The sequence below is a fragment of the Anomaloglossus baeobatrachus genome, chromosome 2 (genome assembly GCF_048569485.1).
Source record: "Anomaloglossus baeobatrachus isolate aAnoBae1 chromosome 2, aAnoBae1.hap1, whole genome shotgun sequence".
Taxonomy (NCBI): Eukaryota; Metazoa; Chordata; class Amphibia; order Anura; family Aromobatidae; genus Anomaloglossus; species Anomaloglossus baeobatrachus.
Window position 1 is genome coordinate 549947238 of NC_134354.1, and position 72089 is coordinate 550019326.

At 45.6% G+C, this 72089-nt stretch overlaps 2 protein-coding genes across 6 annotated transcripts; one reads left to right on the forward strand and one right to left on the reverse strand.

Annotated features, from left to right (window-relative positions):
- Nucleotides 1–11057: 11057 nt before the first annotated feature.
- On the reverse strand, nucleotides 11058–30752 carry ABHD13 (abhydrolase domain containing 13). 3 transcript variants are annotated; one of them, XM_075334341.1, is made up of 3 exons: nucleotides 30665–30752; nucleotides 25938–26069; nucleotides 11058–14191 (listed from the first exon to the last, which is right to left on the reverse strand). In XM_075334341.1, exon 3 carries the CDS (start codon nucleotides 14166–14168, stop codon nucleotides 13158–13160), a length of 1011 nt encoding a protein of 336 aa, XP_075190456.1. In that variant the 5' UTR covers nucleotides 14169–14191; nucleotides 25938–26069; nucleotides 30665–30752; the 3' UTR covers nucleotides 11058–13157. The 3 variants fall into 3 exon arrangements, with proteins under 3 accessions (XP_075190456.1, XP_075190457.1, XP_075190458.1); XM_075334342.1 differs by having other exon boundaries at nucleotides 30669–30733; XM_075334343.1 differs by lacking the exon at nucleotides 30665–30752 and adding an exon at nucleotides 30483–30552.
- Nucleotides 30753–31054: 302 nt separating this feature from the next.
- On the forward strand, nucleotides 31055–45676 carry LIG4 (DNA ligase 4). Of its 3 annotated transcripts, XM_075334344.1 has the most exons (3): nucleotides 31055–31117; nucleotides 32863–32956; nucleotides 42277–45676. In XM_075334344.1, exons 2-3 carry the CDS (start codon nucleotides 32954–32956, stop codon nucleotides 45007–45009), a joined length of 2736 nt encoding a protein of 911 aa, XP_075190459.1. In that variant the 5' UTR covers nucleotides 31055–31117; nucleotides 32863–32953; the 3' UTR covers nucleotides 45010–45676. The 3 variants fall into 3 exon arrangements, with proteins under 3 accessions (XP_075190459.1, XP_075190461.1, XP_075190460.1); XM_075334346.1 differs by lacking the exon at nucleotides 32863–32956 and having other exon boundaries at nucleotides 31070–31117; XM_075334345.1 differs by lacking the exons at nucleotides 31055–31117; nucleotides 32863–32956 and adding an exon at nucleotides 32980–33118.
- The last annotated feature ends 26413 nt before the right edge of the window (nucleotides 45677–72089 follow it).

A 72089-nucleotide genomic window follows, 5' to 3' on the forward strand; every position in this document is an offset into this window, starting at 1 on the left:
AGTGTGTGTGCAGTGACAACCAGGTCATTGGAAACCGAAAGCGCACTGAACCCTGATCATGGGAACAAGCAGCTGCGGTCACCTGCGTAGAAGACTCGCAGACCCGCAGGTCAGGACCTGCTGTGTCCAGGACGCAGTGAGTCCTGATCGTGAGCATATACCTCTTTAGCAAGCGTCTCCCCATTACCATTATTTAGTCAAACCACCTATACACCTTTTTTATTTTTGCATTTATGTATATAAAAAATTACTTGTGATTTGCATTGCTTTCATTGGCCCTTAGCAGACTTAATTACTCTTTTATACATTCCAGTAAGCTCTTTATAGTTTTTAAATACTAGAGCTGACCTCTTAGATTTAGATATTCTAAATGCCTTTGTTTGCCTTCCTAACAGTAGCAATAAGCCACGTGGGGGTGTCATTATTGTAATTGTACTTGTTATGTACAGTTATATATTTTGCCCTCTGATCAATATAGACTAAGTATTGCAATGTATCTTTTGTATCACTTTCTCTAGCTCACAGGAGCTGCTCCCAGTCAATGGATTGAAGTGCAGCCTTTAACCTAAGAAAATTGGCCTTTTTTAAAAAAAAATACTTTATTTCCTCTCTGCTGGAGTATGTTTTTTTGCATTGCAAGCAAAATGAAATAATTGTGGTCACTGAGACCAAGATTTTCTCAAATAGCGACACTTCCTGCATGCTGTGCATTGTTAGAACAAGTTTATATTTTATATATACTGTAACGATTTTCTGGAAAAGGACACTTATTTCCCCTTGAACAAAGAAAAGTACTGTAACGCCGAACAGCAGCAAAAAAGAGAATTTTGTTTACTTACCGTAAATTCTTTTTCTTATAGTTCCGACATGGGAGACCCAAACCATGGGTGTATAGCTACTGCCTCCGGAGGACACACAAAGTACTACACTAAAAGTGTAGCTCCTCCCTCCGAGCATATACACTCCCCGGATGACAAATCCAACCAGTTTAGTGCCAAAGCTGAAGGAGGACATCCACCCATAAGTAGAGATAGAGTAAAACCCGTAACAACCGGAACTTCTGTCTACAACAACAGCCGGTGAAAACACACGGAACAAGAAAGCTGCCAACAGGCAACAGGGAGGGTGCTGGGTCTCCCATGTCGGAACTATAAGAAAAAGAATTTACGGTAAGTAAACAAAATTCTCTTTTTCTTTATCGTTCCTTATGGGAGACCCAAACCATGGGACGTCTCAAAGCAGTCCATGGGTGGGAAATAAACAGAAACTGAGAAGTAGGCGAAACCTAACTTCACAAATGGGCGACAGCCGTCCGAAGGATGCGTCTGCCCAAGCTCGCATCTGCCGAAGCATGAGCATGCACTTGGTAGTGCTTCGAAAGAGTGTGCAGACTAGACCAAGTGGCAGCCTGACAAACCTGCTGAGCCGTAGCCCAAGAGGCACCGACGGCTCTGGTCGAGTGCGCCTTAATCCCCGGCGGGGGAGGCATCTGAGAACATTGGTAGGCATCGGATATGGCCGACCTATTCAATGAGCTAGGGTCGGTTTAGAAGCCGAGAGACCCTTGCGCTGACGTGTGGTCAGCACACAAAGAGAGGTGCACCGCCTAAGAAACAGCGGTGCGTGACACATAGATCCGGAGCGTCCGCACCAAATCTAAAGCATGCAATGCTTTCTCAAAGCGATGCACAGGGGCCGAACAAAGGGAAGACAATGAAATGTCCTGGTTAAGGTGGAAAGGAGACACCACCTTAGGGAGAAGGCCCGGAGTTGTACGGAGAACCACCTTGTCTTGGTGAAAAAAACCAAAAAGGGTGACTCCGAAGAGAGCACAGTCAAATAAGAGACTCTCCTGAGAGAAATTATGGCCACCAGAAAGACCACTTTCTGTGAAAGACTAAACAACGAAACCTCCCTAAGAGGCTCAAAGGGGGGTTTCTGTAAGGCCATGAGGACCAGAGTAAGGTCTCAGGGATCCAGAGACCGCCGGTAAGGCGGAATGATGTGAGATGCGCCCTGCATGAAGGTGCGCACCTGGGCCAGTCGGGCGATATGCCGCTGGAACAATGCTGACAGAGCAGAGACCTGTCCCTTCAGGAAATGAGGGACAGACCTAGCTGCAGGCCGGACTGTAGAAAGGACAGGATGGTCGGCAAGGAAAAAACGGCCAAGGCGCATGGCCGGAAGAACGACACCAGGACAGGAAAATTCTCCAAGTCCTGAGGTAAATCCTGGCCGAGGAAGACTTCCGAGCCTGAGTCATAGTGAAGATGACCTCGGAAGGAATGCCTGAAGCCGTAAGGATTCAGGGCTCAAGAGCCACGCCGTCAATCTGAGAGCCGCAGAATTGTTGTGGAAAACGGACCCTCTGAGAGAACGTCTGGCCGGTCCGGGAGATGCCACAGCACCTCTACGAACAGACGGAGCAGGTCTGGGGACCAAGCTCGCCTGGGCCTGGGGCGATGAGTACGACCCGACGGCCCTCCCTTTTGATCTTGTGCAGGACTCTGGGCAAGAGAGCTAGAGGGGGAAACACGTAGGCCAGACGGAACTGGGACCAATCTGGAACCAGCGCGTCCGCTGACAACCGGGACCTTGTTGTTGTGCCGGGATGCCATTAGATCCACTTCCGGAGTGCCCCGCCTGCTAAATTGACCGGAACACTGTCGGATGCAGGGCTCACCCGCCGCTGTCCACGGTTTGACGGCTGAGATAATCTGCCTCCCAGTTTTCTGCGCCTGGGATGTGGACTGCGGATATGGTGGACTCGGAGTCCTCCGTCCACTGAAGGATATGTTGAACTTCCAACATTGCTAGGCGGCTGCGAGTCCAAGGACTACAGCCCTGATTTCTAGCACATTGATCGAGAGGGCTGATTCGGACGGAGTCCAAGTGCCCTGTGCTCGGTGGTGGAGAAACTGCTCCCCAGCCGGATAGACTGGCATCCGTGGTGAGAATCACCCAGGACGGGGCCAGAAAAGAGTGTCCCTGGTACAGAGAGAGGGGCCGAAGCCACCACTTAAAGAGAGCTCCTGGTCTGTGGCGACAGAGCCACCAGCCTGTGCAAGGAAGAAGTCCCTTGTCCCAACAGCGGAAAATGTCCAGCTGCAGGGGACGCAGATGGAACTGGCAAGGGGAACCGCTTCTATTGACGCCACCATCTGACCCAGCACCTGCATGAGGTGCCTGATGGAATGACGGCGAAGCCTCAGCAGAGAGCGAACCGCCAGATGAAGAGACTGCTGTTTGACTAAGGGCAGCTTCACAAGTGCCAGCAGAGTCTCGAATTGCATCCCTAGGTACGTAAGTTCCTGGGTCGGGGTCAGAGTGGACTTGCAAGCGTGGCGAGAGTGAGCGAGACACTCCGCTGACAGTCTGCACTGGATGAAGCCCTGACTAGAAGGGCGTCCAGGAAAGGAATCACTACCAACCCCTGGAGGAGCAGCACCGCAACTGGTGAATACACGAGGGGCCGTGGCTAACCCAAGGGGAGAGCCACGATTGGAAATGTTCCTCTCTGATTACAAAACGTAGCCAACGCTGGTGGGAAACTGCGAATGGCACATGCAGAGAGACATCTCTGATGTCGATGGATGCTAAGAAATCTCCTTGGGTCATTGACTGATCGCAGAGATTTCTGCAAAATTGCCGCACCTGAACATGCTTGTTGAGAAGCTTGAGATCCAGGTCGGAAAGCACCGTCCTTTTCGGGGACTAGGAAGAGATTTGAGTAGAAATCTCAGAACCGTTCCCAGTCGGGAACTGGTACAATTACTCCATTGGCCTGCAAGAATGCCACGGCCTGTGAGAAGGCGGCGGCCTTGGAGCAGGGGGGAGTTGTCAGAAAAAAATCTGTTTTGTAGCCGTGGGAGAGGGTAACCCACACCCACTGATCGAAGACGTGTTGCAACCACACGTCGCCCAAGAGGGAGAACCTGCCACCGACCAAGGACGTTACTGGCGCGGCCAGATAATCAAGAGGAGGCTGCCCTGGTGGCAGCAGCTCCTGCCGACTTAGGACACGGCTTCATGCGCCAGTTGGTTTACGGACCTTGGCTGAGTTAGTGGACGAGGCCGAGGGCTTAGAGGACGACCAGTTAGAGGAAACGAAAGGAACGAAACCTCGACTGGTTCCTGCCCTGGAAGGTTTCCTGGGTTGTGGCATGGAAGTACTCTTCCTGCCAAAAACTTCCTTAATAATTTCATCCAGTTGTTCACCGAATAGACTGGTCCCAGCAAAAGGGAGTCCAGCAAGGAACTTTTTAAGAAGCATCTGCCTTCCACTCTCGAAGCCACAGGAACCTGCGGATAGCGAGGGAAGTAGCCGAGGCCACAGCAGTGCGGTGACAGTCTCCAGCTATAGGATGAAAAGACTGAAGCCTGGAAGTTAAGGCAACCAATTCGGGCATAAAGGCCCTGGTGAGGGAATGCATCTCCTCCCGAGAAGCAGAGATGGCTTTGAGAGCCCGCACTGCTGCAAAGATGAGGAGAACGAGGCCCCTGCCGCCTCATATATAGATTTGGCCAGAAGGACAACCTGGCGGACAGTGGGATCCTCAGAGAGGAGCCGTCAGCCACTGATACAACTGTCCGGGCTGAAAGTCTAGACCCCGGAGGGTCCACCCTTGGTGAATGAGCCCACTCCTTGACCACCATTGGTGGAAGGGGGAAACAGTCATCAGAACCCCGCTCTGGGAAGCGTCTGTCAGGACAAGCTCTGGGCTTGGTCACAGTGACCTGAATGCTGGAGTGGATAAGGAACACACTCCTTGTTCTCTTAGGCAAGGTATACTGATGCTTTTCTGCCAAAGAGGGGTGCTCCCCTGATACAGGCGGATTGAGGTCCAGTACAAATATAATGGACGCAATCAAATCATTAGCATCTGCGTCACTTTCGGACAGATCAATAGGGTACATGGAGAGCGTCCGAGCCCCCAGTAAGTCAGAAGTACGCTTAAGAAAGCGTTTGTCAGGACAGGCCCTGGGAATAGTCACAGTGGCCTGCTCTCTTAGGTGAGATAAACTGGTGTTTTTCTACCCAAGAGGCCTGTTCTTCTGACACTGGAGGGTTAAGGTCCAGAACGGAGTTAATGGACGCTATCAAATTGCTAACATCTGCATCACCATCGGTATCAATGGGGTACATAGACGAAGCGTCTGAGCCCACAGTAAGGGCATCCTCCTCGCCTTGTGACTCGGCCCGTGAGGCAAAGCCGTGGGACGAGGAAGGAGAGGAGTCCCTGCGTCTCCGTTTAGGAGGACGGGGTCTGGGATTAGGTGAAACAGACTCTGTTAGCTCTGCAGAGCGAGCTGGAGCAGCAGAGGCACCCTGAGAAGGGGGCTGATGCATGCTTAGCAGCGTCCGAGACAACTGTCCAATGGAGTCTGCAAAGGACTGGGAAATAGCATTGGAAAAAGATGCTACCCAAGCCGGGGGTTCAGCCTGGGGAGACTCCAGGCTGAGGCACCACCACATTAAAACAGGCATTACAGTGTGGGTCTGTGCCCGGTTCAGGCAATACGAGCTTGCATGCAGAGCATGTAGTGTACAGCCTTGGAGCCTTGCTCCTAGTGTGAGACATGCTGCTGAGGAGGAGGTTCTATAATAAAGAATTAACTCCTTCAGAATGCCCTGAGAGTGTATAAAAGTGCACAACCAGAGGTTGTGACTTATCAGACCGCTATTATGTGTGCCCTCCGGATTCCAAGCCTGGAGCCCCAGCCAGATATTCACTCCTTCTGCAGAGCAGCCAGCGCCGACCAGTGTACTAAGAACGCTGAGAAAATGGCGCCAGAGTGAGGGGGGGAGGCGGGGGTTAACCCAGGAGCGGGAATCGGAGGGCTAAGGAGATGTACAGGGGAGGGAATCATCTCCTCAGAGAGGAGAGTCCTCCCCTGTGCAGAGCGGCCGGCGGGCGGCGCTGCAGTGTCCCCCTGCATGACTGACATGCAGGGGAACGAAACGAAACTAGGCCGCGGCTGAAGCCGGGGCCTAGAGTTAAGCATGCGGCCGACAATCAGGCATCATCGGCGCGGTTCTCAGTAAAAACCGTGGAACCGGCCGGAAACACAGTAAAAAGCAGCATTATTAAAGTAAATCACTGTCCCCCCCAATAAAAGTGCCCCACATTGCAGAAGGACCCTCTGAATAACGTCTCTATACTTAGCTTTGAGACGCAGGGCCCAGTCCCTGGGTGGGGTGGGGGTTCAGTGCTCCGTCCAGCAGGGTCCTGCAAAAGGGCTGCGGATGGAGGCCGGTCTCCTGCAAGGCAGTGAGAACCGTGTTGGCTCTAACTTCAAGCCAGAGCCCCTAAGGGATGGTGAAGGAGCGCGGCATGAAGGGCTCCTGCCCTGAAGTCAACCTTAACAGCACCGCCGCCAGGGGGGTGAGAAGGGACATGCCGGGAGTCCAGTGGACCCGCTTTTCTTCCAAATCTTTAGAAAAAATGAAAAATCAAAAGAGGATGCATGTGTGTGTGACCTCCTGAACACAAAGCATGAAACTGGTTGGATTTGTCATCCGGGGAGTGTATATGCTCGGAGGGAGGAGCTACACTTTTAGTGTAGTACTTTGTGTGTCCTCCGGAGGCAGTAGCTATACACCCATGGTTTGGGTCTCCCATAAGGAACGATAAAGAAAATTATTTTTTTCACTGACCTGCCTATATGAGGCCTTATAATATGTGGGGCAAAAAAAACAAAAAAGACTCAGTGGACCCCATGCACACACGCACAGGTAGGAACACACAGGCATACGTACATATACATTTTTGAAGATGAATCCATAAAAATACATAGAAACAAACAAAAATATATGCAGTCATATACACAGACATACATGGATATACACATCACACATGCACACAACACAGACACATTACAGATATTAATATGGGGAAGCTGGCAGCAGACTCACTCACCTCCCCTGCTTGTCTCCATCCAGCTCCTCCCAAGCATGTGGCTGTGCAGGGCACGCTGCAGGATGGCTGTCACTTTAAACAGACATGGTCACACACAGTGCACACTGAGACTGTTGTACAGTTAGGTCCAGAAATATTTGGACAGTGACACAAGTTTTGTTATTTTAGCTGTTTACAAAAACATGTTCAGAAATACAATTATATATATATAATATGGGCTGAAAGTGCACACTCCCAGCTGCAATATGAGAGTTTTCACATCCAAATCGGAGAAAGGGTTTAGGAATCATAGCTCTGTAATGCATAGCCTCCACTTTTTCAAGGGACCAAAAGTAATTGGACAAGGGACTCTAAGGGCTGCAATTAACTCTGAAGGCGTCTCCCTCGTTAACCTGTAATCAATGAGGTAGTTAAAAGGTCTGGGGTTAATTACAGGTGTGTGGTTTTGCATTTGGAAGCTGTTGCTGTGACCAGACAACATGCGGTCTAAGGAACTCTCAATTGAGGTGAAGAAGAACATCCTGAGGCTGAAAAAAAAGAAAAAATCCATCAGAGAGATAGCAGACATGCTTGGAGTAGCAAAATCAACAGTCGGGTACATTGAGAAAAAAGGAATTGACTGGTGAACTTGGGAACTCAAAAAGGCCTGGGCGGCCACGGATGACAACAGTGGTGGATGATCGCCGCATACTTTCTTTGGTGAAGAAGAACCCGTTCACAACATCAACTGAAGTCCAGAACACTCTCAGTGAAGTAGGTGTATCTGTCTCTAAGTCAACAGTAAAGAGAAGACTCCATGAAAGTAAATACAAAGGGTTCACATCTAGATGCAAACCATTCATCAATTCCAAAAATAGACAGGCCAGAGAGTTAAATTTGTTGAAAAACACCTCATGAAGCCAGCTCACTTCTGGAAAAGTATTCTATGGACAGATGAGACAAAGATCAACCTGTACCAGAATGATGGGAAGAAAAAAGTTTGGAGAAGAAAGGGAACGGCACATGATCCAAGGCACACCACATCCTCTGTAAAACATGGTGGAGGCAACGTGATGGCATGGGCATGCATGGCTTTCAATGGCACTGGGTCACTTGTGTTTATTGATGACATAACAGCAGGCAAGAGTAGCCGGATGAATTCTGAAGTGTACCGGGATATACTTTCAGCCCAGATTCAGCCAAATGCCGCAAAGTTGATCGGACGGCGCTTCATAGTACAGATGGACAATGACCCCAAGCATACAGCCAAAGCTACCCAGGAGTTCATGAGTGCAAAAAAGTGGAACATTCTGCAATGGCCAAGTCAATCACCAGATCATAACCCAATTGAGCATGCATTTCACTTGCTCAAATCCAGACTTAAGACGGAAAGACCCACAAACAAGCAAGACCTGAAGGCTGCGGCTGTAAAGGCCTGGCAAAGCATTAAGAAGGAGGAAACCCAGCGTTTGGTGATGTCCATGGGTTCCAGACTTAAGGCAGTGATTGCCTCCAAAGGATTTGCAACAAAATATTGAAAATAAAAATATTTTGTTTGGGTTTGGTTTATTTGTCCAATTACTTTTGACCTCCTAAAATGTGGAGTGTTTGTAAAGAAATGTGTACAATTCCTACAATTTCTATCAGATATTTTTGTTCAAACCTTCAAATTAAACATTACAATCTGCACTTGAATTCTGTTGTAGAGGTTTCATTTCAAATCCAATGTGGTGGCATGCAGAGCCCAACTCGCGAAAATTGTGTCACTGTCCAAATATTTCTGGACCTAACTGTATGTACATCATAGGAGGGGTTGTGGCTACATTATATAAATCACAGGAGAGGCTGGGGGCTAAATTATATACATCACAGGGCAGGCTGGGGGCTACAGTATATAGATCACAGGGGAGGCAGGGGGCATAGACATTACTTGGGGGCATACATTTACACATATTACTGGGACGATATAAACATTACTGGGGGAGGCATGCACATTACTGGGGAACATAAAGCTCTAGGGGTAGCATACAGCTCTGGGCGGGGGTGTGAGGGGGGACACATACAGCTCTGGGCTTTTGTGAGGCATCCGTGCACCATGTCGAGCGGTAGCTCCGCCCACAGATAAACGTCTATACACGTGCATTGAAGCAGTGAACACTGGGTGCAGGTGCCGGGTTTAAAGGGCTGGCAGCCAGGAAAGTGCAGCACCCTAATTGAAAACTGCGGTCTCTGAACTCAGGCAAGGGACCGCAGAACTGATCACCACCCCTGACGACAGCAAGCGGGTCCCCCGGCTGTCCAGGGCCCCAGCACTAGCCCGAGTGCTGATGCCAGCCCTGCCCTAGAATGTTAAATTTCAGCATAGCAATCAGTAGGCCTCCTAGGAAATAACCACAGAATATACACTAACAAAAAGTTAGGGATATTTGGCTTTCAGGGAAAATTTATGTAAAAAGTTCATGCTACATTATTTTATCATGAAAGTAGGGCATTTAAATAAAAGCATGCAATGGTGATTTCCTCATCTCAAAAAATGTATTGAAGCAAAAGTTAACAGTGGTGGGTATACCCCCAAAAAATGTCAAGGTCTCAATAACTTATGTAGCCTTGAACATCAATTACAGCATGACAACAAAGTCTTATGCTGCTTACAACTCGAGTTACTGTCTGCTGAGGAATGACATCCCACTCATCTTGAGGGGCAGCCCTTGAGGTTCTGGGGTACAGAGCTACGATCATCTACACCATGGGTCCCCAACTCCAGTCCTCGAGGGCCGCCAACAGTGCATGTTTTCAGGATTTCCTTAGTATTGCACAGGTGATAATTTAATCACCTGCACAGTTGATGATTCCAACACCCATGCAATGCTAAGGCAATCCTGAAAACATGCACTGTTGGCGGCCCTCGAGGACTGGAGTTGGGGAACCCTGATCTACACGGTCACTCAGCTGATCCCATAGATTTTCTATGGGATTCAGGACTGGCGAAAGTGCAGGCCATTCCTTTTGAGGTACCTCAGTCTCCAGCAGCCATTCAAGAATGATGCAACCTTGGTGAGCTGGAGCATTGTCATCCCTGATTAATTTAGGCAGGTGTTTTTCATGCAGAGGCACAATGTCTGGATTAATGTGATTATTCAAGAAGTAGGGGCTTGTCGCAGTATCAAAGTGTAGGGCAGTTCGGTATTGATTAGTCACACCTGCCCACACTGTAACACCACCAAAGGTTCATCTAGTGACAACATTGGCTGATGCATAGCACCCTGCTTAATGTCTCTATCATCATTGGTGGCCATTATTTCTGCTCAGCATGAATAGACTTTCATCAGTGAACAGGACTGTGGCCCACTGCTCCCTCGTCCAGCAAGATGACGCCTGTACCTAGTGGTATGGTCAGGTACTCTTGCAGGTCCTCTAGCACGCAGATGTAAACAGTTTTGAATGGTCTGATGGGACACTTGCATGCCTCTCACCTCTCTTAAATGTGCCTGAAGTTGTGTGGATTTCATCATCTAGCTCCGAAGGGCATTGTTCACAATGAAGCGATCATCAGTGTAGGATGTGGCCAAAGGACATCCATTTCTGTCTGGAACTCTTCCAGTCTCTCTGCATCTCTGTTGCAACCTGCTAACACTCTTAAGCTCAGTTGCCACTTCCATCTGAACATCCTGCTTGAAGCCTCGCAATGGCAAGGTGCTATTTATCAGTTGTTAGGTGTCCTCTTGGTTTTATGATGTCAAAATTTGAACAGCATAAGAAGAATTGTATGAATATCAATTGTAATTGAAACCCAAAATGTAATGGGTGATTTATGGATCAAACGCCTGTTGTGAATTTTGCCATTAAGCTCCTTATAGGTGAGAACAGCGAGATGGGCAAAAAGTACTTAAAAGTTGAACATGTGCATTCAAGAGTTTAGAGAAGGTCACCAAGTTCACCTAAAAAGGTTAGAGTGCATTTTAGGATCATCCTGAAATTTCACCCAAAAGCCAAATATCCCAAACTTACAGTCTTCATGAGTTTCCTTTTGGTTACCTCATCTGTAATAGAAGCCATAGCGGCTCAAGGTATGAGCAAGGTTTATAAATCCCAATCTAGACAAAGCATCACAAAGAACTCATCTGTCAAGCATGTTGAAAACATGAATAATTTATTCTAAGTATGTACATCTTGACATGAGTAAAATTGGTGTTTAAATAGCTTTCGTACAAAGTGAACATTTTTACACTGAGATAGAAGCCCTTGCAAGTTGATTGTGAGCATAAAATCACTTCAGCTCTGATCTGATATGGATAGCGCGCTAAGGACTCATTGCAACGTTGTTTGATTTCATGGTTACTGCTATCAGCACTAGAAACGTTTCTCATTGGGTTTTCAGTGCAGATCCAATGTATGTATTACTGGCTGGGATACTGCAATGGAAGGCAACTAGAGTTCATTTACTACTGAGTATGAAAAACCTTACTCAAATTATTCAGAAAATATACCGATGTACATTACCAAACCCAACCCATAATTAGAAGTAACTATTGCTTATGCTTCATTATTTGACCATTTATTGCAATGGATGGAACAAAAAAATGCATGTTGTGAAATAACTGAGGCATAAAAACTGGTCTCAAACGAGAAGTTATACCTTAATGAAGGACATGGAGGTTAGGCCTGCCCTAAGTAAACACTTTCCATACACAGATGGGCCTTGCCAAGGTAAAAGATAGAAACAGGAAAATAATACAAGCATGCATAATAACATTACTGCTGAATGAATTGCACACAATATTGGAAACCAATCTCTGGTCATCACAGTACAGTAAAGAACACGTAATGGGTTGTGACATTTATCCAAAAAGAAAAGTATGTGTTTATGTACAGTACGTTAGATGGCCTAACCCATACTGCATACACCTATGTAGATCTAGTTTAACCGGGGTAGTAGTCTCTCGAAAGGGTTGTATTGCCCATCCCATTGTCTAGCATGTAGTGTAGCTTCATCTTACCAATGACCTTTATTAAAAGTGTGGTTCACCCATATTTTTTATTTTCTAGATTGATATATTGAGAAACAATGTTTCTCTCAAATACCTTATGTTGGCAATAGTGCCTGTGAGAGGCGCTATTGCGGCGCGCTGTTCCCCGCTCAGTCACCCCCGGGTTCCGTGACCTCGGGGATCCGGTGACATCACGTCAAGTTCCGGACACGTCACGTCCCTGCTGCCAGCTGCAGTCTTCCTGACTCACTGAGCTGTGGGCGGTGTTTCACTGCTTGTCACAGCTCAGCGTGTCTCCTGCTTGCAGTGCTCCGCTGTGAGGGAGGAGGGAGCTGATGGGCTGTGACGAGCGGTGAAACACCGCCCAAAGGCCATCACTCACGGACACTGCGGCGTCAGAAACTTGGCGTGATGTGACCGGATCCCCGAGGTCACGGAGGCCGGGGGTCACGGACCGCAATAGCGCCTCTCACAGGCACTATTACCAACATAAGGTATTTGAGACAAACATTGTTTCTCAATAAAATATCGATCTAGAAAATAAAAAATATGGGTGAACCACCCCTTTAAATTTCTAGGAATAGAAGATATAGTTGTTTTATAAGCAGCAACTTCCCTCTTCTCAGTGGGTGGTGTCTGGAATTGCAGCGGAGCTCTATTCACTGTAATGAGAAAGAGCCATACCAGACATGGACCATAGATAACAATACTGCTGCTAGAAAAAGACCCTAATCCTGATTATCCCTTTTGGCCTCATTCAGACATAGGTGTATCGCAGTCTAGGTACGGCCTGTGATGCACGGACTGGTGGAAAGTCTCTTGACATTCTCATATATACCTACAAGGCTGTTGATCACAGATCGGGAGATCTGCGGTGAGTCCCGTACACTGACAGCGTTGAACCACAGCATTTGTCCTTTGAGTCTTACATTGGAACCAGTGGACATGAACTGGGCTTTACAACGTGAATGTAAAACATAATAAAGACGATTGTGTCATTCCCCATAAAGCCGAAGCTACCATATAAAACCAGCGCAGCAGTCAATTCAAAGTGAAGGATATGTTAAAACAGTGCATGCACTGAACTCTATAGAGAAATGTGGTTTATCAGAAATTCATAGAAAAAAAAAGCTGAGGTATCAGCTACATTATGGATGCAGTCTCCAAGTTTTACCTTCTGGTGTTCGGAAAACAAACAGTACAAATGACATTCTTTTCATCAAGTCTCACAAACCTAAAATACAACAGTGCAAAGGGAAGAAGTTGGCATTCATATTATCGTCACATTTGATGTTTTTGCATTTTCTTCTGGACAGTGATTACTGGTCAGTTCTTTTATGAATTGTTCAAGTGCAGCAAAGTAACCTTGGCACTGCCAGGTGTCATTGTGTGTCCCATCTGGGAAGATGGCTAGTCTTTTAGTCCGGGACGGTGAGAGTTCATACAGCTGTTTCATCATAAACGGAGGAATTAACTGGTCAGATAACCCAGAAATGAATAAGGAAGGCATTCGGCACTGAGAAATTTTTCTGTAGGACAAAAACTTATTTTTGTAGCACCATAAAGGAAGATACCTCATAGGAAGAAAGGAGAATAGGGTGCTGGCCATGTGAGGAATGCTAAGAAAAGTATTTTCTAATACTAGCGCTGATATTCTGTGTGCATTTTCAGATGCTAAATGAATGGCCACGCCACCTCCTAAAGAGCGGCCAAAGAGAATGATTTTTGTCTTATCGATGTCAGGTCTGGTCATGATGTAATCAAGCACGGCTTCAGAGTCTAAATACAGGCCTTCTTCACTGGGCTCGCCTTCACTTTTACCATAACCTCTATAATCAACCAGCAGCAAGTTCACTTTTAGGTTGACCAGCATCAACAATGCATTGGGTAGCCTATGGCCAATGTTTCCCGCATTACCGTGAAAATAAATAATGGTTGGAGAAAAGTTCGAGTTATCACCTGTATATCTCAAGAGGATGAGGTTGAGATGTACACCATCCTTCGTTTTAACAAATATGTTTTCGTGTGGTATTCCAGTAGGCATTGGGACATAAAGTCGTGATGAAGAAGGCTGGTCAGGAAAATAAAGCAGGACGTCCTGGAATTTAAATAGTATTCCAGCTATGGAGACAAATATTAGAAGCAGCAGAATAATACCACCATACATATTAAACGTTAATATTAACGGGAGAAGACATATCCGACATAGTCCCCATGACCACGATCCTAAAGTTAGTAACCACCGCTCGGCACAAGCCCAAAACTTCAGGTGTTTTTCCATTCTTGATCTTTCCTGTTTGTGCCCTAGAACAAACACAGATTGAACAGATTCAAAACAATGGCATAGATACGCATACGTCATACAAGTAGCCATAGTGATGAAGAACAGTACATTGTGTAACTGTAACCTGTTTGGATATAATTATTATCATGGTGTACAGAAATGGGGAAGTTATTACCGCTATGAGGATATATTGCATGATTGTTTTTGGGGTCTTTTATTTACAGTGTTCACTATATGGTAAAACTAACGTGTCAGTACAATGCCTCAGGTCGGTACAAGTTTGAAGATACCAAACACGTATACTTTTACTTTTATATAAGGAGTTTGTCCAAAAAAAATTGCTCTTTTGAAGCCATTTTCTGACACTTGTATTGTTCTCATTTTTCAGGATCTGGGGCTTGGTGACTGCTTATTTTGTGCATCTTGAGCTGGCGTTTTTAATTATACCATTTTTGTGCGGATGCTACGTTTTGATCGCATGTTATTGCATTTTAATAACATTTTGCGGTGACCAAAAAACGTAATTTTGCAGTTTGGAATTTTATTTTTCTCGCCACACCATGTACCGATTAGGTAAACTGATTTTATATTGTGATCGGGTATTTCTGAAAACAGCGATACCAGATGTGTATATTTTTTGTGGCCACAAAAAAATAAGCTGATGTCACATTGTCTTCACAAAGATGGCGCTGGAGAGAAGCGCTACGTGCAAGTGCTAACTCCGATACCATATTAGGCTGCTTTCACACCTCCGGTTTCTGCAATGCGGCACAATCCGGCACTTTGCAGGAAAATCGCAACCGTTTTTTTTTGCTGCCGGTTGCGTTTTTTCTGCATAGACTTTAATTAGTGCTGCATTGTGCCACAAGGCCTTGCGTTCCATCCGTTTTTTGCCGCATGTGGCAGATTTAGCCGATGCGGTAGCCGGATGGAAAGTTGCCTGGCACGTTTTTTCGTGTGGCAAAAAAAAACGCATTGCGCCGCATTCGGCTGATGCGGCGCATTTTTCAATGCATGCCTATGGCGGCCGGATGCGGCAATAACCGCATTCGGCCGCCGCATGCGTTTTTTGCCACTGCGCATGCTCAGTAGCATGCCGCAAGCGGCAAAAACCGGACGGGCCGCATGGGAAAAACTTATGCAAAGGATGCGGTGTTTTCACCGCATCTGTTGCATAGCTTGCACAGCCGGATTGAGCCGCAGAGCTCAAGCCGGATGTGTGAAAGCAGCCTTAGTGGAGGGATTTAGTAAATCTGTGATATACTGTAATTAGCATAAATAACAGGCATTGGGGAGGAAGGACAGACAGGGGCAGGAATAACTAGCAAAACCCGACCCATCTATTAGATATTCTGTTGCACCTATCATCAATTAACAGTGCATTTCACAAACTTTACTAGATTATATTTCAGAAAGTACCGTATTTTTCGTTTTATAAGACGCACCAGATTATAAGATGCACCCCAAATTTAGAGCTAAAAAAAAGAAAAACAATAAAACAAAAAAACAAAGAAAATTAAAAATCTGGGGTCAGTTTTATAGTCCAGTGGTGTCTTTCCAGAGGGAGGCAGCAGCGGTGGTGGAGCAGGGGGTCACAAGAGGCAGCGGCAGTGGTGGAGCAGATCAATGCTGCGAGCAGTGCAGAGGGGAGACCCAGATGCTCACTGCGGAGCTGTGCTGGGGTGGCTGGCGCTCGTGTGCTGGTGCTCGATGCGGGCACTAGCCATTCTGAAGATGTCGGCGGTGCGGGCTTTAAAGAAATGTCGGCCAGAGTCGGCAGATTAGAGCTTGAGCTGAGAGCTCCATCAGCGCACGCACCGACCCTGGGAGCCATTATTTGAAGAACTTACTACTTACATCTTGAGCACCAGCACACAGCAGAACCGTCGGCCGCGCAGAGGCTCATCGGGCGGCCGCACAGCATTGTCCTGCTTCCATTGATCAATCTCCATCACCCCCCCTCCCCGGTAAGCTACATTCGGATTTTAAGACACACCCCTCATTTTCCTCCCAAATTTTTGGAAGGAAAAGTGGGTCTTATAATCCGAAAAATACCGTGTACATCCGAACTCACAACTAAAGGTATGTATAGAATCAGCATGATGGTGCCAGTATAGCACTGTCTTTAGTTTCTATATGAAAATCCTGGTGGTTGGTCCTCTTTAACCTCTTCACTACTGGGCAAGTTTCCATTTTTGATTTTTGCTCCCCTTCTTCCAAGAGTCGTAACTTATTTTGCTGTCAATCTTGCTATATGAGGGCTTACTTTGAGGGACGAGTTGTACTTTTAAATGAAACCATGAGTTTTACAGTATAGTGTACAGGAAAATGGTAAAAATAAATTCTAAGTGTAGAAACATTGCAAAACAAAAAAAAGTGTGATTGCACGATTGTTTTTCGGGTATTTGATTCACTGTGTTCACTATATGGTAAAGCTGATGTGTGGGTGTGATGCCTCAGGTTGGTATGAGTTCGTAGAATCCAAACATGTATAGATTTACTTTTATCTAAGGAGTTAGAAAAAAAATTTATGTAGTTTGTCCAAAAAAGTGGCACACTTTTTGCGCCATTTTCCACGTCCCGTGGCGCTCTCATTTTTCGGGATCTTGGGCTCAGTGATGGCTTCTTTTTTGCATCCCGAGCTGACATTTTTAATGGTGCCGGTTTTGAGCAGATGCTAAATTTTGATCGCTTGTTATTGCATTTTGCGCAAAATTTGCAACGACCAAAAAAAAAAAAAAACCCGTAATTTAGGCATGTGGAATTCTTTTGCTGCTACATCGTTTACCAATCAGGTTAATTGATTTTATATTTTGATAGATCGGGCATTTCTGAATGCAGCGATTCAAATATGTGTATATTTATTTTCTTTGCTTAATTTTCAATGGGGCGAATGAGGGCGATTTGAACTTTTTAATTTTTTTAAACTTTTCCACAAGCTCTTCAGGGGTTAATGAACTCACATATACATATCTAGAAACACTCTTGATATAACTTAATAAATTCATAATTATTGTGAACTCATAGATATACACTGTACTATGAATTGCCCTACCTGGGTCTATACTTAGGAGCTGGCTATATTAAAAGGCGTTCTTTGTTACCATAGCACAGGGTTTTGATTTGCGTTCTACTGTGGAACGCTTTGTCCTGCAGCTTCTGAGGGAATAAATGTAGCCGACCCGAAGTTGCACATTTTATGACCTTGCTGTGCACTCCACCCTGGAACGCATGTTAAAACAGCGGCACTTGTTCTGTATTGATCAACTAACCGGGTGCTGGCACCTGTAAGCTATCTGAGGAGGAGGCAGCCTCCGTTACCATAATGTAGTGGCTTGCGTTCTATAGTAGAACGCTACTCCTCCGAGTTGACACATCTGGCTGGAAGTTACATACTAAAAGGACCTGCACTATGTGTTCCACTGTAGAACGCATTTTATTATAACAATGGAGCATCGTCCTTTGAAATAAAGAGAATTTTGTTTACTTACCGTAAATTCTTTTTCTTATAGTTCCGTCATGGGAGACCCAGACCATGGGTGTATGCTACTGCCCCCGGAGGACACACAAAGTTACTACACTCAAAAACGTGTAGCTCCTCCCTCCTAGCATATACACCCCCTGCCAGCCAGATCTAGCCAGTTTGGTGCAAAAGCTGAAGGAGGACATCCACCCACAAGAAGAGACAGAGTAAAAACCGGAATAACCGGAACCTCTGTCCACAACAATAACAGCCGGTGAAGACACCGGAACAAGAAACCTGCCAACAGGCAATAGGGAGGGTGCTGGGTCTCCCATGACGGAACTATAAGAAAAAGAATTTACGGTAAGTAAACAAAATTCTCTTTTTCTTTATCGTTCCTATGGGAGACCCAGACCATGGGACGTTCCAAAGCAGTCCATGGGTGGGAATAAACAGACAACTGAAAAGCAGGCAAAACCTAACTTCACAAATGGGCGACAGACGCCTGAAAAATGCGTCTGCCTAAGCCCGCGTCTGCCAAAGCATAAGCATGCCTTGGATAGAGCTTCGAAAAAAGTATGCAGACTAATTCGAGCTGCAGTCTGACAGACCTACTGAGCCGTAGCCTGGAGCCTGAAAGCCCAAAAGGCACCGACAGGTCTGATCAAAATGTGCTCTGATCCCCGGCGGGGAAGGCACTTGAGTACACTTGTTGGGCCTCGGAAATGGCCGACCTAAGCCAACGACCCAGGGTCGGCTTAGATGCCGAGAGACCGCTACGCTGACTAGCGGTCAGCACCAGAGAGAGGTGCACTGCCTAATAACGGCGGTGGAAGACACATAGATCCGGAGCGCCCGCACCAGATCCAGGATATGCAACGCTTTCTCAAACGATGAACAGGAGCCGGACAAAGGGAAGGCAGGAAAATTGCCCCGGATAAGGTGGAAGCAGTAACCACCTCAGGGAAAAAAGTCCGGAGTCGGACGGAGACCACCTTGTCTTGATGTAAAAGGCCAAGAAGGGGGAGACTCCGAGGAAGTGCCCAGAACTCTCTGGCGGGAAATTATAGCCACTAGAAAGAGTATTTTCTGTGAAAGACACAACAAAGAAACCTCCCGAAGATGGCGCAAAGGGGGGTTTCCGGGAACCGGGAGGACCGGATTAAGGTCCGAGGTCTCCATAGGCCGCCGGAAGGCGGAATGATGTGAGATGCGCCCTTAAAGGAGCGCACCGGAGCCAGCCGGACGATTCGCCGCTGGCACATATTGACAGAGCCGAGAGCTGTCCCTTAAAGAGGGATAGTCCTAGCTGTGGACCGGACTGTGGAAGGGACAGGAGGGTCGGCAAAGCCAAAAAAAGGTCAAAGGACACTTTGGAGCTCGAGCCATAGTGGAGATGACTTCAGGAAGGATATCAGAAGTCGCTAAGATCCAGGACTCAAGAGCTACGCCGTCATTCTGAGAAAAAACGGACCTCTTGAGAAAAGGTCTGAACGGTCCGGAAGATGCGAAGGCAACCCAACGGACAGAAGGAGCAGGTCAGCGTACGAAGCCTGCTTGGGTCAGTCTGGAGAATGATCCGACGGCCCCCTTTACCGATCTTGCGCAGGACTCTGGACAAGAGGCAGAGGGTGAAATTCGTAAAGAGACAAAACTGGGATCAAACAGGAACCAGTGTGTCTACCGCAAAACCTGAGGATTGTGGACCACGGAAGGACAGCTGAAATAGCCTGCCTCGTAGTCTTCATATCTAGGATGTGGACCGCGGATACGGTGGACTGGGAGTCCCTTGTCCGCTGAAGGATGTCGAGCCGCCATGATTGCCAGGCGGCTGAGAGTCCCGCCTTGGAAGCTGGTGTAGGAAAACGCTGTCACGTTGTCCGACTGGACTCGAATGTGCCTAGCCGACCACAGATGGTGAAGGCTTAGAGGGCAAGAAATACAGCCCTGATTTCCAGCACATTGATCCAGAGGGCTGATTCGGACAGAGTCCAGGCGCCCTGCGCTCCACGGTGGAGATATACTGTTCCCAAGGCGGATAGGCTAGCATCCTGGTGAGGATCACCCGGAACGGGCCAGAAAAGGAGCGCCCCTGAGACAGAGTGGCCGAAGCCACCACTGAAAAGAGCCCCTGGTCAGTGGCGAAGCCACCACCCCGTGGGAGGAGTGAGTTCGCTTGTACAGCGGAAAACATCCAGTCTCAGAGGACGCAGGAAAAGCTGGGCAAGGAACCGCTTCCATTGACGCCCTGAGAACCTCTGGTTCGAGGTCAGAGTGGACTTGGACAGAAAGACAAGCCACCCGATAGGTCAAAGTGGCGAGAGTGAACGAAGCACTCTGCTAAGTCAGCACTGGATGAAAACCCAACAAGAAGGCCGTCCAGGGCCAAAGATCGCTGCCAAACCCTAGGAGGGCAGGACCTTGATCACAGCTGCCCCAATGAGGATACTCGAGGGGCCTTGGCTAACTCCAAGGGAAGAGCCACGAATTGAACCACTCCGATTGTCAAAACGCAGTCAACGCTGGTGTGAAACTGCGATTGACTCCTGCCGATAGGCATCTCTGATGCCGATGGTTGCTAGGGAATCTCCTTGGGGCCTTGATTGATCCGGTGAAAAAAAAAAAAAAAAAAAAAAAAAAAAAAAAAACACACGGAACAAAACCAAGACTCATGTGAAAACGCCACACCTGGCTATGCTTGAAAAGCTAAAGATCCAGGTCGGAAGGCACCGCCCTCTTCGGGGACTAGGAATAGATTTAAGCAAAAATCTCAGAACCGTTCCCAGACGGGAACCGGTACAATTACTCCATTGGCCTGCCAGGAATGCCACGGCCTATGAGAAGGCGGCGGCCTTGGAGCAGGGAGGAGATGACAGAGAAAAACAGTTTGGCGGGTGGACAGAAGTCCATCCTGTAGCCAGGGGAGATAAAGTCTCGCCCCGACTGAACGGAGACGTGTTAGAACCCTACGTCGCCAGTGGAGAGAGCCTGCCACCGACCAAAGGAGGTTGTTGGCGTGGCTAAATAGCTCGGAGGAAGCTGACTCAGTGACAGCATGTCCTGCGGCCTTCTGAAGACGCAGTTTTGAGCTATTTGGTTCTATGGACCTAGACTGAGCTAGAGGACGATCAGATGGAGGAACGGAAACACCGAAACCTCAACTGATTCCTGTCCTGGACAGGTTCCCTGGTTTAGGTTTGTGGCAAGGAAGAACACTTCCCGCCAAGAGCTTCCTTAATTTCACTCAGTTGGTTCCGAGGAAACTGGTCCCACCAAGTGGGAGGCCAGCAGGGAACCTCCATAGAAGCATCTGCCTTCCAAATCCGAAGCCACAGGAGCCTGCGGATAGCGAGGAAGGTAGCCTAGATCACCGCCGTGCGGCGTCCGGCATGGCAGACCTGGTATAGGATGAAAGAACTGAAGTCTGTAAGTTCAGGCAACTGTTTTGGCATAGAGTCCCTGTGAGAGGATGCATCTCCTCCAGAGAAGCAGAGAAGGTACAAAAAAACCGCACTGCTGTAAGCTGAGGGGAACAAAGCTCCTGCCGTCCCCATACCGACTTGGCCCAAAGGACAACCGGGCGGACCGCAGAACCGTAAGTGAGGAGCCACCAGGCACTGACATAACGGCTCGGGCTGAGCCACCTGAGGTGAATGAGCCCACTACTTGACCACCGTTGGTGGACAGGGGAAATCCAGTCCTCAAAATCACGCTTCATGGGAAGCGATCAGAGCGGACCCTGGGCTGGTCACAGGGGCCTGAAAACTGGAGAGGTTAAGGAACACACGTTGTGTTCACCTAGATAAGGTAACACCGGCGGATTGAGGTCCAGTACAAAATTAATGTACCGTAGGATCCATATAGAGGTGCCGTCCGCCACTGATACAACTATCCGGGCTGAAAGTCTAGACAACGGAGTGGCTACCCTTGGCGGATGAGTACACTCCTTGACCACCTCAGATGGGAGGGGGAGACAGGCAGCAGAACTCCGCTGTGGGGTCTGCAGGATAGGCTGTGGGCTTGGACGCAGCGGCCTGAAAACTGGAGTGGTGAAAGAACACACTCCTGGTTATGTTAAAGGCATACTGATGCATTTCTGCCAGCGGGGAACACTTCCCTGATCAGGCGGATGGAGGTCCAGTACAAGAATAATGGACGTAATCCAATCATTCGCATCTGCGTCATCTACGGACGGATCGTCTGAGCCCGTGGTAGAGACATCCTCCTCGTCCAGCGAGGCAGCTCGTAATCGGAGCTGCGGGACTGGGAGGACAGGGGACCCTGAAGGAGAGTCCCTTGTGAGCTTTGCTGAGCGAAGCAGAAAACGCCTTGAGAAGGGGGCTGCATGCTCAGCAGATGCCGGGACAGCCGACCCCTGGAATAGGATTCCTACGGGGGTCAGCCACCGAACCGGGAGCAGCTGGAGGGACCATTAATGAGTTCCCATGGTTATGACCTCGGTATAGCCGTACGAGACTACCTGCAGTGGATAATAAAAAACAGCCTGCAGTCTCGTGCAGAGGTGGGGGCTCTGTCTAGAATGGCTAGAATACCCAAGACAGAGGTTCAGCCTGGGGAGAATCCCGGCTGAGGCATCTTGCCACTATCCACCACATAAGAACCGTTACAGTGTGTCGGTTCAGGCATATGAGGTTACATGCAGAGAATGCATGTGTGTGTGTGATTCCTCCGACACAAAGCAAAAAACTGGCTAGATCTGGCTGGCAGGGGGTGTATATGCTAGGAGGGAGGAGCTACACGTTTTTGAGTGTAGTAACTTTGTGTGTCCTCCGGGGGCAGTAGCATACACCCATGGTCTGGGTCTCCCATAGGAACGATAAAGAAAACACAAAATAATCATAAGAGACTGCGCGGCATACATGGGACCATTTTACTGATGCAGGTATAGTCAATGCTAGGGAATGTGCACACCGTATATACATGGAAGTTAAATCCAAAGGCAGGCTATTTAAAGGGGCTGTGTCATTAGCCTCGGTTCCTCTGACATCTGCTACTGCACTGTTTGATTACCCACGCTGTAGGACTTAACGCTTTACCCAACATATCGTAAAGGCCACTTTACACGCTACGATATCGTGACCGATATCGCTAGCGTGGGTACCCGCCCCCATCGGTTGTGCGACATGGTCAAACCGCTGCCCGTAGCGCACAACATCACGCGGACCCGTCACACTACTTACCTGCCCTGCAACGTCGCTGTGACCGGCGAACCGCCTCCTTTCTAAGGGGGCGGTTCGTTCAGCGTCACAGCAGCGTCACTGAACCACCGCCCAATAGAAGCGGAGGGGCGGAGATGAGCGGGAAGAACATCCCGCCCACCTGCTTCCTTCCGCATTGCGGGCGGGATGCAGGTAAGGAGAGGTTCCTCGTTCCTGCGGTCCCCTGAGGAAGTCATCACGAAATACGTATTGGGACTGCTCCCCATGTGAGTCTGCATGTGAGTGTTACAATTGGTGGATTCCCCGCCGGGTTATGTGCTTGGGTTATGTGCCTATGGTTCCCTACTAAGCAATATTTTGTCTTTACCATGAAATTGTAAAACGGCACTTACACTGGCCCTGCTGGGAGTATACCTTTGTGTTTACCTTATTAGATCCATGCAGCTCTACATGGGGATTTCTTTCTCGCTCTCATGTGTCATTTAACCTCTTTACTCGCTATAATGTTTTATATCCCATGTAATATTTATATGCCTGACCCAATCAATTAAAGTTTTTTATGTGCAAAGTGCCTTGGTGTTGGTGGTTCCTGGGCCATGGGATATGATGTAATATGAGGCAAATCCAAAGACTTCTTTTTTCTTGTTGTTTTATTATGCTTCTGAAGTTGTTGCCTCTTACTTTATCTAAGTCTGCTGTGACTGTCTTGGTCGTTGTTAATTATAAGTCACTGAACCACCGCCCAATAGAAGCGGAGGGGCGGAGATGAGCGGGAAGAACATCCAGCCCACCTGCTTCCTTCCGCATTGCTGGCGGGATGCAGGTAAGGAGAGGTTCCTCGTTCCTGCGGTGTCACACGGAGCGATGTGTGCTGCCGCAGGAACGAGGAACTACATAGCTACTGTAGAAGCAACGATATTCGAGAATGGACCCCATGTCACCGATGAACGATTTTGCACGTTTTTGCGATGATGCAAAATCGCTCATAGGTGTCACACGCAACGGCATCGCAAAAGCGACCGGATGTGCGTCACAAATTCCGTGACCCCATCGAGATTGCTTCAACGATGTCGCAGCGTGTAAAGCGGCCTTTAGAAGCAGGACCCTGAGGGTGGGAAGCACAAGGTGGGTTACTTGAATGTGTAAAATTTGATATAATCTGTGTATATTACCTTTATAACTATATGGGACTGTATCTGATAACTTTCTTTTTATATACTAGCACTGTGCATCAGTTCTTTCATCAATCTTATCAGCCTAGTCACAAACCCAATGGGAGAAACGAGTTGAGGCAGAATTTTTAATAAGTCAACAGTCTAAAATATGTGATTCTACCTCCCGATGAGTGCCCTACCACTTATAATTATACTGTCAGTTATAATATGTCCGCAGGGCTGTACTAGGGCTTTTTAGGGCCAGCCTCTGTGGAGCGGGGGCACCACAAAAACTTAATGGTGATTTTACCTCTGCTGTCAGGTAGGGCACAGATTTACAGGTATCTAAATAGGGAGAAATAGTCTGTATCAGTATACTGTTGGAATTATTAATCAGTCTATAGTATCTGACTTTATCTCCCTAAAAACTGGAGTGCCCAGTGTCAGGCAACAGCCACCAAAGCAAATAGGGTGATGGGATGCATTAGAAGAGGTCTGGGGGCACGAGATGAAAACATCATTCTCCCTCTGTACAAATCACTCGTCAGACCACACTTGGAGTATTGTGTGCAATTTTGGGCACCGGTGCTCAAGAAAGACATTACTGAACTTGAAAGAGTTCAGAGGCGGGCTACTAAAATAATAAATGGAGTGGGTGCATTACAATACACAGAAAGGTTATCAAAAATTAGGTCTATTTACTCTAGAAAAGAGAACACTTAGGGGAGACCTAATAAATATGTACAAATATATCAGAGGGCCATATAGAGATCTCTCCCATGATCTGTTTGTACCAAGGACTATGACAGGAACAAGGGGGCATTCTCTTCGATTGGAGGAAAGAAAATTCCTACATCAGCATAGAAGAGGGTTCTTCACGGTAAGAGCAGTGAGGCTCTGGAACTCTCTTCCTAGGGAAGTGGTGATGGCCAACTCACTGAATGAATTTAAGAGAGGAATGGATGCTTTTCTTGATAGCAAAAGTATAGAAGGTTATAAATAGCATAATCTTACAGGTAGATAGAAGAGCGACCTAGATTATTAGTGGAATGGGTGGGCTGCAATACCAAGACAGGTTATTAAACTTGGGGTTATTTAGTTTGGAAAAACGAAGGCTTAGGGGGGATCTAATCACAATGTATAAACATATGAGGGGACAGTACAGAGACCTTTCCAAAGATCTTTTTACACCTTGGCCTGCGACTGGAACACGGGGGCATCCGCTACGTCTTGAGGAAAGAAGGTTTAATCATAATCACAGACGAGGATTCTTTACTGTACAAGCAGTGAGACTATGGAACTCTCTGCCGCATGATGTTGTAATGAGTGATTCACTACTAACATTTAAGCAGAGCCTGGATGCCTTTCTTGAAAAATATAATATTACCAGTTATGTATATTAGATTTTATGACAGGGTGTTGATCCAGGGAACTAGTCTGATTGCCGTATGTGGTGTCAGGAAGGAATTTTTTTCCCCATTGGAGCTTATTTGACACATTGGGGTTTTTTTGCCTTCCTCTGGATCAACATGTTAGGCGACGGGTTGAACTAGATGGACTTAGAGTCTCCCTTCAACCTTAAAAACTATGAATCTATGAAAAGTACCGCACCTTATGTATATACATATTTATGATAATTGGATTATTAGTGTAGTCATATAGCTGTCCACAGAGAATATTGAGGGCCATTTAAGGCAAGCCATGGTGGAGCAGGGGCAGAAAAACCCCCAAAGGTGAAAACCCTTCGCTTTCAGGCAGGGTACTGATATACCGATGTGTTAATAGGGAGAGAGGGCCTATACATATATATTGAGTTAATACTGATGAGCTATTAGATTGGCATGGGACTGATTTACAAAAACCCCCATGGTCAACTGATTGAAGAGACTGTGGCGCATCAGAAGTCGCAAAGTTCTGTACATTGTTTTGTCTCCCTCTCAAAAATAGAGGAACCTCGGAATGGGCTTACCTGATGTGTAAGAGTCACTATGGAAGAAAAGGCAGGACAAGAAGCCAGTCACACGACTCTTTAGGTGCCAGAGCTAGCAGTAGTGCTGTATGTTTCAGATGCGGCATCCACAGGAACACAGATTATTGGAACCTGTTTCAGTAACAGAAATGACAGGGTTTTACTCCTAACACCAGCATCACCAATTTCTACATTTAGCAGTCAGTCCCGGAGTATAGGAGACCCAGCCGCTTTACTGTAATTCCCCAACCCCAGGAGCAGATCAGGATTCTCTGGGACTGTATTGAGCAGAGATAGCCCTCAATATTAAGTTTTAGAAAATCTTTTAAATGCTAGTTTATTTTAACTGTAAAGAACCTAAAAGCTGAATGAAGAATTTAATCAATACCACAGTTTAGACGAAAATATCAGAAGCAAGCAAGTCAATTCTCAGGGCCCACAGCTACTGGATGGGAGTCGTGCAAACTACCTCCTACATGCCGGAATACCCAACGGCTCTTCTAATTTGCAAAGCGACGTCAGTTGTGAAAATCAATTTTCTCATCTCTATTAGATATGCAAGCTTCCAAATACCCTGTCTAACTGTAACAACTGAAAGAATAGAGGCTATGATTAGAAAATGTGCCTTAATGCTTGTCTACTTCTAAAACAACAAGGACAAATCGTTCTCACCCTCCGCCGCCTCTCCACCGCTGGCCGCATCAGTTTGCTAGTGCAGCGGTGACATCACGACAAAAAGTGCAGCCAATCACTGAGCTCAGGGGCTCAAGCCATGTACCTCATGTGCATGGGCAGCTTTAGAAGCCAAGGGAACATGTGATACAGTTTGCCATGAGTATTGTTATACAAACTAAATATGACCGATTCAATTCTTTTGTAACTAAGGGCCAAGCCTGTGTGACTAAAGGCCCCCTTACACACTGCAACATCGCTAGCGATATCGCTGAAACGTCACCAGTTTTGTGACGTAATAGCGACCTCCCTAAAGTCTCTAAACAGTCGCTGGTGAGCTGTAAACAGGCAGATCTGGCCAACGACGCAGCAGCGATACGAACCTGCAGAACGACCTGGCTGGTTGTTGGAGACGTGTCACATAGCAGCTATTTGACGACTCACACCTATGTTAGGGGCGTGGTGTTTGGCGCTGAAGCCACCTAGGTGTCCTTTTTACACGCCCCCCTCAGCTCTGATTGGTGATCACTAGTGCATTCTTATTGGCGACCCCGATCTTGGAAAGATTGGCAAAAGTCGCACTTGTATATCCTTTGTCAGCGGATCTTTGTAGAGTTCTCCGTGCGGCGACTCCACCCTGGTTTATCTATACAGCATCAATACAGCTTCTATACAATACAATACGCCCAATCAGAACGCAACAGCGACCACCAATCGGAGGTAAGGGGGCGGGAAAGGGACCACTATAGCACGCGTACGGGCTGGGTTCTAAGTCGCTAACGATGTCGTAACGGTGTCAAACACACCAATGCATGCTGCGTAGCGGGAAACAAAGGACCAAAAAATGTTCCTGAACGACTTGTAGCGATCAGTGACCTCACAGCGCAGGCCAGGTCGCTGATGCGTGTCACACACTGCAATGTCGCTGGGGAGGTCGCTATTACGTCACAAAACCGGTGACGTTACACCGATATCGCTAGCGATGTTGCAGTGTGTAAAGGGGCCTTAAAGCTTAGAGTGAGCATTTCAAGACATCTGATGTTGCCTATCACCACTGTCCTGCAAGCTGGACGTAAGGGATAACAATACAGTGAGATTGTTAATCATATTGTGTACTCATCTTCATGGAGAGGCGTTCCAACTATCTACACTGGTGCATCTCCTAATGCAGGCCACAGAATATCCCTGGTATGTAAAGGACTTGTTCCGGATAAAATCTGGCATGCATAAAATAGGTAGCCTTTGTTTTCATTAGGCCTAGTTCACATTTATGCTGTACTCTACACTGAGCACTTGGGTTGAGGTTTCTGTCTAAATCCTGAAAGCACAAGAATCAGAGAAAAACTCTGAAGGAACCATTCACTATGAGACAGTAACTTTCAACTCCATTCTGGTGGTGGCCATCTCTTTTAGGTGGTGACAATCGAGTGGTAGATTATACTTTTGTGTATACAGAAGACCTAAAATATTCCCAGTGCAAAACTACAATGGCCAACCCATTGATACGTTATACACTAATTATTCCAGACATTCACATGATTATACAGGAACACTACAGGCACAAATGTATCACACTAAAGTATATATGTCAAACTCTGGCCCGCAGACTGATTTTATTTGCCTGGGGCCCGCTATTCTGGACGGAGGGCTGCCTGGGGCCCGCTATTCTGGACGGAGGGCTGCCTGGGGCCCGCTATTCTGGACGGAGGGCTGCCTGGGGCCCGCTATTCTGGACGGAGGGCTGCCTGGGGCCCGCTATTCTGGACGGAGGGCTGCCTGGGGCCCGCTATTCTGGACGGAGGGCTGCCTGGGGCCCGCTATTCTGGACGGAGGGCTGCCTGGGGCCCGCTATTCTGGACGGAGGGCTGCCTGGGGTCTGAGACTAAGTTGGCCCACGACTTTGTCCAAGTTTTTAAAGGGAACCGGTCACCAGTTTTTCGGCCTATAAGCTGCGGCTACCACCAGTAGGCTCTTATATACAGCATTCTAACATGCTGTATATAAGAGCCCAGGCCACTGGGTAAAATGTAAAAAAAAGACCTTAATAATACTTAACTAACAGTCGCTGCGGTGGATTTGAGTCAGATGGGTGTCTCCGTTGTCCGGTGCCAGAGCCTCCTCTTTCGTCCATCTTCGTCCTCCTTCTGAAGCCTGTGCGCATGACGCATCCTACGTCATACACACTCGCCGGTCCCGCGCAGGCGCACTACAATACTTTGATCTGCCCTGTGCAGGAACTCAATGCCAGCGAGTGTGGATGACGTGGGATGCGCCATGCACCCCAGCTACAGATGAAGGACGACAAAGATTGCCGAAAGAGGCGGCGCCAGCACCGGACAATGGAGACACCCATCTGACTCAAATGCACCGCAGCACGACCGTTAGGTAAATATTATAAACTGTTTTTTACATTGTACACAGCGGCCATGGCTCTTATATACAGCATGTTAGCATGCTGTATATAAGAGCTTACTGGTGGTGGCCACAGCTTTTAGGCTGAAAAATTGGTGACAGGTTCACCTTAACTTTGAAAAAACAACCTCTACTCAAAATAATATGTATTGCAAAGTGTACACAGTACTAGTGTAGGACTGCCCCAAAGAGATTTGCCGTGACGTGGCAGGGTAGCTCAAAAAATTGCAGTTTTTGCTAAAAACCTCATTTTTCAATAGTACAGCTTGGAATGTTTGTACTGTGCACACTTTGCAATACATATTATTTTGAGTAGAGGTTGTTTTTCATTGTTATATAGGTTTTTGGTTGGTCCCTTTAACTTTCACTCTGTGTATTTGAGTTCGACATCCCTGCACTAGGGTGATGGGCCTATGACCCCAGAATGCTATTACAAGGCAGTTATACTTGTTGCCAGCAAAAATATAAATTAGTAAACAAGTCAAGCGTCTAGGTCGGATTATCACAGATATTCATGAACCCTATAACGTGTAATGGGGCGTAATTTGCCCTGTTCATGGACATTAGTGGTTACATGGGAACAGTTTTATTACGGCGTAGAGGGAAAATATTTCTCAAAAATGACTATGTACAAGGAGGCATCCAGCCACTATTTACTGCATGATATTAAGTGTAGCCTATAGTGTATGATTTAAAGCAGCTCCAGGGCAAAAAAACAGGGCGCCCTCAGCAGCCCCCACCGGACGGTGCGTGCGCCCTCAGCAGCCCCCACCGGACGGTGCGTGCGCCCTCAGCAGCCCCCACCGGACGGTGCGTGCGCCCTCAGCAGCCCCCACCGGACGGTGCGTGCGCCCTCAGCAGCCCCCACCGGACGGTGCGTGCGCCCTCAGCAGCCCCCACCGGACGGTGCGTGCGCCCTCAGCAGCCCCCACCGGACGGTGCGTGCGCCCTCAGCAGCCCCCACCGGACGGTGCGTGCGCCCTCAGCAGCCCCCACCGGACGGTGCGTGCGCCCTCAGCAGCCCCCACCGGACGGTGCGTGCGCCCTCAGCAGCCCCCACCGGACGGAGCGTGCGCCCTCAGCAGCCCCCACCGGACGGAGCGTGCGCCCTCAGCAGCCCCCACCGGACGGAGCGTGCGCCCTCAGCAGCCCCCACCGGACGGAGCGTGCGCCCTCAGCAGCCCCCACCGGACGGAGCGTGCGCCCTCAGCAGCCCCCACCGGACGGAGCGTGCGCCCTCAGCAGCCCCCACCGGACGGAGCGTGCGCCCTCAGCAGCCCCCACCGGACGGAGCGTGCGCCCTCAGCAGCCCCCACCGGACGGAGCGTGCGCCCTCAGCAGCCCCCACCGGACGGAGCGTGCGCCCTCAGCAGCCCCCACCGGACGGAGCGTGCGCCCTCAGCAGCCCCCACCGGACGGAGCATGTGCACTGCTGCCCCATATCAGTCACTCAGTACCCACCCTGAGGAGGTAACATGTAACCAGTAACCCTTGTATCTGTACACAGTAGAAAGCCTATCCGAGGCTGTGCCATCTGTGGCCGCCCATACCACGCACGCTGCACTGTGTACAGCACCCACTGAGCACACTCTGCCGTTGCCCCCCGAGCCCACACATATCAGCCCATCCCCCAGGCTCCTCACATGCCATGTACACGATGCAGGCTGCTCTCGGCCTTTCATCCCATCGTACTCTGTCTCGCTCCACTTCCGGGCTTCTGATAGTAACGTCACGTAGACGTTATGCTGTTAGGCGTCACGTGCTCACCCCCATCCGCCATCTTGCTTAAGGGCAGGAAGATTGCAGTGCCAAAACAGTGGCTGATAAGAAGTAGTGTGCGCGCATAGGGCAGCGATAATCTTTATTTGGTGTTCGCTGTGAATATGTCATAAGAGAAAAGCGACCGTTTTCTAGACTAGGAGCGCCTCTGTACGTTCAAAGATGGCGCGCTGTGCACACCGTGGCGATGACGTCGTTACGTACGGCACGCTGCCTGTGTGGATGAGCACGGCGCAGGTTTATGACGTTCGCTGCTTCCGCTGTTGTCACTTATTGCTCACAGGGGGCCGCTGCGGACGATACTGTGAGGGTAGCAGGTGAGAGCCGTCCACCACCTCCGGCCTGCCAGACATCACGTGCACTACATTATTTCTCTGCGACGCTTCTGCTTGGTTTCCATAGTAACGCCGCTGTTACTGTATGCTTTCTGATGTTAGTCATGATGACAGGACAACTTTATTAGAGGGATTCCCCTTATTAAAGGCGTTGTTAGCTCAGCACATACATTATCTATCCATAGGAGATCACACATGTCTGTGGGATCCCAATTAGAGGACATGGCTGCCCTTGTTCTAGCCCAGCCGTTTCTGTTACTATGACAACCATTTAGCTCATGTAATACTATGTTTCTTGCCTTCCCACAGCAAAATCAGCTGCTACATTAGAAAAGGGATTGTCTCTGATGATACATCCACTGTTAAAGGGATTGTCCACTAGTCAGACAACCCTGAGTCAATATGTTTGCCCCCTGTAAAATAATTATGCTTATACTCCCCTCCAGTGCCGTTCCGGTGGTGCTGACACTCGCTCTCCCAGGGCTCACATGACATTGTTACATCACGCGAGTCCAATGCCCAGTCAGCTCCGGCCTCCTTAATATAAATCAAATATCTATATGACGTGAGCGTCCGGCGGCAGCCCAGACACCCTATTGATGTTCGATTCGTCTGAATGCAGGGAGAGTGAAGCAGTGACTGGGCGCAGGGCTTGTGTGATGTAACTATGTCATGTGAGCCCCAGGAGAGCACTTCTGGAATGGCGGGGAGTATAGCATTGTTATTTTACTGGGGAAAACATGCTGATAGGAAGGGGTTGTCTGAGTAGTGGACGACTGTTTTAAGAACGAGTTATTGCTGTCAGATCTCCTCTGCTTCTAGTCCGATTTGTGTTCTGATACAGAGGGCTGCAGACCTGAAGCTCACCCCATCCCATTACTTGTTCGTGCTCTAACATAAATCAATAGTCACTCCTGTATTGCAGCTTGCCTTTTTCACAGCAATGGATCAGCACTGCAATACCTGACCCTACACGTGGGAAAGTCTTGATGCTGTTTCTACAGAGGAGCAGCCATTTTTTGTGAGGCTGATTTCTATCTGCAGTGTATGTTGCTGGATGCTAAGGCTGCTTTCACACCCCCGTTTTTAGCAGTGCGGCTCAATCCGGCTCTAAAATCTATGCAATGGATGCGGCGAAAAAAACGCATCTTTTGCATACGTTTTTACATGCGGCCCGTCCGGTTTTTGCCGGGTGCAGCACACTACTGAGCATGCGCAGTGCAAAAAAACCGCATGCGGTGGCTGGATGCGGTTTTTCGCCGCATCCGGTGTCCATAGGCATGCATTGGAAAAAGCGCCGCATCGGCTGGATGCGGCGCGATGCGGTTTTTTATCGCCGGACAAAAAACGTGCCAGGCAACGTTCCATCCGGCCGCCGCATGGGCTAAATATGCCGCATCCGGCAAAAACCGGACCGAACGCAAGGCCATGCGGCACAATCCGGCACTAATGAAAGTCTATGCGGAAAAACGCAACCGGCGGCAAAAAAAAAGGTTGCGTTATTTCTGCAAACAGCTGGATTGTGCCGCACAGCAAAAACCGGATGTGTGAAAGCAGCCTAATCGTGGAGTCTGAATCTCCGTCAGATAAAGATGCTATGTCTTTTGACTTGGAACTCCACTATTGTAAATACCTTTGTAGATCACAGCTCTGGAATAGGTTTTGTGTGTCGTGCCATGATATCGCCAACATCCCATTTCTGATCTAACACCAATTTCTGTTTGTAGGGTGTTAACCTGAGTGCCCGCTGTTGTCCCTACTAGTGGTACCACCTGTAGAAGCTCAGCAATAAGACTGTGGACTTTCTTTTATATTTTTATGGTTTGTATCAATTATTGTTTAATGTAAAATGTGCTGAAATCTTTATAAGATCCCCGCCCATCCCCCAAGTAGAGCAGATTTGGCAAGGCTTCGGTTATCGCTACCCTCCGGCTCCAGCGCTAATTCTTCACTGCTGCAGCACTGGCACAGGAGCAGGGGAGAGTAAGTAAAGTTCGGCCTCAATGCTGAGCTCTGTACACTATGGAGACCATATCATCACTTCCAGGACTTCTTGTTCTTATTTACACTGCTGTAGATAGCTCTTAAAGAACTCACAAAATGTTTTTTATTGCTTAAACATGCCTTAATGTGTGCGCCATGCAATTGCAATAAAATACTTAATGACTGTCGTCTTCACCAGTATTTTAGCTCATTTCAAGTCCTCTTTTTACTCACGTGACTGAAATTCCAACTCACCCGATCACATGTGGGTTTATTCTTAAACGTAAGTCAATTTTACAGTGTAAGCCTATAAAGCCTCGTTCTGTCACTCCATAGGTTAACATGGTAAATGCCACTTCCACTTCACATACAAATCCAAGTGTGAATTGGTGAATGAATTTCCGTCACCTGTGTCAGATGATGACCAGAAATGCACTGCAAACCATGGAAGAGTTGCCCAAAAAATGCTCGAGCTCCCCATTAACTTCCATTGTACTCTGGTACTCGAGTCAAGCCCATCTGAGCACCCAACTGTTCGTTATGAGTACCAAACACCCAAGCATGGTAGTGCTCGTTCGTCACTAGTACTGACGTGTAGATCAACGCTCTGCCTCTGCTCATTGCCTGACCAATGCACTGTCATGGTTTGTTCTGCATTGGATCACACCATGTGATTGCATCTTCATTGACATGTCCAGGAACATGAAGGGCGTTATGACTAATAAAGAAGCTGTTAGGGTATGTGCACACGTTGCTTATTACCTGCTTTTTTGCTGCTTTTTCTTCTGCGCTGTTTAATGCCAAAATGGATGTGTTCTTCTATTCAAGCAAAGTCTATGGGAATTTGGGTTTCTTGTTCACACTATGTTGTTCAAAATGCTGCCTTTTTGTGGCAGAACTTTGGTCAAAAACTCAGCTTTGCAGTGCAAAACCCAAATGGCAAAAACAATTGACATGTTGCTTCTTTGAAAAGCTGAGTTTTTGACCAAAGTTCTGCCACAAAAAGGCAGCATTTTGAACAACATAGTGTGAACAAGAAACCCAAATTCCCATAGACTTTGCTTGAATAGAAGAACACATCCATTTTGGCATTAAACAGCGCAGAAGAAAAAGCAGCAAAAAAGCAGGTAAAAAGCAACGTGCGCACATACCCTTAAACTTACAGGCATGGATCCTTAGTGGAGAAGGGAGTGGGAGGGCAGGAAGAGCACTGATTGACTACAGCTAAACAGGGTCTGGACTAGCTCCCTGATCTTGGACTGCTGGGAAGTAGATGTTATCAGGGAGCTAGCTGTTACTACAAGCCAGGAGCAGGCCATTCCCTGTGATCTGTGACATAACGTCCCAGAGAAGAGGGGGAGACTGAGGAGCAAAGCCAGCATCACTTCGAGAGCGGGTACTTTTAGGGTTAAAAACAGCTCTATGGATGTTCCCTTTATAATTTATTAAGACATGTCCATTAAAATAAAGAGTTTCCTCTTTAATGCTCCTATATCCATTAGACAAATTATTTTACCGCTATCTCCTCATACACTGGAACGCTCCGCCAAGCCCTCCTGTGTCTTCTATGAGATTGACCGCCAGCTGAGATAAAATATTCATTTGGCTGCATTTTTATCTCTCATGACACTACAGGGCTCGACACACACAGAGATAAATCTTTGGCAGATCTGTGGTTGCAGTGAAATCATGGACATATTGTTCCATTTGTACACAGCCACAAACCTGGCCCTGATTGTCCACAATTTCACTGCAACCACAGATCTGCCGCAGATTTATCTCTGTGTGTGACTGGGCCTTACCAGTCAGGGGGAGAGTTAGGTGAGTTGATGGTGTATGGAGACCTTTAGAAGAAAAGCTGCATTTACTCTATTTCCAATATTTTACCAAAGCAGTGTATTTACAGTAAACAGTTTAACCCCTTTACGACCGCCGATACGCCTTTTAACGGCGGTAAATAAGGGTACTTTTTCCGATCCGCCGCTTTTTAACGGCGGTCGGAAAAAAGGGTCTAGCGCCCCCCAGAGTCAGAAAATTTCCGGGGTCTCAGCTGCCGGGGGTAGCTGAGACCCTGGAGATCATGATTCGGGCCGGTTTTTCCGGTCCCCGCTCACCTGATGACCGGTATACACCGTATACCGATCATCAAGTTATAGTAAATGACCGCGCCGGTAAAAAATGATTTATCTCCCATCTGGCATGATCAAACATGCCAGATGGGAGATAAATCTTTTTCCCGGTCCCCCGGTGTCCCCAAAGTGCCCCCCCCGACCCCCAACCCCCTCCCGAAAATCCAAGATGGCCGCGCGCACCGGCGATCACAGCAGCGCGCCGGCCACATTCACACTGTTCCTATGGTTTCTGTCGTATGTGCCATAACACATACGACAGAAACCTGCTCCCCAGGCCCTGCCGGGATCCCCCCTACCCCCCCCTGGTGTCCCCCGGTGTCATACATACCTGTCGGAGCCCTGATCCCCCGCGGCCCCCTCCTCCGGCTCCTTCTCTGCAGACTCCGGTCACATGAGCAGAGCGCGGCTGTCAGCTTCCTGTGTTCAGGACGCTGGCTGCTCGCACTCTGCAGCTGTGACCCAGGGAGAGTGGGTGCAGATTCTTTGCACCCACTCTCCTCAAATGGAGGGTCTGCCCTCCTAGAAAATGGGGGATACGTTCCCTGAACGTGTCCCCCATATTCTAGAAGGTCCAGAGGCGACGTGGACGTCCAAATGGATTATTGTGGATTTTTTTTTTTCTTTTCAATAAATTGGTCAATCAGGGAATGTTTGGGGGAGTGTTTTTTCAAATAAATTTTTTTTTGTTGTCAATTTTTTTTTTATTACTGTCAATTAGTTATGTCGGGTATCTGATAGACGCCGTGACATAACTAATTGCTGGGCTTGATGCCAGGTGACATTACACACCTGGTATCAACCCCATTCATTACCCCGTTAGCCAACGCACCAGGGCGCGGGATGAGCTGGGGCGAAGCGCCAGAATTGGCGCATCTAATGGATGCGCCACTTCTGGGGCGGCTGCGGCCTGCTATTTTTAGGCTGGGAAGAGTCCAATAACCGTGGCTCTTCCCATCCTGAGAATACCAGACCCCAGCTGTCAGCTTCACCTTGGCTGGTGATCTAATTTGGGGGGACCCCACGTTTGTTTTTTTTTTTTAATTATTTATTTATAAATAATTAAAAAAAAAAAACAGCTTGGGGAGCCCTCCAAATTGATCACCAGACAAGATGAAGCTGTCAGCTGTGGTTTGCAGGCTACAGCTGTCTGCTTTACCCTAGCTGGCTATCAAAAATAGGGGGGACCCCACGTCATTTATTTTAATTCTTTTTTTTTTTTTTTGGGCTAAATACAAGGCTAGGCATCCTTTAGTGTCACATGAAAGGCAGGTAAGGGGAGCTTCCTCGTTCCTGCGGCGTCACACATAGCGATGTGTGCTGCCGCAGGAGCGACGAACTACATCGTTACTGCTGCAGTAACGATAATCGAGAATGGACCCCCATGTCACCGATGAGCGATTTTGCACGTTTTTGCAACGATGCAAAATCGCTCATCGGTGTCACACGCAGCAACATCGCTAATGCGGCCGGATGTGCGTCACCAATTCCGTGACCCTAACGACTCCGCATTAGCGATGTCGCAGCGTGTAAAGCCCCCTTAACAGTGAGAAATTTTTTGATACAGCAACAGTTTTGTGAAGTACCTGTGGATTCAAAATGTTTACTATACTCCTGAATAAAATCCTTGAGGGGTCCAGTTTCCAAAATGAGGTCACTTGTGGGGGGTTTCTGATGTATAGGTGCCCAAGGGGCCCTGCTAATGTGACATGGTGCGCGCAATTTACTTCAACTTTTCCAAAATTCAAATGGTGCTCCTTCCATTCCAAGCCCTCCCATTTATCCAAACAAAGGTTTTTGGCCACATGTGTGGTATCCCTGCGCTCACAAGAAATTAGATAACAACCTGTGGGGTACACGTTTTGTTGTTGCCTCTTGAAAAAGTGAAAAATGTGTCGCTAAATCAACATTTTTGTGAAAAAAATGAAAATTTCAATATGGCAACCTAAGCTTATCAAATTCTGTGAAGTATTCGTGGATTCAAAATGCTCAATATACACCTAGATTAAAGCCTTGAGGGGTCTTATTTCCAGAATGGGGTCACTTGTGGGGGACCTCCACTGCTTAGGCACCTCAGGGGTTCTCCTAATGCAACATGGCGTCCGCTATTGATTCCAGCCAATTTTGCAGTCAAATTGCACTCCTTCTCTTCTGAGCCCTGTAGTGTGCCCAAACAGTTGATTTCCACCACATACAAGATATCAACAAACTCAGGAGAAATTGCGCAATAAATTTCATGGTGATTTTTTTCCTGTTACCCTTGTGAAAAAAAAAGCTACCTGGTTGAAGTAACAATTTTGTGGTAAAATTTTATTTTTTTATTTTCATGGCTCAACGTTATAAACTTCTGTAAAGCACCTGGGGGTTCAGGGTACTCACCAAACATCAAGATAAATTCCTTGAGGGGCCTAGTTTCCAATATGGGGTCACTTGTGGTGTTTTTTTGCTGTTTACGTACCTTAGGGGTCCTCCAAATGCGACATGGTGCCCGCAATCTTTTTCAGCCAAATTTCCTTTCCAAAATTCAAATATTGCTCCTTCCGTTCCAAGCCCTCCCATTTCTCCAAACAAAGGTTTCAGACCACAAGTGAGGTATCACCGCGCTCATAAAAAAGTGGGTAACAAACATTGGGGTCACATTTTTGGAATTACCTCTTGAAAAAGTGAAAAAATTGATGCTAAAGCAACATTTTTGAGAAAAAAATGAAAATTTTCAATGTGACAACGTAACGTTATCAAAATCTGTGAAGTACCTGTGGATCCAAAATGCTCACTATACCCCTAGATAGAAGCCTTAAGGGGTCTAGTTTCCAAAATGGTGTCACTTGTAAGGGGTTTCTGCTGTTTAGGTACCTTGGCGGACATGTAAATGCAACATGGTGCCCGCAATCTATTTCAGCCAAATTTGCTTTCCAAAATTCAAATATTGCTCCTTCTGTTCCGAGCCCTCCCATTTGTCCAAACAAAGGTTTCTGACCACATGTGGGGTATCGGCGCGTTCATAAGAAAGTGGGTAACAAGTTTTGGGGTTCATTTTGTTGTGTTATTTCTTCTAAAAGTGAATAAATTTGGGGTAGAGCAACATTTTAGGTAAAATTTTATTTTTTGCTTTTTTTCATTCCACTTTGCTTTAGTTCCTGTGAAGCACCTGAAGGGTTAATAAACTTCTTGGATGTGGTTTTGAGTACTTTGAGGCGTGCTGTTTTGAGAATGGTGTCACTTTTAGGTATTTTCTGTCACTTAGGCCTCTCAAAGTCACTTCAAATGTGATGTGGTCCCTAAAAAAATGGTTTTGTGAATTTTGTTGAAAAAATGGGAAATTGCTGATGAACTTTGACCCCTTCTAACTTCCTAACCCCAAAACATTTTGTTTCAGAAATTGCGCTAATGTAAAGTAGACATGTGGGAAATGTTATTTATTAACTGTTTTGTGTGACATAACTCTCTGGGTTAAGGGCATAAAAATTAAAAGTTTGAAAATTGCAAAATTTTCAAAATTTTCATCAAATTTCCGATTTTTTCACAAATAAAAGCAAAAAATATCGTTCTAAATTTATAACTATCATGAAGTACAATATGTCACGAAAAAACAATGTCAGAATCACCGGGATCCGTTGAAGCGTTCCAGAGTTATGACCTCATAAAGTGACACTGGTCAGAATTGCAAAAAATGGCCTGGTCATTAAGTACAAAACTGGCTTCGTCCTTAAGGGGTTAACAGACACCACAGGCCTCCTCTAAACCATAAATGATCTCTACAGCTAAGGGTTCACTCATTTCTGCGTATAAATACACCCAGTGCAATGTGAGAAAAAAAATTACACTGCACTCGCCCCAATGTTAAGCAATGAGGCAGTGTTGTTCTGTGAGTTTTTCCTTAGCTGGTATCGAGCTAAGGAAAAAATGTCAGCATGCTTCAGATGGCAGCGTAAAACAGCAGAGACTCCCAATGTAAGTCAAAGGATGCTTGAAAAAAATTGGATGACATGCTGACCATATATATGCCATCCAACTTTTACATACATATCTCAAATAGAAAAATACTAATAAAAAGATATACATAGATGATGGATGGATATCCTGCTGCAATATTACTTCCCAACTCCCCTAAATAGTAGAAACGTGCACCTTTTAGTGCCTTTCATAGGGTACTAAAGGGTGTTTTGGCTTGGTTGAATAAATTAAAAAAACAACATAGAGTTCCCCCTATTCTTGATAATCAGTAAAGGTAAAGCATACAGCTGTGGGCTATCAAGCTGGGAAGTTCCTTGGTCATTGGGCCCTTCCCAGCCAAAAAATACCACCCACCAGCTGTCACAGTGGTGGCGAATCACATTAAATGCTTCGATTCTGGCCCTTTGCCTTGGCTGTTCTCAATTGCCTTAGTGCATTGGCAATCAGAGTAACGATTTTTTTGGGGGTTGAAGACAGCTGTGTAATGACACTATCATTACAAACCCAGTAATTAACCCCTTCAGCCCCCGGGCACTTTCTGTTTTTGTTTTTTGCTCCTTTTCTTCCGAGAGCCGTAACTTTTTTATTTTTTTGTCAATCTTGCCATATGAGGGCTTGTTTTTTGAGGGACTAGTTGTACTTTTAAATGAAACCATAGGTTTTACCGTATAGTGTACTGGAAAACAGCAAACAAATTCCAAGTATGGAAAAACTGCAAAAAAAGTGTGATCGCGCAATAGTTTTTGGGATGTGTTATTCAGTGTTCACTATATGGTAAAACTGATGTATCTATGTGATGCCTCAGGTCGGTGCGAGTTTGTAGACACCAAACATGTATAGGTTTACTTGTATCTAAGGGGTTAAAAAAAAATTCACAAGTTTGTCCAGAAAAGTGGCGCACGTTTTGCGCCATTTTCCGAAACACGTAGCGTTCTCATTTTTCGGCATCTATGGCTCAGTGACGGCTTATTTTTTGCATCTTGAGATGACCTTTTTAATGGTACCATTTTTGCGCAGATGCTACGTTTTGATCGCCTGTTATTGCATTTAGCGTAAAACATGCGGCGACCAAAAAACGTAATTTTGGCGTTTGGAATTTTTTGCCACTACGCCGTTTACCAATCAGATTAATTGATTTTATATTTTGATCGGGCATTTCTGAACGCGGCGATACCAAACATGTGTATATTTATTTATTTATTTAACCCTTTAATTTTCAATGAGGTGAAAGGGGGGTGATTTGAACTTTTAGGGGTTTTTTTATTTTTTATTTTCTAAAACTTTTTTTTTTAACTTTTTTTTTATTTTACTAGTCTCCCTAGGGGGCTATAGCGATCAGCAATCCGATCACTCTGATCTATCTGTTGATCACAGCTACACAGCTGTAAACAGCAGATACGGTCACTTCCTGTTTCATTCGGCTCCAGGCCGGGTGAAAACGAAAGTGAAACGTCATAGCTGCAGGTGTCATCACATGACCCTGTGCTACCATGGCAACCACCGAGAGTCACGTGATCACGCACGTGACTTCCGGTGGGGGCGGCAGTAAGTAAAACTCATGGCCGCGTGCATATAGATCTCGCTGCCACACTTTGGCAGCGAGATTTAAGGGGTTAAATGTTGCGTGTGGAAGCGATTCCACTCGCAACATGCAGGCACACATGTCAGCTGTTGAAAACAGCTGATATGTGTGCCGACCGCCGCCGCCTGCCCGCGGCAGGGGGCGGGGCTTAACGTGACACGCTCCATGACGGATAGATCCGTCCAAGGTCGTGAAGGGGTTAAACAAAAAAACAGTTTATTAAAAAAAAAATCCACAACTTTTTACCTGGTTCATGAATTTATTTAAAAAAAACATGTAGATGCTACGTGTCCCATGGGATTCAATGTAGTCCACAAATGGAAACTGGAAAAACACAGACAGAAATATAAACAAGAGACTGTGTCTCTCGTTCACTAATTAGAAAGCAAAATTTCCACGCAGGACCAACGTAATCCAGCGCTTCACTCGACATTCCTCGACTCCAACATTCAAAGGCTATGGAACAATAGAACGAGGCTCTTTAGTCTTTGAGCACCAATTAATACCGGCTCCTACTGTGCTCCGCGAGATCCAGCGACTGTGATAAGTGGTCCTCCGTGGGAACTTTTCTTTCTAATAAATTGGTAAATGAGGGACAGTATCTTGTTTTCATTTTCAGGTTTCCAGTTGTGAACTACGTAGGACTTGCCTGGGTTTTTGTTTTTTCTTTCAAATAAGTTGGTGAACCGGGTAAAAAGTTGGAGTGTTTTTAAAATAAACAATTTTTGTGTGTTGGTTTTTTTTTTGTTTTTTTTTAACTAGGTTAGTAATGGGGGTGTTTAAAGAACGCCTTTCCATTATTAACCCTAGGGCTTGATGTCAGCTTTGTTTTCGGTCAATTCTCAACTGATATCAACCCCAACTGCTATTACTCCGATAGCCAACGCATCAGAACAATCGAGAAGAGCTGTGGTGATACGTCAGAATTGGCACATCTACTGTGATGCATAATTCTGGGATGGCTGCGTGCTGGTATTTTTAAGCTGGGAAGGAACCAATAACCATGGATCTTCCCAACCGAATATCAGCTCACAGCTGTCTGCTTTACCTTTGCTTGTTTTTAAAAATACGGGGGACCCCACTTAATTTTTAAGTTATGAGATAGTGTTCTTTTTATCTTTTTTCCTTTTGTTGCACATAATATTAAAACCGTTTTTGCTATGTATGATAGGAAGGTGCCTGTCAAGTGTATGCATAGGCTTCATTCGTACAATGCATGTAAGGGGAATGTTATTTTGGCATATCCTTTATTTGCTGTTTAGAATAGTGTGGTAGACTACTCTGTGCAGAGGAATCCCGCAAAAAAAACCCTTTAATGTACCTATACATTGGTATTCTAAGCCTTCTGTTGACGGTGTACTTTGGGAGATCTTCTTGACATCTACATATATGAGAAGTGCTTTAGTGTACTTAAGCATTACATGCATGATATCATGTATCTAAGATTTGTTTTAGTAACTTCTAAAAGAAGTCTTTTGTGCTTTTGTCTACAGATCTCTGGCACAATGTCTTCCAATATCCAGCCCTTGAAAACAGTGTCTTCTCAAGTACCTTTTGCAGATCTCTGCAAAACTTTAGAAAGAATTCAGAAATGCAAGAACAGAACAGAGAAAACAAATATTTTAAAACAATTTATTGACTCCTGGAGAAAATTCCACAATGCCCTTCACGAGACTGAACCTACTAAAGACTCCTTTTATCCAGCAATGCGACTTATTTTACCACAGTTAGAAAGAGAGCGGATGGCTTATGGGATTAAAGAGACTTTGCTTGCCAAACTCTATATCAAAGTTCTTGGTTTGCCCAAAGATGGGAAAGATGCTCTTAAACTTTTAAATTATCGAACTCCTACTGGTTCCAATTCAGATGCTGGTGACTTTGCTGCAATTGCATACTTTGTGCTTAAATCACGTTGCCGAAAAGAAGGAACCTTGTTCATTAATGATGTGAATGACCAGTTGAATTCGATAGCGAGCAACAACGCAGGCAGGAAAAAGGAACTTATAGAGAAAAGTCTGCTGCACTTGATTGCCAACACCACTGCTCTGGAACAGAAGTGGCTTATAAGGATGATTATAAAGGACATGAAGCTTGGGTTTAGCCAGCAAACAGTCTTTTCCATTTTTCATCCTGATGCTGCAGAACTTCATAATGTCACCACAGATTTAGAAAAAGTATGCTTACAGCTACATGATCCCAGTGTATGTCTTAGCGATGTCTCTATCTCTATATTTTCTGCTTTTAAACCAATGCTCGCTGCAATTGCTAACATTCAGCACATAGAAAAACAAATGAACCACCAAAGTTTTTATATTGAAACGAAGCTGGATGGGGAAAGGATGCAGATGCACAAGGATGGAGATGTGTATAAATACTATTCTCGGAATGGCTTTGATTACACCCAACAGTTTGGTGGTTCTCCCCTTGAAGGCTCTTTAACACCTTTTGTTCATAATGTTTTTCGTATCGATGTCCAAAACTGCATACTTGATGGAGAGATGATGGCCTTCAATCCCAATACGGAAACGTTCATGCAGAAAGGAAACAAGTTTGATATCAAAAGGATGGTTGATGATTCAGACCTTCAAACTTGTTTCTGTGTGTTTGATGTTCTGATGTTTAACGACCAGAAATTAGCCCATGAAACACTTAGAAAAAGATATGACTTGCTACGTGATATATTGACGCCAATTCCCGGGAGGATTCAGATAGTTCACAAAGCTGAAGCCGGCACCAAAAAGAACGTAGTTGATGCATTAAATGCGGCAATCGATAACCGTGAGGAAGGCATTATGGTTAAAGACCCCATGTCCATTTATAAGCCGGATAAACGTGGAGAAGGCTGGTTAAAGATCAAACCTGAATATGTTAATGGACTCATGGATGAATTAGATCTTTTAATTATTGGGGGGTATTGGGGCAAGGGTCTGCGTGGGGGGATGATGTCTCATTTCTTGTGTGCAGTGGCAGAAAAACCAAATCCAGGAGAGAAGCCGACTGTCTTTCATTCAGTTTGTCGTATTGGCTCTGGTTACACCATGAAAGAATTATATGATTTGGGTTTAAAGTTGGCTCCCCACTGGAAGCGCTATCGAAAAAAGGATCCACCTTCAAATCTGTTATGTGGGACTGAAAAGCCAGAAGTGTTTATTGAGCCTTGTAATTCTGTTATCATTCAAGTTAAGGCAGCAGAGATTGTGCACAGTGATATGTACAAGACCAATTGTACTCTCCGGTTTCCCCGAATTGAAAAGATTAGAGAAGATAAGGAATGGTGTGACTGTATGACACTTGATGACTTGGAACAATTTCGAGAAAAAGCTTCTGGGAAATTAGCTTCAAAACACTTGGATTTCAGTGAAGAGCCAGCAAAAAAGAAAAGAAAAACTGTATCGAAGATTAATAAAGTCATTGATGTGGTTTCTCATTTGAAAGCGCCTGATCTTACAAACATCTCGAAGCAGTCAAATTTGTTTAAAGAGGTTGAGTTCTGTGTGATGAGTGGAACAGATATCCATTCAAAGGCAAATCTAGAGAGCACGATAGCTGCTTTTGGTGGCAAAGTAGTACAAAATCCCGGAGAATACACCTATTGTGTTATTGTAGGAACTACCAATGTCAGAGTGAAAAATGTTATCTCGTCAAATAAGCACGATGTTGTTCGAGCTGCTTGGCTTCTTGAGTGCTTTGAAAGTAAAACTTTTCTACCTTGGCAACCTAACCATATGATTCATATGTGTCCGTCCACCAAGGAACACTTTGCTAGTGAATATGACTGCTATGGTGATAGTTATGTCACAGATACTAATGAGGCTGAGCTCAAGGACCTGTTTACCAGAATACCTGACACCAAGGATAAAATCCCTCTGGACATGATTGCTGACCTAGAACATCGCTATTCATGGGAAAATTCGACTAACAGTCTGTTCCGTCAGTGTGTTGTATATCTAGATATTTATACAATCATTAACGACCCACTTACTAAAATAGAATTTTCTTCTTTGCGTATAAGAGCGCTGGAGTTACGCTTTCATGGAGCAAAAGTAGTGAGCCATCTTGAAGAAGGAGTTTCACATGTTGTAGTAGGAGAGGATTTGTGTCGTTTAGCAGAAATGAAGAGTCTGAGAAGGCCATTTACCAAAAAATATAAAATTGTTCCAGTCCTCTGGGTAGTCGATTCGCTGAAGATGGGAACACTTCAGATGGAGCAGGATTATTTATTATAAAATCACATTTTATTGATGAGCTTTTTAAATGTATGTAAAGTCCATAAACTTTTAACCTAAATTGTTTTTTATATAAATAATCACGTGTTTAAATGTTTGTTTTATTGTAAATTTATATTTTTATTTGGATGTAAATTTGTTTTGAAGATTGCTTTATAGTACTCTATTTAGAAAAAAATAATATGTATTTTTTTTTATATCATTGTGAAATATAATTATTAGGTCTGTGCCTTCCCTCAGTAAAATTCCTCCTGGGCAGCCCCAGTGCAGTAGCATGTAGTGGGTACTGGGGCAGATTTATGAAACTGGTCAAATGAAAAATTGTCTCTCTTGGTCATAAAAACCAATGACAGGACAGCTTTTCTTTTTGAAGATCACCATATGAAATAAAGGCTGCCCTATGAGTGGTTGGTGTGGAAAACAAAAGACATTGTTCTTTTCCAGCTTCAGCGATCTCCCCCATTGAGCCTTTTGCAGCCTTATGATGTGAGCTGTGAGGATCAGCAGGAATTCTTTGAATGGAGCAACAGTCCTCTAATAAGTATATTGTAAAGCTTCTGTAATATGTAAGAGTGCTAGGTATTAGACTCCCATGATTTTATGTGAAGGAACAATGTTTTAAGTGCACATTATGATTATTATTTTATTAAAATGATTTGTGACAATCTGTTGTATGTCTGTTTTTCTTTTACTTATTAAGTGTCTCTTTAATTACATAAAACCTTAGCCCAAACAATTTTATACATATCTTAACTGCACTTTTATAACCTTTTTTTGAAAGTTTTGTGCCATGCTTCCTAAGTGCTGCCAGTATCACTGTCACCAGCCACAAAGTAAAGGAAGCTTTACACGCTACGATATATCTAACGATATATCGTCGGGGTCACGTCGTTAGTGACGCACATCCGGCCTCGTTTGACATATTGTAGCGTGTAACACAAATGAGCGACTGCGAACGAGCAAAAATACTCACCTTATCGTTGCTTGTTGACACGTCGCTCATTTTCAAAAAATCAAACGTCCTGTGCTCCGGTTGTTCATCGTTCCCGAGGCAGCACACGTCGCTTCGTGTGACACCCCGGGAACGATGAACTGCAGCTTACCTGCGTCCCGCCGGCAATGCGGAAGGAAGGAGGTGGGTGGGATGTTTACGTCCCGCTCATCTCCGCCCCTCCGCTTCTATTGGCCGGCCGTTGTGTGACGTCGCTGTGACGCCGAACGTCCCACCCCCTTCAGGACGAGGATGTTTGCCGCCCACAGCGAGGTCGTTCGGGAGGTAAGTATGTGTGACGGGGGTAACCGAGTTTGTGCGACACGGGCAACAAATTGCCCGTGTCGCACAATCGACGGGGGCGGGTACAATCGCTTGCGATCTCTCTAGCGAGATCGCAGCGTGTAAAGCCCACTTTAAGCAAATCCCATACTCTGCTCAATACTAGTTGAATACGAACACATTACTTGTCTTCCAATGGAACAGCATCATGTGTCTGGTCCACAATGTATGCCCACATCCGTGTGCCATTTGTAATCTGAGCATTGTATGCTGCTCCATTCTCGGGAAATTAGAATGGATGCATCTGCTATAACGTTTCGAGATGTGCCAAAGGATGGCTGGACAACAGCCAGTGCACGCACCCGGGAAAGCAGCTGTACCTTATGGGAAGTGAGGACAGACTGTGTGATGCAGAGAGCCCTGCAAACAGCACAGAAGGGAGATCCTGCCCTTCCATCTTCATTCCAAAGTGATTCTCAAGTGGAAGAACAGGTTGTGGCTAGGGACTGAAGAAGGAACCCCAAAGGTATTCAGAATAAAATGTTCACTTTGTTAAACGCCATCACTTATTCTGTATATTTAAAAAACACACACTTTTTTTTTTTTAATTTCGAGTTGCACTTTAATGTTTATATTCAATCCATGTTTTATTACACTTGATAACTATGTTTTTCAGAACATAAAATATCTTCAGGCTTATTCAACAGAATATAGGTGGAAAAAAATTGCCCCTTTTTTAGAGTGAAATAGGAAAAGTCCCAAAATACTTTATTTTGGTAACCTTGTACCAAAGTTCGTAACAGGCACAAGTACATTTGAGGGTTTAACTATGTGCATGGTGCCTTTTCCCAGTGACGATCTAGTTGATTAATGGCGAGAGACCAGACAATCGCCTGCAGCGAGCTGTGACATGCTTACTCGGGATGGTGCCAGACTAGTCTCCTGACATATTCCTCATCCGGATGTTTTAAAGTATGTTTCTGAAATGTTTCTGAAGCTACACTCAGTATGAAATCAATCTGCCATTTTCTAATCCTATAATTTTATAAAATATTGCAATTATAGATTTTATATCAAGCAGCGCTGTGCTGCACTGATTACCTGTGATCATGACCACGCTCCATTTTGAATAAACAAAGATTGCATTATATGTATATCATATTTAGTTGATAGCCAGTACAGCGTTTGAAAATACAGGAGACAGACTCTCTTCTGCTCATTGTGAATCAACTTGTAAGGCTGCTTTCACACATCAGTTTTTTGCAAGGTTGTGTAAAAACTGATGCAACGGATCCGGTAAAAAAACGGATCCTTTTTTTTTCTTCTTTTTTTTTTTTTTATATGCTGAGATAGAGAGAGACCCCATAATCACCGCACATACACAGGCACTCCCTACCTATCATCACCGCACATACACAGGCACTCCTGCACGCATCATCACCGCACATACACAGGCACTCCCGCACGCATCATCACCGCACATACACCAACACTCCCGCACCCATCATCACCGCACATACACCGACACTCCCGCACGCATCATCACCGCACATACACAGGCACTCCCGCACGCATCATCGCACATACACCGACACTCCCGCACCCATCATCATCGCACATACACAGACACTCCCGCACCCATCATCACCGCACATACACTGACACTCCCGCACCCATCATCATCGCACATACACAGACACTCCCGCACCCATCATCACCGCACATACACCGACACTCCCGCACCCATCATCACCGCACATACACCGACACTCCCGCACGCATCATCACCGCACATACACCGATACTCCCGCACGCATCATCACCGCACATACACCGACACTTCCGCACGCATCATCACCGCACATACACCGACACTCCCGCACGCATCATCACCGCACATACACCGACACTCCCGCACGCATCATCACCGCACATACACCGACACTCCCGCACGCATCATCACCGCACATACACCGACACTCCCGCACGCATCATCACCGCACATACACCGACACTTCCGCACGCATCATCACCGCACATACACAGGAACTCCCGCACGCATCATCACCGCACATTCACAGGAACTCCCGCACGCATCATCATCGCACATATAACGACACTCCCACACGCATCATCACCGCACATACACCAACACTCCCGCACGCATCATCACCGCACATATACAGGCACTCCCGCACCCATCATCACCGCACATACACAGGCACTCCCGCACGCATCATCACCGCACATGCAGGAATTACCTCAGTGACGTCCCCGCTGACAGCGCGACTCCCTTCAGTTGCTGCGTGGAGCTCCTGGGAGCGGCGGTGTTCTACTGTCGCTCCTGTCAGCTTCATGTAGCAGAGCTGATAGTGTCGCGGGACCTCTAAGTGGATTACGTCGGACCTGAAGGGGTGTTTTGGGATTTTAATAAAATGGTGAAAGAGGGTGCTTTTTTATTTTTTATTCCAAATAAAGTATTTTTTCGGGTGTATGTGTTTATTTACTTTCACTTGTAGGTTAATCATTGGGGGTTTCTCATAGACACCTGCCATGATTAACCCCTTATTACCCCAATTGCCACCGCACCAGGGCAATTCGGGATGAGCCGGGTAGAGTCCCGGGACTGTCGCATCTAATGGATGCGGCAATTCCGGGTGGCTGCTGGCTGATATTTTTAGGCTGCGGGGCTCCCCATAACTTGGAGCTCCCCATCCTGAAAATACCAGCCTTCAGCCGTGTGGCTTTATCTTGGCTGGTATTTTGGGGGGACCGCACAATGTTTTTTTTTTAATTATTTATTTTACTGCAAGATATAGACCCGCCCACCAGCGGCTGTGATTGGTTGCAGTGAGACAGCTGTCACTCAGCGTGGGGGGGCGAGTCTGACTGCAACCAATCATAGGCGCCGGTGGGTGGGGAAAGCAGTGAATACGAGATTGAATAATGGGCGGCCGGTATTTTCAAATCAGGAGAAGCCGCCACAGTGTGACAGCCGTACAGCGCCACGCCCGTGATCGGTGAGTGGGTGAGAGTGAGTGAATGAGTCAGTGAGAGAGTTTGAGAGAGAGACTGAGTGAGAGAGAGAGTGATTGATTTTCCGACATGCAATGAATTTATATCACTTCTGGTCATGCTCAGAAGTAAAAACCGGATCCGGTACATGCTTCTGGCGTTTGATGCATGCCACCGGATCCGGGGCGCATAGACTTTCATTATGTACCATGCCGCACCCGGCGCTATGCGTTTTTTTGCCGCTGGCAAAAAGCGTTCCTCCCTGCGTCTTGTGCGGCCGCCGGAGTGACTATTTTTGACTCAACTGGTAAAAACCGGATCAAACGCAAGCACATGCGGCGCTAATAAAAGTCTATGAGGAAAAAACGCACCCGGCGGCAAAAAAAACGGATGTGTTTTTCCCCCGCAAATCGCCGGATTGTGCCGCACAGCAAAAACCTGATGTGTGAAAGCACCCTTAACTAAAATGGTCTCAGATGTAGCTATCTTCAGCCTGTGCACCAAGGATTCTTTCTATTTGACCCTTATTGGGCAAATTGGTTTCCTAACCTGCTAACAAACTGGTCTAGCTAAATCTCTCCTGGTCAGCAGAGAGCACACACTGATCCTTTTTGCAGAGAGATTTCTCATAGTTTTCCATGATCAGGACACAGCTCTTTATGAATGCTCTGCCCAATGATTTAAGGAAGCAGTTCTGGAGGTTAGGCACCGCTGGACCTTCCTGATTGCAGATTATAAAACACATTTTTTAGCAATATTTTTTGTTAGTGCAGCTTAAGGTGGCTTTACACGCTACAAGATCGCTAAAGCGATCTCGTTGGGGTCACGGAATTGGTGACGCACATCCGGCCGCTTTAGCGATGTCTTTGCGTGTGACACCTATTAGCGATTTTGAATCGTTGCAAAAACGTTCAAAATCGTTAATCGGTGACATGCCCCCCTCTTCCCAAGTATCGTTGCTGCTGCAGTAATGATGTTGTTCCTCTTTCCTGCAGCACCACACATTTCTACGTGTGACACCGCAGGAACGAGGAACCTCTCCTTACCTGCGTCCCGCCAGCAATGAGGAAGAAGTGGGCGGGATGTTCGTCCCGCTCATCTCTCCCCTCCGCTTTGATTGGGTGGCCGCTTAGTGACGTCGCTGTGATGCTAAACAAACCGCCCCCTTAGAAAGGAGGCAGTTCGCCGGTTATAGCAATATCGCAGAGCAGGTATGTGTGTATGACGCTGTCGTAGCGATAATGTTCGCTATGGCAGCGATCACCACATATCGGCCGTACGATGGGGGCGGGTGCTATCACGCTCGACGTCGCTAGCATCAGCTAGCGATGTCGCAGCGTGTAAAGCGGCCTTTATAGTCTGAAAAGTACATTACCGTATATTTTGCACTATAAGACGAACAGTTATGGGGGAAAGCTGCTGCTGACAGTTATGGGTGTAATGTGCCCCACTTCTGTACTAATTTGTCCAGTCTTGGGCCTCATCCTAGTAATTAATACTTGGAGTTAATAATTATGTTATATGTAGTATAAGTTTCCAGGCTATTGCTAACTTATAGAGGCTAGTGTTATTCAAAAATGTACATGAGTAAGCAAAAATCCTTCTGGGAAGGAGTCTTGTGTACAGATGAGATACCAAGATAGAGCTTTTTAGTAAAGTACCGTACATCATTCTACTGTTTACGCTAACGTGTTATTTGTGTGTAATTAATGTCCAATTCTCCTTCTTTTCCCCCTCCTGTGTGGTTTTTTTTGTATGTTGTTGAAATACATACAAAGGAAATAAAAGTATATAACAAAACGTGTAATTGCAATAATCTTCTAGTAGAATTATTTCATTTTCTGGAACAATGTCAAGGATGCCAATACTTTCGGCCATGACTGTATTTGTGAAGCATAAACAAAATTATATATGATTTTATAAATATAACAATTGTGATGTGCATTTGTATTCAGCCTCCCAGAGTCAATACTTTGTAATACCAACGTTTGCAGCAGCCACTTGTCAGCAGTTATTAAAGGGAACCTGTCATCAGAAATTTTGCACTAAACCTAAAAGATTCCCCCTCTGTAGCTCCTGGGCTGCATTCTAGAAAGGTTCCTGTTGTTCTTGTGCCCCCTTTCTGACCAAAATAAAGACTTTATAAAGTGGTACCTTTTTGTATTCAAATCTTGATAATTGTACAAGGGGGCTCTCTGGTGTCCGTTATTCTGCCTCCTGCCGCTTTAGGCCATCCCCCATCGCGCAATTTCATACCTCAGGAGGCCACCTAGTGCGTCCGAGGTCTCGCGCATGCGCCGTGCCACTCTCGTGGGACTGTGCAATGTGCACAGTGTGACCGCTTGTGACGTGTTGCGCATGCGCGAGATTATGGGCGGCGCTGTGATTGTCATCAGCAAGTACCCGCCCATAATCTATTGCTCGCGCTTTCATCGCCGCCTCCACCGTTCTTCACAAGCACTGGCCAGCTTACCTCATGTCACCTCTTTGAAATTGCGCAATAGGGGACAGCCTAAAACGACAGGAGGCAGACTAACGGACACCAGAGAGCCCGCCACCGTGTACCATTATCAAGATTTGAATACAAAAAGGTACCACTTTATAAAGTCTTTATTTTGGTCAGAAAGAGGGCACAAGAACAACAGGAACCTTGCTAGAATGCAGCCCAGGAGCTGCAGAAGGGGAAACGTTTATGTTTAGTGCAAAATTTCTGATGACAGGTTCCCTTTAAATACAGGATTGCAATAATGGACAACAAGGAATCCAGCATTAACAATAGGTGATATCAAGCAGCAGCTGCTAAAGCAAACAAGATTTTAGGGTGTATAAAAAGAGAGATTAGATCCCGTGATCCCAACGTATTGTTACCCCTCTATAAATCACTTGTAAGGCCACATCTGGAATATGGGATCCAGTTTTGGGCTCCACATTTTAAAAAGGACATTCAGAAGTTAGAGTCAGTTCAAAGGCGGGCAACTAGACTATTATAAGGAATGGAAGGCCCCCCATATGATGACAGGTTGAAAAAGTTAGATATGTTTAGCTTAGAAAAAAGACGTCTCAGAGGAGATCTCATTTATATGTATAAATACATGTGTGGTCAATATAAAGGACTGGCACATGACTTATTTCTTCCAAAGACAGTACTAAGGACCAGGGGCATACACTGCGAGTGGAAGAAAAGCGATTCCGACACCTAAATAGGAAAGGGTTCTTTACAGTTAGAGCAGTCAGACTGGAATGCCCTACCACAAGAGGTAGTAATGGCAGATACTATAACAGCTTTTAAAAAAGGGCTGGATGATTTCCTCAGTACACACAACATTGTTGGTTATAAATGACTTGGTGACTAAATGTAGAACTGGTGGAGGAAGGTTGAACTAGATGGACCTAGGTCTTTTTTCAACCTAAGTAACTATGTAACTATGTAACTGTTCCCTTCATCCACATATCTTCACAATGACATTTTCCCAAAGCAAAACATACCTCGAAAATTCTATATAATTGAATGAGTCAGAGGCAGTATCCTCTATCCATGTAGCTGCCTAAGGCTGAACAACTCATTTAATTGCAACATGTCCAAATAGCTTTTTAATGTAAATAGAGGTATTCAAAATAAAAAAAAAACACTTCAAATATACAATAATGATTTAAACAATAGGTAATTTTCTGATGACACATTCCAAATTAAGCTTTTATCAAATAATGCAGAAAAGAACTACTGTATGAGCGACTGTCCGTTCCATTGGATTTGCCTGACGACTCTTATCTTCCAATACCTTATTTCCACAAGTTGACGTTATAATGGCAGCCATTCTTGGGCCAAATAAATGCAATCGTGATGAATTGGGATACAGCTTTTATTCCAGTCATGTTTCCTAATACTCCTTAGGGGAGGGCTTAGTTTCCAATAAACAGCTATTGTCTAGTCTTCTATAAGAGCTGACGAGCGGTTGCAGCACTAGTAGCCTGGTAAATTTCAGAGTTACAATATGAGGTTGTGTAAGAACGATTTGTCAGCCGTTGATCCTATTAAAGTATATTTATGTTAGATTGAGTATCTGTGGTCGGTCCAAAGCTAGTTCTACGTCTTTATCATGAGCGCTTTCACACATTCAATTCCGCTACCTTGCACGATATATTGCATTCCTTTGGCACACAGCTAATTGTTTCACGCAGGGAGGAAAGTCATGCTCCTGCTGGGGTTACAATTGATAATGTTCCAGGCTCTGCTGCAGTTCAGTTTTCTAACACCTAAGCCATTAATTCCAGTTATGTTTCTGATGCTGTCTGTCTCAAACCTTTTTATAAGTACCAGGTGAAGGAGGAACATAAAGACAAACATCTTCACAGAGACTGACATGATATATTGCTTTAAATGATTCATTATATCTGAGGAGGAAATCTCTACATCACTGATATAATGCTGTACTCTCGCTGCTGGAGAAACAAATCCGGCATTCATGGATCACGCTATATCTTGTGAACACCAGATGTATTCATTCATAAAAAAAACAAACCCTTGAATCAGATGTACTATATTGATATACAGTGTACTTAACGTTACACATTTCAGAGCCAGCATAGCTGGATCTGTAGCAGCACGGGTATTAGTAAAGGAATGAATTGGATGCAATTGTACAGGCTCTTCATGCACTGTGCTTTTATACAGACGTGGACAAAATTCTTGGTACCCTTCTGATATGCCCTTGCTACCATAGCTATTTTCATTTTTGCTTTTCCTCTTCTGAGAGCATTTAAGCACCACACTAGCGGTTTTTTTTAGGTTTTTTTTTTAGGTTTTTTTTTAATGCCTTTTGGAGTGGTGCTTTAAATCTATCTAAGTCCGCTTCTACTGTCTTATACTCACATGCTGCTGTCTTCATCTGTTTCCAGCATCACTCCGGTTCATTTCCTGTGTGGTTCATGGAGAGTGCCGGAGGTCACAACTTAATACAAGTCTATGGGAGCCTCGTTCTTGCTCTAATAGAAATGCATTGGGGGCTTGTAACATAACTTCTGACTTTCAACCAGCCAGAAATTACAGTATGGCGCCGCGGGACTGGAGCAGTGTCGGTAAATGGTGAAGCCGCCGGAAGGTGAGTAAACGAGAGGGAGCAGGGGGCTTAGATTTAAATCGCCACTACAGCGCTGAAAAAACAAACTCTAGAGTGGTGTTTTAATATTTTATATCTGCAGTGATGTAGCCAAATGACCATATCAGCCCTTGTTTTGCAGGATGAGTTGTACTTTTGAATTACACCTTTTGTTTTTTCATGTGATATGCTAAAAAATGACGACAAAAATTTCACATGCGAAAAAATTAAGAAAAAATGTGCAATTCCACTATTTATTAGATTTACAACATTCACAAAATGGTAAACGTTAAAAGGTAATTTGATTCACCAGGTAATGTGTGTATATATAATAATATACATTTTATGTGAAGGGGTTGCCCAAGTTTGGCACTCTGTGAATCCTTAAAGCGCGCTATCAGGTTTCTCCAGTGCCGAGAATGGACGGTCATGTGACCACAAGCATGCCATATGTATACTTGTGGCCACATTCCAACTAAACTTGTATTGAGCGAGGCAGCACACGTCTAGTTCGAACATGGCCAAGAATACAATTTAATAATTCACTGCACTCTGTGAAAGTTCAGGCAATAATGGAATTTATTGTAATATATACAAAAAGTTGATAGTGATAGGCGACTTGTCACTAGGACGTTTCGACCCATCCAGGTCTTTCTCGAAAAGTCGCTGGAAAAGAAAAATTCATATATGTAAAGAAAAGATATATACAAAATTATATACAATATATAATATGTACAAAAGTAATCAAAATCAATAAAGGGCAATCAAGGTATTGGTTTAGGAGTGACCGCCCTCTAAGTTCAGCTAAGCTGGATATAGGATAATAACTATAGGGATTATAGGCACAGAGCAAAACAGAACATTTCAAAGGGCCGACCACAATAAATGAAAGGGCCATTAAAGCTATTTAGCATGAAAACAACATAGGAGACAAAAGGCATTGAATAAGATACAACGGTGGTTTACCTGTGGGAAAGGTTCCAGGATCAAGGAAGTGCTGGCGTGCTGACGCCTGTATGGCATGTGTGAGTATGTAGGGAGTAGGGCTCCATTTTATGTAGTGTGAGCGGATGTATTGTATGTTCATTGGTGGCTGTGTGTGTCAATCACAGTTTACTGGAGCACCTACTACGCATGTCTAGTAATGTAAAGGGGCAGGATGCCAAAGCGTCATGTTGCTAGTTGCTGGGAAGGCGTCTGTTCTAGTGACGTCAGGTGGTGGGCGTGTTACCGCCGCGTCAGTGAATGTTGCTAGGCACGTCAGACGGTGACGTCTGGTGACGTCTGGTGACGTCAGACAGTGGGCGGATCACTCACCGCAATGTCATTGTGTGTTGCCAGGCGCTGGTAAGCGCCTGTGTGGTGATTAGTAAGCAGAGCAGACCCCATGGTGGGAAGTATGGCAATGGAAGCAGGTTAATAGCATACATGGGACCGAGGGCAAAGTTGTAGAATAATGTATGGGGCAGCAAGTACTGAGTGTTTGAATGTATAATGAGTATATAGATTGTTTGGTGTGGACCACCATATAAAAATGTATATGGCCCAGGGAAAATCTGTTAAACTCTCGGTACGTGGAGTATAGGATAGATAGATAGAATGTATGAAATGGAAGTGTAGTAAATATATAGGGAGCTATGTAAAGCTGTATAGGTGGGAATGTGGTTATGGTCATTGAGGGATATGGTTGTATAAATAGCCAAGAATATACATATTGCATACTTGAAAGTAATGTGAAAAATTCCAGCAAGAAAATCTTCTAAAATCCAAGACTTTAATCCATTAAAAATGTATTTCCATCACAATACGTAAATAAAATCAAGGCAAAAAAAATTCCGACGCCACATCATAAGGATCCAGACACAGACATGTTTCGGATCAACCTCCTTTCTCAATGTGTGTGGTAAGTATATTCACCTTGGCATTATAAGGGCTCATTCACAAGACCGTTCCGTTTGTCATGGTCCGTTCCTGTTTTTTTGCGGACCCACGGACAGGACCCATTTTTCAATGTCTTTTGTGTAGGATCGGATTGCACACGAAAGCACTTCCGTGTGCATCCGATCCTACAAAAAAACACATCGGATACCGTATATCCGTTCCGTTATTATGGAACATGTCCTATTCTGTTCCGTAGTAACGGACTGTGACTCAATACAAGTCAATGGGACCGCAAAATCCCCGGGATCCCCTTAGGCTGGGGAGGGTCCAAAAACCGCGGACCTTCCTAGTCTGAGAATACTAGACCACAGCTGTCCGCTTTACCTTGGCTGGTGATCCATTTTTGCCTGGACCCCACGTTTTTTGTTTTAAATAATTTTTTTAATTTAAAATAACAGCGTGGGGTACCATCTGTTTTGGATTACCAGCCAAGGTGAAGCTGGCACCTGTGGTCTGCAGGCTGCAGCCGTCTGCTTTACCCGAGCTGGCTACAAACAATAAGGGGGACCCCACGTCATTTTTTTTTTAAAATTACTTATTTATTTTTTGGCTAAATACAAGGCTAAGCACCCTTTAGTGCCACATAAAACGCACTAAAGGGTGCAAGATTACAAAATGCTGGGGGAGTGGGACATTATGTGTCTTTCTCATCTATTATCTATCTATCCCTCTATCTATCTCTGTCTCTCTATTTATCCCTCTATCTATCTATCTATCTATCTATCTATCTATCCTTCTATTTATCTATATCTATCTATCCATCTATTTATCTATCTAGCTGCTTCCATGTTTTGCGGTCCGCAAAAAAATAGAAGGCACACGGATGACGCACGGCCCGTATACAGAATGGAACAGATGTCACACGGATGCAACACGGATGCATACGTGAAAAAAATGGACCGTGTTTTGCGGACCGCAAAAATGGAACGGTCATGTGAATGTAGCCTTAAGGGGGCTTTACATGCTGCGATATCGCTAATGCGGAGTCGTTGGGGTCACGGAATTTGTGACGCACATCCGGCTGCATTAGCGATGTTGCTGCGTGTGACACCGATGAGCGATTTTGCATCGTTGCAAAAACGTGCAAAATCGCTCATCGGTGACATGGGGGTCCATTCTCGATTATCGTTACTGCAGCAGTAACGATGTAGTTTGTCGCTCCTGCGGCAGCACACATCGCTATGTGTGACGCCACAGGAACGAGGAACCTCTCCTTACCTGCCTCCCGGCCGCTATGAGGAAGGAAGGAGGTGGGCGGGATGTTCCGGCCACTCATCTCCGCCCCTCCACTTCTATTGGGCGGCCGCTCGGTGATCTCGCTGTGACGCCACACGGACCGCCCCCTTAGAAAGGAGGCGGTTCGCCGGTCACAGCGACGTCGCCAGGCAGGTAAGTATGTGTGATGGGTCTGCGCGATGTTGTGCGGCACGGGCAGTGATTTTCCCGTGTCGCACAACAGATGGGGGCGGGTACCCATGCTAGCGATATCGGGACCGATATCGCAGCGTGTAAAGTAGACTTTAGTCGTATCCTGTTCACTAATGGGTGGGGTTAACCATTCCTTAACAGATACAAAAATACACCAAAAAAAATAAAAACAAAAACCTGCTAGTATTGCATTATCTACTGATTCTTACTACTATACAGGCTAATATTTAAACACCAATTTTGTTGCGATTTTTAAGACAAATTTACCATGAACTTTAATTCTATAAAGCTGATATAACCATTTTTTTAAACATTAATTATTATGTCACATCTTGTCTAATATTCATCCCTGCTGGGGCCTGAGTATTAAGTACAAAAATCAAATGTATTGTAATGGTGTTGTGGCGTCGGAATTTTTTCCTTCTTCATTTTATGCACGTATTGTAAAGGCAATACATTTTTAATGGATTAATTAAAGTCTTGGATTTTAGAAGATTTTCTCCCTGGAATTTTCCATCGGTGGCTGATCCTTGTTTGTTTGTGTTTTTTATTGCATACTTGTGGTCCGTTTCCTGCACCGGAGAGTCCTGGCAATGCACACCATGCACACTTGGAGGATTCACAGGTCTCCCTGGACAAACCCTTTAAGAAATTAATTAAAAAAAATCTGAAATTTGTACAATAAATATTTTTTTTTCTTTACTTGTTCCCATTTTGTGAAACCTCGAACATTTTCATATTTCGGTCAATGTGGCATAATAAGGGCTTGTTTTTTCAACCCGAGCCAACAATTTTATTGATACCATTTTGGCTTAAGGCCGCTTTACACGCTGCGATATCGTGACCGATATCTCTAGCGTCGATACCCGCCCCCATCGGTTGTGCGACACGGGCAAATCGCTGCCTGTGGCGCACAACATCTCGCGGACCCGTCACACTACTTACCTGCCCTGCGACGTCGCTGTGACCGGCGAACCGCCTCCTTTCTAAGGGGGCGGTTCATTCAGCGTCACAGCGACGTCACAGCAGCGTCACTGAACCGCCGCCCAATAGAAACGGAGGGGCAGGGATGAGTGGGACGAACATCCCGCCCACCTCCTTCCTTCCGCATTGCGGGCAGGAGGCAGGTAAGGAGAGGTTCCTCGTTCCTGCGGTGTCACACGGAGCAATGTGTGCTGCCGCAGGAACGATGAACTACATCGTTACTGCAGCAGTAACGATATTTGAGAATGGACCCCCATGTCACCGATGAGCGATTTTGCACGTTTTTGCGACGATGCAAAATCACTCATAGGTGTCACACGCAATGGCATCGCTAAAGCGACCGGATGTGCGTCACAAATTCCGTGACCCCAACGAGATCGCTTGAGCGATGTCGCAGCGTGTAAAGCGGCCTTTAGATACAATGTTTTGATCACCTCTTATTGCATTTTTTTTTTTTTTTTGCAATGTTGCAGCAGCTGAAAAATTGTAATAGTGGAGATTAAACTTTTCTCTCATTACACCATTTACTGATTGGGCTAATTTTGATATTTTGATAGATACGACAGACATAGTGATACCAGTTATGTGTGTTTTTTTATTTTATTGTGTCCATCTTTTTGTACCTCATTCTAGGCGTGCACAAAAGTGCAGTGATCAACAGTTTTGTTCACATTCAAAAAGACTGACACCGCTGAACAGAGGCCAAACAGATCCAGAGAGGCTATGTGCGCACGTTGCGTAATTACATGCAGTTACGCTGCGCTTTGTAGCGCAGCGTAACTGCATGCATCCTGCGTCCCCTGCATAATCTATGAAGATTATGCAGGGGCCGTGCGCACATGGTGTCTTAGAGCGCAGCATTTCAGCTGCTGCCCGAAGCGTGCGTTCTAAGAAGTGACATGTCACTTCTTCCATGCACTTTGCCTGCAGCCCCTGCTCTGTCTATGGGAGGAGCTGCAGTCAGAGCACATGGAATCGGCTTTTTTTTTTTCACTACGGACATTTTCTGCAGCGATTTGAAGTGCACGTGTGCTCTTCAGATCGCTGCAGAAATTTCTGCAGTGACTGTACGCAACGTGCGCACATAGCCTAACTCTGCTGTCTTATTAGTGAATGGATCCATCATGAGTTTCACCTGAATCACGTATTTCCGAGATGTAGATGGAAATACCGATCTAAGTACTAAGCATAGAGCACAGGATAAATGTTAACTGATACTAAATGTTCTGTACCAAAATCGCTACGGAATAACTGTCAACACAACCCACAAAAACACAAGTCCCTACTGAGGTTGTCAACCGTTAATGTAAATATATGGGGCTTCCATATTACTGGTAGCTCAAAGGCTCTCGAAAAATGCTATGCCTTACCCCCCTCAAAAAAGAATTCCAGCAAAATCTGTGCTCCCAAATCCAAATGTCACCCTCTCTTCTGAGCCCCACAGTGTCCCTAAAGTAACTACAGTTAGCATCCACATGTTTGGCATTGCTGTAGTGAGGAGAGCCCGCTTAATTGTACAGGGTGCAGGTTTCTAGAAACACAAGCTGGGCACAATGTATGGGCACTAAAATGTACTGGGCACAACAAGGACTTGCAATTTTTAATTCTGAAACATTCACTGTGTTTGACACCATGGATGTTTTCCAGTGACTAAATTGTCACTACACCCATAGATGAATTCCCAGAGGGGTGCAATTTCCAAAATGTGGTCACTTGAGGGGGATTTCTACTATTCTGGCACTTAGATGCTCTGCAAATAGAGTCCGCAAACTATTCTAGGAAAATCTGTGCTCTAAAAATCAAATGGCGCTCCTTCCCTCTTGAGCCCTGTGATGTAGCCAAACAGTACTGTACATTCACATGTGGGGTATTGCCACATTCAGGAGAAATTGTGTAACACTTTATAGGGAATGTTTTTACCTATTCCCCTTGTGAAAATTGGAAATCTGGAGTTAAAACAACATTTTAGAGGTAAAAATGTAATTTACTTTTTGTTCACTGCCTAAAGGCTTCTTTACACACTGCGATATCAGTCCCGATATCGCTAGAGTGGGTACCCGCCCCCATCTTTCTAAGGGGGCGGTCCGTGTGGCGTCACAGCGACGTCACTGAAGCGTCACTGAACCGCCGCCCAATAGCAGCGGAGGGGCGGAGATGAGCGGGACGTAACATCCCGCCCACCTCCTTTCTTCTAGTGTAGGACTGCCTCAAATGAGATTTGCCGTGACGTGGCGAGGCAGCTCAAGAAATTGCAATTTTTTGCCAAAAATCTCAAAATTTTTATAATAAGTACAGTTTGGAATGTTTAGTGCTGAAGTGCACATTTGGTGCTGGCTTTTTTTTTTTTTTTTTCTTCATTGAATTGGTCGGTGGTTGACCTCCACCTTGCTATGCACCCCAATTTGGAATGTATTCCATCTGTCTAGATTTTGGCAGTTGGTGACTGTTCACATTAAGTCATCAGGCTTTGTCCACAGGCTATTTACTTCATGCAGCATTTGCTTGGACCTGTCCCGCCCACAGCCATGACTCAGTCATGGGTACGGGATTGAAATAGACCAGGTGAGTGCTGCTAAGAGCAGTTCTACTATTCATATGTGAGGCCGTATGGCACATTTTATAAAAATATTTTAGTGTAGGACTGCCTCAAATGAGATTTGCCGTGACGTGGCGAGGCAGCTCAAGAAATTGCAATTTTTTGCCAAAAATCTCAAAATTTTTAGAATAAGTACAGTTTGGAATGTTTAGTGCTGAAGTGCACATTTGGTGCTGGCTTTTTTTTTTTTTTCTTCATTGAATTGGTCGGTGGTTGACCTCCACCTTGCTATGCACCCCAATTTGGGATGTATTCCATCTGTCTAGATTTTGGCGGTTGGTGACTGTTCACATTAAGTCATCAGGCTTTGTCCACAGGCTATTTACTTCATGCAGCATTTGCTTGGACCTGTCCCGCCCACAGCCATGACTCAGTCATGGGTACGGGATTGAAATAGACCAGGTGAGTGCTGCTAAGAGCAGTTCTACTATTCATATGTGAGGCCGTATGGCACATTTTATAAAAATATTTTAGTGTAGGACTGCCTCAAATGAGATTTGCCGTGACGTGGCGAGGCAGCTCAAGAAATTGCAATTTTTTGCCAAAAATCTCAAAATTTTTATAATAAGTACAGTTTGGAATGTTTAGTGCTGAAGTGCACATTTGGTGCTGGCTTTTTTTTTTTTTTCTTCATTGAATTGGTCGGTGGTTGACCTCCACCTTGCTATGCACCCCAATTTGGGATGTATTCCATCTGTCTAGATTTTGGCGGTTGGTGACTGTTCACATTAAGTCATCAGGCTTTGTCCACAGGCTATTTACTTCATGCAGCATTTGCTTGGACCTGTCCCGCCCACAGCCATGACTCAGTCATGGGTACGGGATTGAAATAGACCAGGTGAGTGCTGCTAAGAGCAGTTCTACTATTCATATGTGAAGCCGTATGGCACATTTTATAAAAATATTTTAGTGTAGGACTGCCTCAAATGAGATTTGCCGTGACGTGCCTAGGCAGCTCAAGAAATTGCAATTTTTTGCCAAAAATCTCAAAATTTTTATAATAAATACAGTTTGGAATGTTTAGTGCTGAAGTGCACATTTGGTGCTGGCTTTTTTTTTTTTTTCTTCATTGAATTGGTCGGTGGTTGACCTCCACCTTGCTATGCACCCCAATTTGGGATGTATTCCATCTGTCTAGATTTTGGCGGTTGGTGACTGTTCACATTAAGTCATCAGGCTTTGTCCACAGGCTATTTACTTCATGCAGCATTTGCTTGGACCTGTCCCGCCCACAGCCATGACTCAGTCATGGGTACGGGATTGAAATAGACCAGGTGAGTGCTGCTAAGAGCAGTTCTACTATTCATATGTGAGGCCGTATGGCACATTTTATAAAAATATTTTAGTGTAGGACTGCCTCAAATGAGATTTGCCGTGACGTGGCGAGGCAGCTCAAGAAATTGCAATTTTTTTGCCAAAAATCTCAAAATTTTTATAATAAGTACAGTTTGGAATGTTTAGTGCTGAAGTGCACATTTGGTGCTGGCTTTTTTTTTTTTTTTTTTTTTTTTTTTTTTTTTTATTCTGGCACTTAGATGCTCTGCAAATAGAGTCCGCAAACTATTCTAGGAAAATCTGTGCTCTAAAAATCAAATGGCGCTCCTTCCCTCTTGAGCCCTGTGATGTAGCCAAACAGTACTGTACATTCACATGTGGGGTATTGCCACATTCAGGAGAAATTGTGTAACACTTTATAGGGAACGTTTTTACCTATTCCCCTTGTGAAAATTGGAAATCTGGAGTTAAAACAACATTTTAGAGGTAAAAATGTAATTTACTTTTTGTTCACTGCCTAAAGGCTTCTTTACACACTGCGATATCAGTCCCGATATCGCTAGAGTGGGTACCCGCCCCCATCTTTCTAAGGGGGCGGTCCGTGTGGCGTCACAGCGACGTCACTGAAGCGTCACTGAACCGCCGCCCAATAGCAGCGGAGGGGCGGAGATGAGCGGGACGTAACATCCCGCCCACCTCCTTTCTTCTACATAGCAGCCGGGAGGCAGGTAAGGGGAGCTTCCTCGTTCCTGCGGCGTCACACGCAGCGATGTGTGCTGCCGCAGGAACGAGGAACAACTTCGTTACTGCTGCAGTAATGATTTTTAAGAATGGACCCCCATGCAACGATGCAAAATTGCTTATCAGTGTCACACGCAACGGCATCGCTAATGCGGCTGGATGTGCGTCACAAATTCCGTGACCCCAACGACTCCGCATTAGCGATGTCGCAGCGTGTAAAGCCCCCTTAAGAGTATAACATTTTGTAACACACCTGTGCTATCAATATGCTCACTACACCGCTGGATAAATTCATTTAGGGGTGCAATTTGTAAAATAGGGTCACTTGTGGGGAGTTTCTGCTGTTCTGGCACCTTAGAGGCTCTGCCAATGTGATATGGTACCCGCAAACCATTGCAGCTAAATCTGCAAACCAATATGGCGCTTCTTCCCTTCTTCACTCTGTACTGTGCCTCAAAAGTAGTTTTAAGTAGCAGGATTAGCAGTGCTTTGGATACAGCGTATTTTGGCTGCATCTAAAACACTGCGTTGTACAGAACAAGCACAGTGAATGGGATTTATAGAAACCCCATGTCCACTTAGCTTCTTTTCTATGCAGTGTAAACTGACATAAGGCGCATGCGTGTCAGTTTTTTTCTTGCAGGGATGCAAGTGTCCTCAGCGGGAAAACACAGTAAAAACACACTGCTCCCAAAATCCTGATCGTGGGCACCAAGGCTGCGTTCTCCCATGGAGAACACTAGCGTCTCCACAAGAGGAATGAAACTGTGTCTAGAATGCAGTGTCTCCTGATCGTGGGCATGTATCCTAATACTAGAGGCAGAGAACATAGATTTAAAGCACCCCTCCAGCAGTAAAATAATGATAATAATAAAAAAACAACAAAAAAAAAACGTTGAAGTGGTGGTTTAAGAATGATATGCAAAACACCAGTCTAAATCAACTGAGCCCTTTAATTCTCTGGGCAGTCTTTTACTGTAGCCCCAATGGAGATGTAAGGGGGTAGTCGGACCCCCCGAGCAGAAAGAGCGAATTCCCCCCCTGAAGACACCACATGGTGTGGTGGCGAATGTTGACAGTAATAATAAAATATGACCTGTTGTGTTAGGTGATAAACGGTTTTCCCCACTAGGTGCCAGTACAGAGTAAGTGGTTCCCCTGGTAACAGTGGCAGGGAAGGAGGAGTAGTGTAGCCTAGGTGGGGATGGGCTCAGAATGCAGGGCCAGAGTGTCAGTGTGGGTGCAGTGGCAGAGAAGTAGAGGTCAGCAGGAACGCCTGTAGAAGAAGGGACCTTTGGGAGACGGGAACGCCCGTAGCTAGCAAGAAGAGTGGACCCTTAGGAAAGGGTGGAAAACTACGAACTTGTCCGGAGCCGGTAGTGTGTACTGGAGCCGGTAGTGTGTACTGGAGCCGGTAGTGTGTAAAGGAGCCGGTAGTGTGTACTGGAGCCACCCCACAGTCTGAAAAACCCCTGAGATAGGGCTTGACTAAAACCGGGTTGGAGTGCAGCTACCAGGGGGGTAACACGTTGCCCCTGCAGGTGAAGGAAAGTGTCTGGAGGAAAAAGGAGAAGTGTGCTGTAGAAAGAGAACCTGTAACGTAAAATTGTGGTAACCTGCTGCTGTGAAGTGAGTGCAAACAAAGAATGGAAGCCTCTTACAATAAATTGTCGTTTGGTTTATCAGCTGTCTGCAAACGCCTCTTCTCTGTGAGTGAAAAAGGAGCCGGAGAGCTGACAGAGAGAGATGCTGCTGAAAGCCAATACGCTGACGTGAATGTGTCCCTACCATCCACCCTCTGCCCCAACAACACTCCCGCTTTACTAGTAACGGTCGGGCCGGGGGTCAGCCTGTCGCCCTTAGAGCAGGAGACCATGACTACACCCCCCCGAGGCGCCCCCTGCCCCCATTACAGAGACAGCATGGCTGTTTATGCATACGCTGTGTATGGGAACAGAGGAGATCAAGCTGCTGCAATACATCTTTGGTGGTGGCTTTAATATTCAGCAATCATCATTGTCAGGAAACTGTTGGGAATCCTCTATATGTCATACATGGCCTGACAGTCCCAGCAAAATCGACATGAACACGGAATATTATCCTTATGTGTATTTGTTTGTTCATATGTTATCTACTGTGTATCTCATTCAGAAAAAAAAGGAAAATACATTTTAATGATTAGTTATGGTAACATACTGTAAACTGTACTGTACAATATGATGGCTCTGATGTGATTTATCTGCTGTTGTCTATAGGATACAAGATGGTTGCTAGCATTGCAAAATTTTCTGTCACCTTTATAATCAGCATAATGCATTAAGCATCTCCGCATTGTCCTTGAGCTGACATCTTGTTGCTGTAGTCTGCAGAGCTGTCACTGAGTGACATCCCTTTATTTCATTATTTGTGTTAATGATTTCTATAAATAATTTGTTTAACATCCTGAAATGTTTTGTTTAGTCACATCTCAGAAACTATTTAAAATGTAGATATAAAGAATAATAAACTTTGCCGTGTGTTTGGTAAAATAAATATTGCTATTAACTGAGAAAAATATACAATGCATACAGAAAATACGTATGCTGTACTGCAAGATTTACTGAAAACTACTCAACAAACAATGCTCCATCAGAACCCATTCAGTGTTGTTGCACACCTGTCTGGGGTATGTTGTTCTCCATGTCATGTTTTGTTTGTTACCCAGCATGGATCAATTACATTATTTCCTTAGTCCTTTTTAGGGCATATTGATACATACTTGTGTCCTTGGGATTGAGTCCTAGTCCTATGTGAGGTGTCTTTACCATTTTTTCCTATTATTGAGTGGGACTCCTGGACTGGGAAAGCCTATGCATGAAGTGAAAGGGCTGAAAAATACTTACCCCTGGGGGGTAAAGATGGGAATTTTCTAGATAGGCCTCTAAAGACTATGAAGACAGGCATCATGAACACCCTTGAAAAATTAGGAGTGAGGCTCACATGATCACCTTGTGGATATGGTTGAGGAGGAGGAAGACACACAATAAAATCGTGAACTGTATACCCTTGTTTAATTGGGAAGGGGGGCATGGGAATATACCAGAAAAAAAAGGAACATTTTAGTTGACTTTATGATCTGCTGCTATCATCCGATGGGGTTGAGAATTTTGAGCCAAACCAGGCCTTCGTCATTTTGATAAGAGTCACCCTGTCAGTTTTTATGCCCCCGGCAGCACTAAAAGCCCGCTCTGACAAAACACTAACACCTCCAAGGTGTAGAGGGACAGTTCATGCCAAGTGTCCAGCTTGGATACCCAATAGTTGTACTAACCCCTAGGCTTGATACCAGCTGTTAATTCCCATCTGACATCAACCCCAAAAGTATTTCCCCAATTGCCATTGCACAGGGGAAATCGTAAAGTGCCAGAATTGGCACATCTAATGGATGTGCCACTTCTGGGGCAGCTGCGAGCTGGTATTTTTAGGCTGTAAGGGCCAAATAACCATAGGCTTTCCCAGCCTGATAATACCAGCCACTTTACCACTTTACCTTTTTTTCCACTTTACCTTTGCTGGCTATCAAAAATAGGGGTGACCTCATGTCATTTATTTCCTATCCACAATTGTTTACAGGGCAATTGTACTGTTATTACTGACGTGCCCACGGGGTCGGGGGTTACTCGTTGCCAGGCCGCGGTGCTTATCTTGGGACACCGCGGTGGCCTAACCCAGTTTCGTGATCCCGGGTGTCAATAAAATGGCTAGGGATGGGGACGATGGGGGTAGTGGTTGTTTGTGATGCCACCAATGGTGTGCGGCCAATATGAGCCACTGCTGTGGGACTTCTCTGCTGGGGCAGATGACTTCGCAGCTCGGATAGTTCAGCTCTCCACAGGCAGAGCTGTACCCCAGGGAGGATGGCGGTGGTGGTAGTCTCTCAGATGCCAATAGCACTGGGGGCGTGATGGTGTGGGCGCCGGCAATAACGGGTTCGACACAAGCGGTGCAGTTCAAGGTCTCTTTACTCACTGCTCAAACGTGCAGCTTTGGAAAGTGCCGATCCCAGCTGTGGTGGGCTCCAGCCGATTCAGGATACTTCGGAAGGCCGTGGCCGGCGGACCCTTCTGTCAGTCTCCATTCTACGGTCTCCCTCCACCCCAGCTCCTGGGCCGTGGAATGGGTCACGGGTGCCTGCTGCACTCCCTGTGAACCCTGGGATTTCCCTTCTTTTCCTAATGACCCGGTTGACCCTCCAGCTGCAGAACACGGGCCCCATACTGATCGTTTCCAGCTGCTTCTCCCAAGTACGACCACACACGAAAGCTGTCCAGTGCTGACTGCATATTGTGTGTTGGATGTCTCCTAACTTTTCCATGTAGAAGCCCCACCTCCCGGGTTCCTGACTAGTGGGCATGAGGTCCCATACCTCGTGATGGCTACCCCAGCTCTTGCCCTAGCCTGGTCCCAGTGACAGAACCCCCGTGTTATGTGTTAAGTTGGTTGTGGTTGTTGTTGTTACAGGGGATGACCTCTTCAATTTTTTTGTGCTGATCATTAGCCAACATGTGCGAGGAATGATCTGAGCTCACATCAAATGGTGGGAGGTGACATATATATCCTAGGTTATTAAGGGGTTAAAGTACAGTCGAACCCTACAATCCGGATCATCCACAGGTTTGTTCATCCCTTACTGCTGCTAAGAGAAGTATTATTAGAGAAAAGAATATATTTGAATTAGCCCTGAAAAGGACTTTTGGGTTAACTTAACAGCAGCAAGAAATCTAAGGCACTAATCACTTCTTAAATGCCTAGAATACACTCTCCCTTCTCCAGCAGCTTTCCCTACACTTTTTCTGAGCTACATTGTACTGAGAATGGTCTTTTATAGAATCAATGACACGATGTGGCCGGCCCATCACAGTAATGCCAGTAGCTAACATGGCTACGGCATTATCGTGATTGGCAAGGAATCTCCGCAAGTTTAGTGAGTTAAACACAACTACCAAACATGCATGGTGGGCATTCGAGCATGGCACTCAAGCACCTCCGATACTCAACCAAGTATTGAACGTGCTGAGTACCCCAATGCTCAATCGAGTAACGAGCAGTGCCGATCAGGCTCGCTCATCACTAGCCATATACTGTAAAGTTATTGCTGGCCTTGTCTTCGAAAGTGTTACATGTGCATATAAATAGATTCCAGCTAAGAAATGGTGTTTTCTTCTTCCTTGAGTTTCTTAGTTGCTTCTTTTTGAAGAATTTGTCATGCTGCATGAATGACCTGGTAAGTTTATTCTGCTGGTTGATGTTATTGCATATACTGAACTAAAATATAAATGCAATACTTTTGTTTTTACTCCCGTTTGTCATGAGCTGAACTCAAAGATCTAAGACTTTTCCTATGTACACAAAAGGCCTTTTTCTCTCAAATATTGTTTGCAAATTTGTCTAAATATGTATCAGTGAGCTGTTCTCCTTTGCCAAGGTAATCCATCCACTTCACAGGAGGGCATATTAGGATACTGATTAGACAGCATGATTATTGCTCAGATATGTCTTAAGGCCCCATCACACACAAGAAGATCGCTAACGAGATCGTTGCTGAGTCACAGTTTCTGTGACACTGCAACAATCTCGCCAGCGATCTCAGTATGTGTGACACCTACCAGCGATCAGGCCCCTGCTGTGAGATCGCTAGTCGTTGCTGAATGGTCCGGACCATTTTCTTCAAAGGCGATGTCCTGCTGGGCAGGACGAATCGCTGTGTTTGACACCTACCAACGACCTCCTAACACGGTCCCAACGCCCGCCGAGATTGTTATACAGGTCGCTGATCGTTACTGCATCGTTGGTAAGGGCTGACTGTGTGACATCTCACCAGCGACCTCCCAGTGACTTACCAGCGATCCTTATCAGGTCATATCGTTGTCGGGATCACTGGTAAGTTGTTGTGTGTGACTGGGCCTTTAGGCTGGCCATAATAAAAGGCCGCTATAAAATGTGTGGCTTTATCTCACAACACAAAGCCACAGATGTCACAAATTTTGAGGGAGTGTGCAAGTGGCATGCTGACTATAGGAATGTACACCAGAGCTGTTGCTTGTGCAATTAATGTTCATTTCTCTACCATAAGCCATTTCCAAAGGCATTTTAGAGAATTTGACACTACATCCAACCAGCCTCACAACCACAGACTTCATGTTATCACACCAGCCCAGGACCTCAACATCCAGCATCTTCACCTCCAAGATGGTCTGATACCAGCCACCCGTAGATCTGCTGCAAGAAATGGTTTTCATAACCAAAGAATTGCTGCACAAACTGTCAGACACCATCTCGGGGAAGCCCATCTTCATTTTCTTCGACCTCATCGGGGTCTCTACCTTACTGCAGTTTGTCATTGTAACCAAATTGAGTGGGCAAATGCTCACATTCAGTGGTGTCTGGCACGTTTGAGAGGTGTTATCTTCATAGATGAATGCTAGTTTTCACTGTGCTGGGTAGGTGACAGTTTTGCAAATGGAGGTTGTTGGGGTGAACTCTTAACCAGAAATCACTAGTTGCCTACTGCCTGGCCGAATTGATATGGGCCAAGTGCATGCATAAAAGATTTCACACCAGACACAGTCGGATATGAAATCTCTTTTTGGTCACAGTAAAGATGGCACCAAACATAATAGGGAAGAGCATGCGTCCTCATGTATAGGCTAGGGGCGTACACAAGTTCAGATATGCACATTTAGTGGGACAGTTCATGAGCTAGCCAATGGGGAGATCCGTGTTGCTGTTGATGGGCGGGTCTGACTCCAGTGGATGAAACCATGGTGATGGGAGGGACGTCATTTAGTGGATCCATGCTGATGGTTTGGTCTATGATGTCATCTGATCTGTGGGTTGGTCTTCTAGCTTGACCAGGGGTCTTCCCTTATATGGTGGTCTTCTTTCATCTGGACATTCCTTGCATTCCAAGCAAGGTGTGGTGAACAGGAAATGGCAGCCATCTTTATATCTGTGTCATGTGTATGATCTGAAACCTGAATTATGTAAGGCAAATCGACATATTTCCCACAATCCCTTGTCAAGAGGTTAATTAAGTATTTGATGGAAAGGTCCTCCTCAACAGTTCCCCCTAAATACTTTATTAACCTTCTGACCCTACCATGGTCCTCTAACAAATCAGCTCTAATGCTTTAACTGCAACCTTTTTTCATTTTTCTATCCGCTATACAAGAAATGCTAAGCCTTTGCCCCCGCTGGTACAGACTGCTGATCAGAGAGTTGATCACATCCCGCACACACAGTTCACAGAGGCACAGGTAATGTCCCAGTCCTTAGAACAGACTATTTAATGCTGAAGAGCTCACTCAGATTTTGAGATTAATCGATTAGAAAGAGTAAGGCAATTGTAAGAATAAGCTTCTTACCGTTATGCTGCAGCTTTTAGCATTACTGTTTCTGAAAGACTGATTCTCAGTCACTATCCGAGTGCTGTCCGCGTCTTCGAGACTTTTCTACCTGAATACACCTAATTGTATCACAACACTAATGGATCTCTTTTTGTCTCGGGTCCCTAATCTAGCACCAGGAGGCCTTTAACAAGATTTCCCTTACGCATGGATCCGATTTACCTTCAGTAACACAGAGTAGCACTTTTACGGCTTCAAATACCAACAAATAAGACAATACCAGTTACCGGCAAGTGTATGTTACCATTAAAATGTCACTTACATCCTTAAACTAATGAGCTGGTTCAGGTCAGATAATGTTTTTCCCACCATGAGCCCTTATTTGTATAATGTTCCTGTACCCATTGTTCCCTTATCATGGTTATTTCCCATGTTTCATCCCCAATCTAGAAATTCTCCATAAGGTTCTATGTGAGATAATCCAGCACTATGTGTGTTGTGACTCTCATTCTGCCTGTACGATGGACTCTTTACAGTGGCTGTTGTCTCCAGATGGGTTTTCCCTCAAGCTTCATTGAAGTCGCTGTGGTTGGAAAAGCTGGATCGGCCCATCTGATTCTGACCCAGGGCTCATTCTGACTTGTCTTTTTAGGATCACCCAGTCTCCTGGCTGGAGACCACGTGCTCCTGACACTGATTTAGGATCTGGAATTGGAGGATACACATGTTTAACACACTATATAGGCAGTTGTATACGGCTCGTACATCACTGGTCAGGACATCACACTGTATCTAAAGTATCTAAGAAATATAATCACATTGTAGGTGCTAAACCAAAAATATCTTATATAAAGATTTAATTATTAAGAAAAAGGAAAATTTGTTACATGATTTGCCAGCGTCCACCATTATCTTGTGGATCGTTATATTTTTATGTTATAATCATTAAAATTTTAAACAACATACACCCATGTGACTATAGACACAATTAGATATTCCAATAAAGGAGGGGGCAGGGATTGGGGCAATAGCCCTAAACTCTCCCTACCTCGCAGCGGAGGTCAGCACCCTGTAAGGCGAATTTGTGCCCCCGCTCACCGAAGGCTCACCCTTCCTATCCCTACACTGCTAATGCTAATACATGCTGCTAATGTCAGTGAGGGAATATAGAAACCGTGAGATACAGGGATAAAGAGGCGTCAATATGCAATTATATATATCCAATTCCTTCCCAAAGATTAAATATTCACACTCTGTATTTACATAGCTGTTTGGTAGCTTAAATCAATATGATACAGCAAATTCAAGGACCAAACCCTAAAATAAATTAAATATCTCACATGTAT

Excerpts from the sequence above, each read along its gene's own strand:
- ABHD13 (XM_075334341.1), bottom strand. The coding sequence starts at position 14,168 with ATGGAAAAACACCTGAAGTTTTGGGCTTGTGCCGAGCGGTGGTTACTA.